Here is a 72,089-nt window from a genome sequence, read left to right on the forward strand (position 1 = left end):
TGCTACAACACTAGACTTATTTCTAAGTAAAGCTGCACCATCAACGGATAGCCAAAGTGGTCTTATCCGTTGAGGCTACAAACACTAAACTTCTACTTAAGTGTTTTGTTAAACATATCATTAAACTAATGCACATATATTCCTAACAATCTCCCCCTATTTATGTCTATAAGAATTGTAGACATAAATTCAGGGTTAACTTGATGATAACAAAACACTTAACAAATATATGAATTGAAACTAAGTAGAAATTTAAAAGTGCTGCAAAAGTGTATGTACTAGGAGGTAATTGAAGATTTACAGAATTTCCAAGGGTGCTCCTCTAGTCTGAGCAAATCATCTTTTTCTTCTTTGTTCCCTTGTTTTCTTTCCTAGCCCTTTGTCATTTTCCTCAATTTGGAGTTGGAGTTGTCTGTAGAATTCAGCTTCATCTTCATCACTGATATCCAACTTAGATTGCATTTCCTTGAGAGTTTCATTGCTGGCAATCTTGAGTTGGTCTTCAAGTCTGAAAAATCTTCTGACTCCTTTATCATCTCTAAATTCCATCAACCAATGAGGTGATTTGTGGATTGTAATTCCCCTTTCTTGAATGAGTAAAGTTCTGGGCAAAGCATTGGGCTCCCTCCAAGTTTTCCTTATGTTGGCAATCTTGTTGAGAATTTCAGTCTTGGCGGTCCTGGTAAAGCCAGAACCCTTTTGTATGGCTGAAAAGACTCTGATCAAGGTAGAGTAGCCTTCATTCAGAATCCTGTGGAGAGGCCATGTTCTTTCCCCAGCTCCTTTGTATCTGAACACCAATCTCTCTGGTAGCTGTCTGTAGGCAGCTATTCCCCTTACATCCTCTAGCTCATCCAGATAAAGTTCAATGTCTGAAATTTCTTTTATGTCACAGATGTGAACATAATCATCTTTAGAAATGGGTGGCTTAGGCTTAGGTTTTTGTTTTTGAGTGAATTTCTTAGAGGTTAGGGGAGGTGTAGATTTGGATTTTCTTTTCTGTTTCTTTGGTAGTGGAAGAGTGGTTAAAAAGATAGGCAATTTGATGGTGTCCCAATCAATAGGTTCCTCTCTTGGGATGATTAGTTTACCATGGATGTTTATAGTGGGATCAACAACACAAGGTTCAGGTATGGAGGGTAGTGGTTTAGATATTGATTTAGTTTCTTCAGTGTTATCTTCACTCCTTCTATGTGCCTTGGCCTTTCTTCTGTTTCCCTTCTGCCATTCCTCTCTTTCCTCCATACTCTCACCAAATATACTCCCAAAAACCTCATCTAGGTTTGCAATCTTGTTTTCACCCCTGACTTCAATTCCTTTCTCTCCTTCAACTTGACTTGACTTTAGCTGTTGTTCAAGCTTTGCTTGTGCTCTTTTGTCAGCCTTGAGTTTTTCAGCTTCTTTCTTCAACCTTTTGGTTTCTTCCCTCTCGGCCTTTGGGAATTTGGGATGTCCTTGCATCACACAGATCCTCTTTCTCTCTCTAAAGATAATGGCCATTTTCATTCTTTCAACTATGTCCTTGGTCTCCTTGTACTTTATGATGTTAGCACCCAAAACTTTGTCTTCATCAGGCTTTGGAAGAGGAAAGTCCACTTCTTTCATCTGAGCAAAGTCTAGGGGGTTCTTTGTGGAGTCCTTGCTGGATCTAGTGTTGGGCTTGAGAACTATAGGTTTTAGATTCTTGAAAGAAGTCTCTCCAACCTTATTCCTCCTTTCTGGCTTGTGCTCCATAATGATTGATTCAACCTTTATGCCATGTTTCACAGATATTGCTTTATCTTGTGTTGAGCCAAACACTTGTTGCACCCTTTCATCAATTCTCCTCCTTTGCTCTTTCACTTGAATTTCAGCTGCTGCTAGCTGGATTAGGTCAATTCCATCAGGCTTTCCTTTGATTTGCATAATTGGAGAAGTAGTGATGGCAGGAACTAGCACTTTAGATATCTGGATTTTTGTAGATGGCTCTCCTTCCCCTTCCCTTTTTCTCTCCCCCTTTTTGTTATCATCAAGGAGAGGGGTCAAGCCTTGTGCCTTTGCCAGCTGCATAAGTAGACTTGTTTGAGATTGTTGGTTGTGAAGAATGCTGGCCACAGAATTTTCAATAACTTGGACTCTGTCTTCTAACTTAGCCAGCCTCTTTTCAGTATTTGAATCCTTTTTTAATCTCAACAATAAGTCCTTCATTGTACCATAGGGCATGACTGAATCCAATTTTTCAGAATTGTAGGATTTCAAGTCAGCAATATCCTTCTTGAGTTCATCCACACTCAGATTCTGTCTTACTTGCTGCAACTTCATGAGATGCAGTGAGTCCAGGTGAGCTGTAAGGATTGCCTTGGTACCAGCATGTGAAGTTTTCTGAATGGCCTGTTGGATAGTACTGATTTGTTTGACTAAGGAGACATTGAATTGCCCTGATGTAGACTCCTTTGTCAAGGCCCATTCAGGTAAATTTGGAATAAAACTAGGGCCTTCATCTCCCCCTAAGTTCATGCTTCCATCAAAAGAAACAGAGTCATCATCATCAGAATTTACTCCAAATTCCTCAGATGACTCATCAGCTGTAGAAGGCATCTTGTTAATAGCAGCTTTATCCCTTTGAAGAGATTCTGTTGTATGTACTAGATGTAGTGTCTTTTCTGCCTCCTCATTGCCCTAAGCAGCCAACAACTGATAGGCTGACACAGGATGAGTAAAAGTGTCAGCATCCAAGGAAATGTTATAAATTACAGCTTTGTAATATTGCTGAAATTGTCTTTCCTTTTCAGCATCATCCACAATCATTGACTCACTAGCAATGGCTGGATCCACCCTTAAATCTGTTGTACCTGCCTTTCTCTCTTTTTCTCTATATTCTTGCATCAGGGGCTCCCCCTGGCTCACACTCCTCACTTCCTCACCTTCACCTACTAAGGTGGTACTCCTCTCACTTACTTTTGCCATGCTGGAAGAAATAGCATGCATATTTGAGCTCTCAATCTCTCCTTTTGCCTGGGTGCAACCCAGCCTCTCACTCAAATTGTCACTCCCTTCCCTCAGTCCTAAAAGTGATTGTACAGTAATCATGTCTTCTATACTTGGAATTGTTTCAGTTGTGTGTGTAGAGACTATCAACGGATATGAAATAGCCGTTGAAGGTGACACTGATGGTATCAACGGATAACTGCTGTTAAGCTTATCCGTTGAAGAACAACCACTTGTCAACGGATGAGTGATATCCATTGAAGAAGGAAAAGAAGTAGAAATTGAAAGTGATATAACTGTTGAATCTGTGTGGATTGATTTGAGTTTTGGTGACACAGATCCTTCAATTACATCTGAAAGAATTTGCGGGTGATCCAACAAATCATCTAAAAGATGATGATCACCTGTATTTGAGTGGGGCTCCTCTCTGAGTTGTAAAGAGGGAGAATCAGGAATTGATGGGAATAACATATCCACATCCAGAGATGGTGATGAAGTGTGTGGTGATTGATGTGTGTTAATTGTGAGAGAATGGGGCTGTGACTCCACATTTGTTGGAGCCACATCAAACTGAGTTTGAGAAGGCATAGATACAGATGGATGTATCTGTGCAGTGTGTGCACCCTGTGTAGAAGATTGGGTTCTAGCCCTCTTTCTTCTAATAAAAGCTTTTGTTGGTGAGTGTTTGGCTTCTGTGTCCCTCCCTCGTTTGTTCTGTGTTCCTGGTTGGGAACTATTTTCAATAGTTACATCCTTTTGGGAGAATGCAGCTAGGGATGTGCTAGTAACCTTTTCAACCACCACAGCTTTTTGAGAAACTGTGGCTTGGCTAGCTTGGGAAACACTTATCTCTCCTTCCTTATCCTGGGGGTTTCTTTGATGTTCACCCCTCCCCTCACCACTCATACCCTGTTCACTCCCCTCAGGGTTAAGGGTAGGTGTTACAACTATTGTCTTTTGAGAAACAACAGAGGTGGTTTTCTTTGTCTTTGATTTTGAAAGTTTAGTTTTGGTGACCTTGGTAGGAATCTGTTGGGGCACTGTCACAGATTCCATGGGCACACTAGAAGATAAAGAAATAGAGGGGTTGGAAGAAGTAGGAGTTGTAGAAACAATTACCTCACTTACCTGAGGTGCATCCATGATTGGTAAATATACCAATGGTACACTGCTGTTGAGATCCATTCTCAATAAATCTGCAAGAACTCTTTTCTCTTGTGCCCAGCACTTGAGTTTATTATTCTCATTGGTTATGACCAAACCTTCAGCAACATGGTTAGCCAATAACATAAAGAATCTAGCATAATAGATGTTATTAGGTCTATTAGCTTTGTTACCTAATCTAGTACCCAATTCTAGCATAACATAATTGCTAAAGTTAAAATACCTATCAGAAACAAGCATATAGAGCATATTAACAAGAGATGAAGTTATGGCATCAAAATTACTAATTTTCCCAGAGAAAACCTTGATAAAGGCATCCCCAAGAAAACTCCATTCTTTCCTAAGGCATTTTCTTTTAATACTCCCTAAACTAGCAGAGTTAAGAGAATAACCTATGGAATCTAACATGCTGGATACATCATTATCAGTGTGTGGTGTCATGACATTGTTCTCAGGCAATTTAAAACATGCTAGTAAATCATCACAGTTAATACAGTGATTTTTACCTTTGAGAGTGAAAGAGATGGTCATATCTATGGAGTTGAACTCAGCAGTTGTCCAAATCTCCTCAACTACTTCACAGTAAATCGTTGGGGCTTCCAGCATTGCATAGCTAAGTTTACAGTTTTTGATGAAGTCCATCATTTTGTGATAATCTGAGTGGGCTTCATTCTTTGCTACCAAAGCTATGAAATTGTTCTTCTCATAGATGAACCCAGATTGAGACATAATTTTTACTACTGGTGCCATTGTTGTAAGTAGAAATTGCAGAGAATAACTTGAAGGTTTTGCAGAGAGTAAATGGTAAAAGCTTTGAAGTTTCAAGAAAGCGTAAAGTAAAAATGAAAAATCAGAAGGGCTTATATACTTTCTCAAATTAAAAAGCATAAATAAAAGATTAAACAATAAATATATGTAAGTGAGTTTCAGCCGTTTAAGAATAAACTGTAAGTATTCTAAAAACTACCTTTAAAACAAATACATACAGTTGTATGTATGAGTATCAACGGTTAAGAAAATAGAATCAACGGCTGTAAGACACCTGAATCGACTGATGTGACATTTCAACGGATAAAGTAAATTGTCATCCGTTGAAAAGTACTACAGTTTTATCCGTTGACGGATAAAAATTCCAGAAATGTATATGTCTTTCAACGGATAATGAACATCCGTTGATGGAACAATTTTGACTTTCAACGGATAGGAAATATCCGTTGATGGAATAATCTGTGTTAAGAAGTCAAATTTATTCTAGCAACTAATACATTTCAGGCTTCAATTCAAATTGCAATAAGGACATAAATTTTATGAGTAATTAAGCATACCTAGCTCACTTACCAATCTTGTGAATGTTGATTCATCAAGTGGCTTGGTAAATATGTCTGCAATTTGTTGTTCACTTGGAACAAAATGTAGTTCCACTGTACCATTCATGACATGCTCCCTGATGAAGTGGTACTTGATATCAATGTGCTTGGTCCTTGAGTGCTGCACAGGAATCTCTGTTATGGCTATGGCACTTGTGTTGTCACAAAAGATAGGAATTTTGTCAACATGAAGTCCATAATCAAGGAGTTGATTCCTCATCCATAACACTTGAGAGAACAGCCTTATTGACAAATTCTTGAACTCAGTTCCATTGTCACTCCTGATATTCCTAACCTTCAAGTCAGGATGATTATTGACTTGCCTGATGTGATTGATAATGATTTCACCTGCTTCATCCTTTGATCCAAGAAAATAGACCCATGAAAACTTTGAGAAATCATCTACAATCACTAAGCAATATCTTTTTCTTGCAATTGACAATACATTGACTGGTCCAAACAAATCCATATGCAGCAGCTGTAATGGTTCATCAATTGTTATTTCAAGCTTCTTTTTGAATGATGCTTTCCTTTGTTTGCCTTTCTGACAAGCATCACACAAACCATCCCTTGAGAATTCAACTAGAGGAATTCCTCTAACTAAGTCCTTTTTGACTAGATCATTCATTGTCTTGAAATTCAAATGGGATAGCTTCTTGTGCCATAGCCAACTCTCAACTGAACTTGCTTTGCTGAAGAGACAAGTAATAGATTCTGCATCTGTAGAGTTGAAGTCAGCTATGTACACATTCCCTTTTCTAACTCCAGTTAGAACCACTTTGTTGTCTTTCTTGCTGGTGACAACACAGGCTTCTGAATTGAAGGAAATTGTATTCCCTCTATCACATAGTTGACTGATACTCAGTAAGTTGTGCTTGAGACCATCAACTAATGCAACTTCATCAATGATGACATTCCTTGTTGAAATCAAGCCATATCCCATAGTAAACCCTTTGCTGTCATCTCCAAAGGTTATGCTAGGGCCAGCTCTCTCCTTAAACTCAGTGAGCAGGGAGAAATCTCCTGTCATGTGTCTTGAACAACCACTGTCCAAGTACCATAGATTTCTTCTTTTTCCCTGCACACCATAAGATCAATCAAGTTGATTTTGGTACCCAAGTTTCCTTGGGTCCATTCTTGTTAGCCTTTCTCCTAGACTTCATTCCTCCTGCATCTTTAGACTTAGGTAACTTTGAGTCAACCTTGATCTTAGATGTAGTTGGTTGAGGTGTAGGGTTAGTCACAGAATCATTTAGCACATTTGGAATTTGATAAGGCATGGATTGTGCAAGCATGTTATTCCATATTGGCATATTGTATGGCATTTGAGGCATACTAAATGCAGCAAGATAAGGATTGTTAAAATATGGCATGTTTGCAAAATGTGCATAAGGATTCTGTTGAGACATAAAAGGCATAGCATGCAGAGGTGATGCAGACATATTAGGCATGGAAGAGGGCACATGTATGGGAGTTTTCTTAATAGATTTGCAATTAGCAGATAGATGATTAACACTACTATAATGCACACAGCTTTTTCTAGGAGCATACTTATCAGGTGTGTAATTGTTATGTTTGTTAACCCCTACCTTCCCATTTCTATTAGATTTCCTTTTAGTTTCCTTTTATCCTCAACCACTTTGAGCCTATTCTTTAACTGTTCTAAGGTCATGTGTCCTATATTCACCTTACTGAAATCTTTGGATGTGCTTGCTTCTTCTTTGACAAAGTTCTTGGAAGTTGAACCAAACTTTTTGTTGAGTTTCTTTAGATTTTCACTTTTAGAAACATCTGCCTGTTTTAATTGAGGAACCTTCAACGGATGCTCCTTTTCTTCCTTCAACGGATAACTTTCATCATCCGTTGATTCCACATCCGTTGACAGCCCATCAATTAATTCCAGTTTCTTTTTGTTTTTATCCCAGGCAGTCTCACAGAATGATTCAATTCCTTGGACCTTGGAAATTTGAGCACTAACATCCCTAGATGTCTTCCAGGCTTTAATCACCTCTTGCTCTCTCTCTAATTGATTGGAAAGTATTTCTACTTTCTTAACAGATTCAGCTAGTTCATTTTCAACAGATATACAATGTAGCTTAGTTTTCTCTAGGTCAATCAACTTATCTTCTAACACAGCATTTCTATTACTTAAAAACAGATTGTTCTCTTTAATCCTACTATTTTCTTTAGCAAGAGATTTAAGAGACACACGCAAATGATACAATTCAGTAGACATGTCATTAAAAGCATCATTGCACTCTTCTTTAGTAAGCTGTGTTAAATCAGTAGTGATTACCTGGTTGCTTGATGAATTAACTTCATTTTCCTCAGAATCAGCCATGAGAGCCAAGTTGACATATTCCACACTTTCATCCTCTTCTTCTCCATCAGCTGCCCAGTCTTTTTCTTGAGTAATGAAAGCCCTCTCCTTTTGCTTGAGCAGATCAAAATATTTCTTTTTATAATCTACTTGGTCAAATTTCTTCTTTTCAGAAGTTGGCTTTCTGCACTCATTTGCAAAGTGTCCACTTATACCACAATTGAAACACTTGAACTTGGATTTGTCCACCATGTTCTTATGAGGTTTAGTGGCTCTAGTGTTTTTCCTAAATTTCATCTTTGCAAATCTCCTGGACAGAAATGCAAGATGCTCATCAATACCATCAGAGTCATCTTGGTTGGAGTTGTCTTCATTCTCAGCAACTTGCTCCTTACCCTTGCTTGATTCTGATTTGCTTGTGCCATCTTTGGAGTTTGATGTAGATCTCACAGTTTCTTGTCTGCATTCTTTCTCATTTTCAGCTACCAAGGCAACTGAACCTCCTTTCTTTCTTCCCTTCTCCAATACCTCATCCTGTTCCAGCTCTAGTTCATAAGTCTTCAAGATTCCATATAATCTTTCAAGAGTGAAGTCCTTATAATCTTGAGAGTTTCTCAAGGAGACAGTCATGGGTTTCCATTCCTTTGGCAAGGATCTTAAAAATTTAAGATTTGAATCCTTCACCTGGTACACTCTACCATACAGCTTCAGTCCATTCAACAGCTTTTGGAATCTATTGAATGTGTCATTTAAAGATTCATTTTCTTCAAAATGAAAATACTCATACTGTTGAATGAGAAGCTGCATTTTGTTTTCTTTTACTTGTTATGTACCTTCACACAGTAGTTGAACTGTGTCCCAAACCTCTTTGGCAGTTGTGCAATTTATCACATTATCAAACATATCTTTGTCAAGACCATTAAACAAAATGTTTATAGCCTTCTTATCCTTGTGGACTTCTTCTGTGTCTTCCATTGTCCATTCTGCTCTAGGTTTTGGAATGGATTGACCAACAGCAATTGTGGCCGTAGCAACTGTGGCTACTTTGTGGGGAATGTGAGGACCATTCTCAATGCAGTTTACATAACCTTCATCTTGGGAGAGTAGATGAAGGTGCATTTTCACCTTCCAATGGTGATAAATGTCTTTGTCAAGAACTGGGATTTTTACTCCAATATCCTTCTTACTCATCTTTGTTAGTTTCCAAGATCTTTAAACTCTTTGTGTGTCAAGAGCTTGCTCTGATACCAATTGTTATTCCTGGTGGACTAACAATGAGATTTACAGAAGGGGGGTTGAATGTAAATCTCAAAACTTTTTCAAGTTTTGAGAAGTTTTAAAGGCTTTGTGTTCAAGATAAACAAGTGTGTGAATTGCTTTAAGCTAATACAGACAGATATATATTCAAGCACTAATGTAAAGAACACAACAGACCTTAAAAACTTTTCTGGTGGATTGTTGTTCCACCAGAGATGGTATTTCAGAAAATCTGTGATTCAAGATGTTGATCACAGCTGCATCCTAGTACAAACTAGATAATTTTTCTCTCAAGATTTTTCTAAACAACACTGGAAAAATTCTTATCTAATTACTAGCTGCTACTTGGTTTATATATCACCAAGTGTACAAGTGAAGACAAAGATAAAAATATAATAATAAAATAAGTTCTCCACTTGTTTCTTCTCCATATCACTCAAGTACTTTGTTGACTATTGCCTCTTTGTACTAGAGTAGAACGGCTGCTTTTTCTGATGTTCCTGAAATTAGGCTTCCATATTTCAGTTATCTCTGTCAACCCATGTGCCTCTGTCTGCTTTCACAACTACCACTTATCAACTGCTATTTAACAGAACATCCGTTGAAGCCTTCATCCGTTGATGGCTTTATCCGTTGATGTGTTAGCAGTTGAAGCTCTATCCATTGAAGCTTTGGAGACATCCGTTGAAGCTTTGTTTCTCATCCGTTGAAGGTCTTTAAGATATCCGTTGATACCACTTCATTTATACAAAATTAAAAGGCATGAAATATTTACAATTGACCTTCCTATTTGCATATCTTCTAGTAGTCAACATGACTTATATTTTCTCTCAACTTCTAAGAATTATATCTTAAATACAGAGACTGAAATATGCTACAACACTAGACTTATTTCTAAGTAAAGCTGCACCATCAACGGATAACCAAAGTGGTCTTATCCGTTGAGGCTACAAACACTAAACTTCTACTTAAGTGTTTTGTTAAACATATCATCAAACTAATGCACATATATTCCTAACAATTACAGATGATGATGATAAAGAGGAGTTAGGGATTCACAGCAGATGAGTAACACCCTGCTATTCTAGCATTCCTAATCTGAAAGAGGGTCGTTCTTAGGCGATCTGCAAGGTTGAAGCAGAGCAGCTTTACAAGTTCCAACAATTCTCCTACAATTCTTGCATGTACAATCTTAATTAATTGTATACATGCAAGAAAATATTAAAATTAAAAAAAATAAAATGAAAATCTATCCACACATCATAATTTGATAATTTCTATTACCCTCCCTCCCTGCTAGCCAACTTTTGTGCAACCTGTCTCACTGCTTAAAGGTGACATTGCAGCCCTTGGAGTTGACACTTTTTAAAGATGGACCTCCATCTTGTTCCTTCATCGGGGAAGTAGGAGGAGATGGTGATAATGGACAATCATGCGTAGTGTAGACAGACACTTCAAGATACCTTTCAAGGGCTTTTCAGAGGGAGATAATTCATCCCTGTTGGATTCATCACTTAAACCACCATTGTTATTTGTTAAACTTGCACGACCACCCTTTTCAACACATATAAATTCATCACTGGAATCACCCCCCTTACTTTGGGTAAGGAAAGAATCATCACTAGAAAATTCCTCCTTGCTTATGGCTTGATCAGACACATCAACTAAATCATGATTGACTTCATCACGTAGGTCATATAAACTTTCAAGAACTTGAGATGATTCCACGTTATCCTGTGTACCGTTAGCTAACTGGTACCATCCTTCATTCAGCAGTAGCAACGAGCTCAAGGTCTTGCGAAATTTTATTTTTCTAGGACCATTTCCTGAACATGTCTTGCTATTTGCAGGACGTAGAAGAGACATGGCAATCACAGTTGACATGAAGAGTTGGCAAATTGCACATTTGATTTCACGTCTCTTGAAAGAGGAACCATCAGTAAGGCCTACCATTTCCTTGACCCCTAGAACCTCTAGCGCAAGCTCTGCCAGTTCACACTGTGCATATTTGGGGTCATTTTGAATCTTGGCTGCCAGGTAACCTATGTCAGTTTTGGTTTTAGTCAATCCTAATTCTTGGAATGGAAACAGATCTTTCTTTTCAGCGATACCGAAAGCCACAAACCGAATTCTATCATCAGTAAGGAACTTAACAATGGGTTCGGGTAAAGATTTTCCAGAACGAAAATGAAGGATAACACAACCTAGTCCAAAGCACACGAGTAGCACAAGTATATTTGGATTATGAGGGTGGCGCATAACATCCAGGCCAACAACAGGAGGGCGCACCCAAACCTTTCCCTCAGGGAATAAGAAATCCAAGTTGCATAACTGCTCAAATTCTTTAGCTTTATAGTTGATGCCTTCAAGTTTAACCTCAAAACGGTTAGTTCTTAGAAATACAGTACCAGCCATCCCAGAAAGAAAGATCTGCTAACAAAACTCTAAATAAGTTTGATCAGGCCAAAAGCGGTGAGGAGGAATGTATTGTTCTTGCTCAAGAGATGATTAAATCACAAAACAAATTGTACCCAAATTCCAAAGGCAAAACCTTCACCCTGGATTGGGTACAAGTTATGGCTGTGAATACTCTTCGGACACACTTTATACACAAAAAACACCCAGTGGCTTTCCATGCATGTAGCCTATTTTAAAGGCATATGAATTAATACTAAAAATAAAGAAACCCCCTATATTTAGAGCAAAATCTAGGAATACAAAGAGTATAATATCAAATTCTGGGATCCTACAGAGGATCCTATAGGGAAAATGTTGCCAACGCAAACACAGAAGAATAATTTAAATCAAAACACCACCTTTCTTACAAACTTATCTAATTTCTTTATTCAGATTTATTCATATTAAAAGAACTTATTACTGCTGGTGGGTAATGTTCTGTTGCTTAACTACACAACTTCTTGTACGCATTCAGGACCTCCTACTCCTCTCAAATATGAAATATTGATATTCTTTTTTTTCCCGGACTCTTCTCCCTTTTCTATCCAAAATTGAGCTCCGTCTATGCAAAATGAGAGTGCGAGGTTAAGCTGTAAAATGAGCTCCTGCAAAATAGAACCCGAAAGGGGTGGCATCCCCACGAAAACTCCGCTATAAGAATAAGAAAAGGGTTCCTAAAGAGGAAGAAGAAGAGCTATTCAAAAATGTTATATAAGTGTGTGTACGTGTATAGAAATCAAGAAAGTAGTATTAATCCCCAAAACCCCATTTTTGGGGCATTTTATACGCTCCCAATTTAGGGTTTTGGGGGTTTATATCTCTCCATTCTAACCCTTGTTAAATCTTGGTTGATGGATGATTGAATGGTGGGCAACAGGGCCCAGCTATCCCCTTGCTACTGGGATAGTTTGTGACACATGGACGGCTGGGATGCTGTCATGTTATTATGTATAATATGGGACCGTTGCTCTCCTGTGTGAGTGTCACGTGTCTGGGAACAACCCCTGGTTGGGTCTGGGTACTTTTCTTATTGGGCTTTTATAGTATTTCTTGGGCATAATTATATTATTGCCTATCATTTGTCTCCCTCCCTTACGAGGGTTTCCCGGATGGGGGAGCTCTACAAGAAAAATGTCCATACACATCGGTTTTTGGCCGATATCTATGTTATTTTTTCAACCGATGTTGATGTCAGTGATGTATATTCTAAACATCGGCCATAACCCGATGTCTTTTACATGCTTAGACATCGCTTCTGGCAAACTGGATGATGTTCATGCATTGTTTTTCTATAAAAAAATGTTAAAAATAAATAATTTAATAAATAAGTTACACCTATTACAACAGATTAAACATATAATGAGCTATATTTTTTGCCACATAGACATCATATATTTTCCTTTAAGTGATGTAAAATCAGATATTAAATATCGATTTATTTAGTAAAAGGTGATGTATCCGCACTTAGACATCAATTTTATCCCAAACAAAGTGATGTCTATGTTCCTTTTAGACTTTAACATGTCAGTCTTTGACATCAGTTTTTTAGAAAAAAGCGATGTACATAACCTTTTTTGACATCAGTTTTTCTTCATTAAAAGTGATGTACAATTGCCTTTGAGACATCAGTATTTATATATTAAAAGTGATGTACAATTGTTTTTTGACATCGATATTTATTCATTAAAAGTGATGTACAATTTTTTTTTGACATCAGTATTTAATCAGTAAAAGTGATGTATAAGAATTTTATAGACCAAGTGTGTAAATTTTTGACATCACTATCTTTCTAAAAAACATTGTATTAGTTAAAATAGACATTTGTTATAAATAAAATAGATGTCTTGTACTACATAATCAAAACTAAAAACTGGGGAATAACAAGCATCCACACAAATCCAACCATTCGACCATTTAACCATTCAAAGTATCTACATCAACCAACACCAACCCCAGCATTTGCAAACTAACTAACTACATCATTTTACCACCTGTTCAGACACTTAAATTCTTAATACAAACGAAAATGAAAAACTAACTGTTCATACACCGAACTGCAATCTAAATTACCAAATGTATGTTCAATACGCAAAAGAAACACCTTGAGTACTAGAATTTGTCAGATATACTCTTGGATGAACTGGGGGGCCTCAATGCGTACTTCATCTAGTTGTTCAATGCTGTAAGACGATTGAGTCTTGGCCAACCACTACAAATTCCAAGCAAACACAATTCAGTACACATGAAAAGTGTACAACAATATCTCAATATATAGTAAACTGGAAGCGTCAAAATATATCTTTTTAGTAAAACTCAACTTGTCATCAACGATAATTTTTTTCATGTATCGCATTATTACATAAGCACATTCAATCCCACCAGGTTTGTTGGGAGACCCATATTTCATTAATTGAATGACAGATCATGCATGTCAAATAAATCATATATATTTACGACAACTAGGTACTCGATATATTGTACTTACACTAAGAAACCATCATGGGTGCAATCAGCATTCCATTGCCTGCACTTCCAGAAGCTGTGAGGCCTGAAATCCCTACACCTCACATCTTGCCTGCTAACAAGACTAAGGGGGAGATTGAGGCTAGGCTATTAAGATCATCTGTTCAAGCTGTTCAAAAAGGAAAACCCAAAGAAGTTGATGTCGGAATAGAGAGGCTTATAAAAGCAGCCGAGGGACCTAGTCTAAGCAAGGAATTTGATGAATAGCTAAAGGCTCTCAGGGATTATCTAAATAATAACTTCTCCACATACAAAAAGGCCTTGGACAAGACAATAAATTTCATAAGGGTGATCTTGGTGACAAGGGATAATTTTTAGGAGAAAAGAATTGTGATCAATATTAATGACTCCGGGGTAGACAGGTGTATACAGGTGTCCCTTAACTAGCTCATAACAAGAAGGGCATCTGAGTTGGACATTCTAATAAATAAAGACAACAGAGTGATTGAAGAAGACACTCTCTACTTGATATTATTTAATTTTAGAGGGATTATATTATGTTACAATCATAATCATATTATAAAGAGATTCTTCCTTTTAAATTAAATATTTCAAATTAATAATCAATAATCAGATGATTCCCAGATCGGGTGGAGCATTGTCAAGAGGCGTCACTTAATAACCCTTTCTTACAGATAGAAATCTGTTGTTGACAGAATCATCCTTTCTCTCATATCGAAAATTCATATTCAATTACGTGTTTCATAAACACAAGAATCTCATGATTGTATTCATAATATTATTATTAAGGTTATGAAACAATTTCACTATACTAGGTTGTCTAACAAACGCCTTATGTTCATTTAAGTTCACCTAAATCTATCATCGCATGATAAACTAAGCATATATCACATATATCAACATGAATATGTTGGATTTTAAATGCAGCGGGGTATGGCAAAACACTTTTACACATATAAAATCCAAATAAAAGCATACAGATCATGAATAAAAATTCGAGGGATCGAATCTAACCTTTAAAAAATAATTCGGAGACAACGATCAGAGATCCTTAGCAGTTGCTCCTCAAGTGTGAAGCACTCCACCGGTATCCACCAAGAAAACGATGTTAAGGAGGAGGAAGGAGGTGGAGAGAATTGGGTTTTCCAAACTTTTTGGGTTTTCTGGTTTGTTGTGGGTTAGAATAAAATTAGGGTCTATAATAGTGTATTTATAGGCAAAATTTTCAGCTGAAATTTTCCCATAAATAATATTATTATTATCCCATTTATTATTCTCATTAATAATTAAAACACCTTTTAATTATTAATCCTTTTTCTAAACACTTTAGAAATAATTCTCTCTCTTGATTTAATTTCCAAAAATTAAATCCTTAATTAATAATATTAAGAACTTTTCTTAATTAATTTATAATCAATTAAATCTCATTTAATCAATTATTAAATTTGCCATTTAATTATTTATTTCATAAATAAATAATTATTAGCCATTATTAATTAATTCCTCCACCATTAAATCATTCTCTTTTTATGGTGTGACCCTGTAGGTTCAATATTAAGCCGGTAGTAGAAATAAATAATAATAAAACTATTTTATCATTATTTATATAAATTCTCTAATTTATTAAATATGATTAATTAATTAATCACATTTATTCTACATCGTGAGTGATGCTTCTCAACATATCGCGACTATCCGGATAATATGAATTCACTACTTAGAATACCAAGAACTTGTCAGTGAATAGTTACCGTACAATAAACTCCTTCTACCCTACAATATCCCGATTAAATACAAGGCATGGATCTCGTGTCAAGCCTATCTAATTCAATCACTTGCTTACCATTTACTATGCGTAGTTCTATGCAAATTAGAAACTCCTTTCTAATTTCATTTACTCTGGCCAGAGATTCCTGAACTAGCATAAGTGGATCAGTCTTGAACATTCGCTTCCTTCACTGGAAGGGGTAGATCCTTTATTGATCATACACTATCTTCGTGTACAAATTCCTATACCCAGAAGAGCCCTAATAATTGTCCCTGGAGACTAAGAACTAAACCAAAGCATAGTTCAGTGTACACAAGATGACTATGATGACCTCAAGTCTAAGGATACTTGTACAACTATCACTAGGTGAACAACTGCTGACACGTGAGTGAACTCCATCAGTTGTTCAGCTGTGCGAGTCATGTTCAGTGAACTTATTCTATAATAAGCACCTATATACTAGCTATAGTGTCACCACATAAATGTCTATGAGAACAGACATCCTTCATAATGAAACAAGCATAGTATGTACCGATCTTTGCGGATTATTAATTACCAGTTAGTAATCCTATGACCAGGAACTATTTAAGTTTAGAGTTATCATCTTTTTAGGTCTCACTATTATGATCTCATCATAATCCATAAAAAGCTTTACTCTAAACTATGGTATATCTTATTTAAACACTTAAATAGATAAAGCCCGTAATAAAAACAAAACAAGTCTTTTATTAATATCAATAAAATCAAAATAGATTACATAAAAGTTATTCCTAAATCCTCACACATGATTGGACTTAGGACATATTCCTTTCAATCTCCCACTTGTACTAAAGCCAATCACTCTGGTATCTAATACCCATCTTGTCTTTATGACGATCAAAGTGACTTTCATAAAGTAGCTTTGTGAGTGATTCTGCTATGTTGTTATGTGTGTCAACTCTAATTCAATACAATACAAGAAATGTTACCGCGCTCCCACTAACCCTTTTGTAGACGCATGGTTCATCTACGTTTTTTTTGATAAAATCAAACTCTTTGATTGTCTCATCAAAACGAATGTTCCATCTTTCGAGAAACTTGCTTTAAATCATATATGGTTCGCAGCAGCTTACACACTAGGTTTTCATTTCCCTTGGAAAGAAAACCATCTGGCTATTTGCCAGATCACATAGTCGTAGTAAGCAGCATTCGCAAGCAAAATCCGAACTGATTTTAACAGGGCTACAGGTAAAAGGTTTCATCAAAGTCAATCCATTGCCTTTGTTTGAATCCTTTTCCCAAAAGCCTGGCCTTAAAGGTCTCCACCTGGCCATCTGCTATAATCTATCTTTTGTATACCGTATACATAGATTCCATTCTGGATTTCATGGCACTATGCCATTTCTCTGAGTCAACACTACTCATAGCCTCATTATAGGTCACAGGGTCGTCATCATTAATGATCGACAACTCATTGTCATTCTCAATGACAAGGCCATATTACCTCTCAGGTTGGCGAGACACTCTCCCTGATCTATGAATGGGCTGTTCCACAAAAGGTTTTTCAGTCAGAACAGGTGTTTCCACTTGATCCGTAGTAGTTTGTGCTTCTTGAACTTCATCAAGTTCAATTTTGCTCCCATTGTTTCCTTCAAGGATAAACTCCTTTTCCAAGAAGGTAGCATGTCTGGAGACAAACACCCGATGATCGGTGTAAAAGTAATACCCTAAAGTCTCTTTAGGATATCCCACAAAACTACATTTTCCGGATCGATATTCCAGCTTATCTGGGTCAACTTTCTTGACATAAGCTGGACATCCCCAAATCTTAACGTGTTTAAGACTCGGTTTCCTTTCTTTCCATATCTCATACGAAGTTTGAGGAACAGATTTTGGAAAGCACCTTATTCAGTAAATATGCTGAGGTTTCCAATGCATAACCCCATAGGAATATTGGAAGATTTGCATAGCTCATCATGGACTGAACTATGTCTAACAAAGTTCGATTTCTCCTTTCAGATACTAATCTGGAGGAGTCCACTGGGAGAGTATACCATTTACTTTGAGATAATCCAGAAACTCTCCGTTCAAGTATTCACCGCCTCGATCTAATCGAAGAGTTATAATACTATGTTTGGTTGTTTCTCCACTTCATACTTATATTCTTTGAACTTTTCAAAGGCCTCAGACTTGTGTTTCATCAAACACATATCCGAATCCAGATCTATCATCTATGAAAGTAATGAAGTATGAAAATCCACCCATGGCTTGCTTAGACATTGGTCCACATACATCTGTGTGTACCATTCCTAGCAAATTTGCAGCCCTCTCTCCATGTCTACTAAATGGAGACTGCAGTGCCACTATAAAGTGAGATTTTCATCATCCCTTTTCTTTTATTAGTTTGTTCAATCTGAAGTAAATTATGTCACATTTATACAGACCATTATTTAAAGTACCACGTCCATAAAGAATATTATCTCTAAGAATAGAACATTCATTATTCTCAATAATAAATGAAAAATCCACCCAAGTCTAACATGGGAATAATATACCTCACAATCGAGGGAACAAAATAACAATTATTTCAAACAATAGTCTTGCCCGTAGGCCAATGTAAATGAAACGATTCTACATCTACAGCAGCAACTCTTGCTCCATTTCCATCAGTAGAATCACCTCCTCTTTCTCAAGAGTCCTACTTCTCCTTGGTCCCTGCAACAAATTGCAGATATGAGAACCACAGGCGGTATCTAATACCGAAGTAGAAATGACATATTCACTTCTATCATGAACATACCTGAATCCGAAGTGGTAGTCTCACTACCCTTCTTCTTCAATTCTGCAAGGTAAACCTTGCAGTTTCTCTTCTAGTGCCCCACCTTGTTACAGTGAAAGCAAACAACTTTGCTCTTGGGTCTTCAACTTTTGGTGGAACCGGCGTTTTCTCACCTACTTTCTTCTTCTTGGAAGAGTTCCTCTTCCTTTTCTTAGGATTGGAACCTTCACCAATTAGAAGAATAGAACTCTTCTTAGGGGGAAAATTCGATTCCGCAGTCTTCAACATGTTGTGGAGTTCAGGCAGGCTGACATCTAACTTATTCATGTGAAAGTTCACAACAAACTGCGAGAACGAACTTGGAAGCGATTGCAAGACCAAGTCTTGGCTCAGCTCCCCATCCATGGCAAAACCAAGTTGTCCAAGACGTTCAATCAAATTGATCATCTTAAGTACATGGTCATTCACAGATGATCCCTCAGACATCCTTCAACCGAACAACTCCTTCGATATCTCATATCGAGCTGTCCTCCCCGCCACATCATACAACTCTTGTAGATGCATGAGGATAGTGTGAGCATCCATATGCTCATGTTGCTTCTGTAGCTCAATGTTCATAGAAGCTAGCATGATGCATTGAGCAACATTTGCATCATCTATCCACTTACGATACACAACATGTTCATCATTATGTGCATCACTAGCAGGTTCAGTAGGCTTAGGTGAGTCAATCACGTATTCCAGCTTCTCAATCCTGAGAACAATTCTCAAGTTTCGAAGCCAGTCAACATAATTTGGACCAGTCAATTTGTGAGCATCTAGTATGCTCCTGAGTGATAGTGCAGAAGACATAACGTACAAAGTAAATCTGTAAATGATAAACACATAACAACACTTAGCAAATATTCGATTTCATTTCAAAACACTATATGAATCGGGTCTTTATTCATAAGTGGCTCCCACTAGTTTTCCTAATTTATTCAACCCCCTACATGAAAAATTAAGCATTCATAATGCTAGTGGGAATAGGGATCCTACATTTCATTACACAACCCCGGCTGTGGCATGAAACGCCATGTAATGTTCAATAGGCAGACAACTCTTGTCAATTACATCTAATGTTATTCCCTAATCAAACTTTAGCCTCTTGAATAATTGAGTCACGGCTGTGACACGACAAACTCAATATTCTAAGTCAAGTCTAACCCAACATTCCGTACAATTGAATCAGTCCCCAAAGGCCCACGGCTGTGGCACGTAACGACCTTTAGATTCTTATTCAATGTACACATCTCTATGTAATAGACAAGTATTTCTTATTTCGAAATCAAAGCCCTCGGCTGTGGCACGAAACGACAATGATTCAAAAATAAGAACTACTTTCTACCATGTTGGAAGGAAATGAACGACACAAGCCCGTTGTGTCATTGGCTAATTACTACTTGATATTATTTAATTTTAGAGGGATATATTACGTTACAATCATAATCATATTATAAAGAGATTCTTCCTTTTAAATTAAATATTTCAAATCAATAATCAATAATCAGATGATTCTGTCAACAATCGATTTCTATCTGTAAGAAAGGGTTTTTAAGTGACGCCTCTTGACAATGCTCATGAATAAAAATTCGAGGGATCGAATCTAACCTTTAAAAAATAATTCGGAGACAACGATCAGAGATCCTTAGCAGTTGCTCCTCAAGTGTGAAGCACTCCACCGGTATCCACCAAGAAAACGATGTTAAGGAGGAGGAAGGAGGTGGAGAGAATTGGGTTTTCCAAACTTTTTGGGTTTTCTGGTTTGTTGTGGGTTAGAATAAAATTAGGGTCTATAATAGTGTATTTATAGGCAAAATTTTCAGCTGAAATTTTCCCATAAATAATATTATTATTATCCCATTTATTATTCTCATTAATAATTAAAACACCTTTTAATTATTAATCCTTTTTCTAAACACTTTAGAAATAATTCTCTCTCTTGATTTAATTTCCAAAAATTAAATCCTTAATTAATAATATTAAGAACTTTTATTAATTAATTTATAATCAATTAAATCTCATTTAATCAATTATTAAATTTGCCATTTAATTATTTATTTCATAAATAAATAATTATTAGCCATTATTAATTAATTCCTCCACCATTAAATCATTCTCTTTTTATGGTGTGACCCTGTAGGTTCAATATTAAGCCGGTAGTAGAAATAAATAATAATAAAACTATTTTATCATTATTTATATAAATTCTCTAATTTATTAAATATGATTAATTAATTAATCACATTTATTCTACATCGTGAGTGATGCTTCTCAACATATCGCGACTATCCGGATAATATGAATTCACTACTTAGAATACCAAGAACCTGTCAGTTAATAGTTATCGTACAATAAACTCCTTCTACCCTACAATGTCATGATTAAATACAAGGCATGGATCTCGTGTCAAGCCTATCTAATTCAATCACTTGCTTACCATTTACTATGCGTAGTTCTATGCAAATTAGAAACTCCTTTCTAATTTCATTTACTCTGGCCAGAGATTCCTGAACTAGCATAAGTGGATCAACCTTGAACATTCGCTTCCTTCACTGGAAGGGGTAGATCCTTTATTGATCATACACTATCTTCGTGTACAAATTCCTATACCCAGAAGAGCCCCAATAATTGTCCCTGGAGACTAAGAACTAAACCAAAGCATAGTTCAGTGTACACAAGATGACTATGATGACCTCAAGTCTAAGGATACTTGTACAACTATCACTAGGTGAACAACTGCTGACACGTGAGTGAACTCCATCAGTTGTTCAGTTGTGCGAGTCATGTTCAGTGAACTTATTCTATAATAAGCACATATATACTAGCTATAGTGTCACCACACAAATGTCTATGAGAACAGACATCCTTCATAATGAAGCAAGCATAGTATGTACCGATCTTTGCGGATTATTAATTACCAGTTAGTAATCCTATGACCAGGAACTATTTAAGTTTAGAGTTATCATCTTTTTAGGTCTCACTATTATGATCTCATCATAATCCATAAAAAGCTTTACTCTAAACTATGGTATATCTTATTTAAACACTTAAATAGATAAAGCCCGTAATAAAAATAAAACAAGTCTTTTATTAATATCAATGAAATCAAACAGATTACAGAAAAGTTATTCCTAAATCCTCATACATGATTGGACTTAGGACATATTCCTTTCAGAATAAACATCAAGGTAGGCATGTTACATCATCTAGCACATTAGTCTATGTTATTCCCAGTGGACTAACAATGAGATTTACAGAAGGGGGTTGAATGTAAATCTCAAAACCTTTTCAAGTTTTGAGCAGTTTCTAAGGCTATGTGTTTGAGTGATCAAATTTGTGTTAATTGCTTGAAGCTGATGCAGACAGATATATATTCAAACACAAATGTAATGAGCATAAAGAACTTAAAAACTTTTCTGGTGGATTTGTTGTTCCACCAGAGATGTGTTATTTCAGAAAATCTGTGATTCAAAGAATTAAATCACAGCTGCTTCCTAGTACAAACTAGATGATTTTCTCTTTTGATATTTCTAAACAGCTCAGGAAAATTCATATCTAATTACTAGATGCTACTTGGTTTATATATCACCAAGTTTACAAGTGAAGACAAACTGTAAAATACAATTGAAAAGATTCTTCACATGTTTCATCTTCATTTCTCTATCCAATGCAATCTAGGATAATCTATAAATCTTTGAATACTTCCTTATTTGCATCAGATTGGAAATACTGCATTTTCTTGATTCCTCCTAGAGGCTTCCACATTCCAGTGTGTCTCTGTCAACCCATGTGCCTCTGTCAGCTTGTAAATTGTCACTATCAACTGCTAATGAACTAAGAATCCGTTGAAGCTTTCATCCGTTGATGCCTTATCCGTTGAGGCTTTATCCGTTGAAGTTTTATCCGTTGATGCATTATCAGTTGAAGTCTTTATCCGTTGAAGCACTTATCCGTTGATGGATATAATCCGTTGAAGCATTAGAGACATCCGTTGAAGCTTTGTTTCTTATCCGTTGAAGGTCTTCAATATCCGTTGACACTTCTTCACTTATACAAAATTACAAGGCATGAAATATTTACAATTAGCCCTCCTACTTGTACATCCATTAGTAGTCAACATGACTAATTATTTCCTAACAACATCTAAGAATTATAGCTTGAAACCAGAGAGTGAAATGTGCTACAATACTAAACTTATTGCTAAGTAAAGCTACTCCTTCAACGGATAGCCAAGATGGTCTTATCCGTTGAGGCTACAAACACTAGATTTCTACTTAAGTATTTTGCTTAACTTATCATCAAACTAATACACATATTCCTAATAATCTCCCCCTATTTATATCTACTAGAACTGTAGGCATAAATTTGGGTTTAGCTTGATGATAACAAAACACTTAACAAATATATAAACTGTAATAAAGCAGAAATTCAAAAGTGCTACAAAAATGTATATGCTGAGATGGAATTGAAGAATTACATTGTTTCCAAGGGTGCTCCTTTAGCCTGAGCAAATTACTTTCTTTTTCTTTGATCCCTGGTTTTCTTTCCTAGCCTCCTGTCATTCTCCTCTATTTGAAGTTGAAGTTGTCTGTAGAATTCAGCTTCATCTTCTTCATTGATATCTAACTTAGATTGCACATCCTTGAGAGTTTCATTACTGGCAATCTTTAGCTGATCTTCAATTCTGAAAAATCTTCTGACTCCTTTGTTGTCTCTGAACTTCATCAACCAATGAGGTGATTTGTGAATTGTAATTCCTCTTTCTTGAATGAGTAAAGTTCTAGGCAAAGCATTGGGCTCCCTCCAAGTTTTCCTTATGTTGGAAATCTTGTTGAGAATCTCAGTCTTGGCAGTCCTGGTAAAGCCAGAATCCCTTTATATGACTGAGTAGACTCTGATCAAGGTAGAGTAGCCTTCATTCAGAATTCTGTGAAGAGGCCATGTTCTTTCCCCAGCTCCCTTGTATTTGAACACTAGTCTTTCTGGTAGCTGTCTGTAGGCAGCTATTCCCCTTACTTCCTCCAGCTCATCCAGATAGAGTTCAATGTCTGAAAGTTCTTTTATGTCACAGATGTGAACATAATCATCTTTAGAGGTTTGAGGTTTAGGCTTAGGCTTCTGTGTGAATTTGATTGAGGCTTTAGAGGGTGTTGATTTGATTCTTCTTTTCTGCTTCTTTGATGGTGGAGAAGAGGTTAGGAAGGTGGGCAATTTGATGGTGTCCCAATCAATTGGTTCCTCCTTGGGAATGATTGTTTCACCATGAATGTTCATGAAGGGGTCAGGTACAATGGGTTCAGGAATAGAGGGTAGTGGTTTGGATATTGATTGGGTTTCTTCAGTCTTATCTACCTTCTTTCTCTTTGCATTGACCTTCTTTCTTTTCCCTTCTGGCCGTTCTTCCTTACTTCTTTCCTCCATCTCAGTACCAACCATGTCCCCCATAGCTTCATCTTCACCTTTATCTTCAATTTCTTTCTGTTCTTCAGCCTGACTTGACTTTAGCTGTTTTTCAAGCTTTGCTTGTGCTCTTTTGTCAGCCTTTAGCTGTTTGGCTTCTTCCTTCAACCTTTTGGTTTCTTCTCTCTTGGCTATTGAGAATTTGGGATGTCCTTGCATCACACATATGCTCTTTCCCTCTCTGAAGATAATAGCCATGTTTCTCCTTACAGCCTCATCCATGGTCTCTTTGAGATATGCAATACTTCTACCTAAAAGCTTGTCCTCATCAGCTTTTGGAAGAGGAAAATCCACCTCTTTTAGAGGATTCTTTGTAGAGTCCTTATTGGATCTGTTGTTGGGCTTGAGAACCATAGGTTGCAGATCTTTGGAAGAAGTTTCTCCATCCTTATGCCTCCCTACTGGCTTGAGTTCCATAATAATTGATTCCACTTTTGTGCTATGCTTCACATATTGTGATTGAGAAGTTGTAGAACCAAATATTAGTTGCATCTTTTCATCAATCTTCTTCCTTTGCTCTTTGACTTGCAATTCAGCTGCTGCTATCTGGATTAGATCAATTCCATCTAGTTTTCCTTTGACTTGAATAGTTGGAGAAGTTGTGATGACAGGAACTAGCACTTGAGAAATCTGAACTATTGTAGATGGCTCTCCTTCCCCTTCCCCTTTATTCTCCCCCTTTTTGTTATCATCAAGGGTAGGGGTGAAGCCTTGTGCTTTTGCCAGCTGCATGAGTAGATTTGTTTGAGTTTGTTGATTCTGAAGAATGGTGACCATAGAGTCTTCAATGATGTGAACCCTATCTTCCAATCTGGCCAGCCTCTTGTCAGCATCAGATGCTTTCCTCAGTCTCCCCAACAAATCTTGCATAGTACCATAGGGTATAACTGAATCCAATTTCTCAGCATTGTAGGATTTCAGATCAGCAATGTCCTGCTTGAGCTCATCCACACTGAGATTTTGCTGGTAATGCTGCAACTCCAAGAGATGCAGAGATTCCAGATGAGCTTGAAGAATTGCCTTGGCACCAGCATCTTGAGTCTCCTGAAGGGCCTTCTGAATTGTCATGACTTGTCTGACCAAAGTGACACCAAACTCTCCTGGTGTTGATGGTTTTGCCCATGCCCATTCAGGAAGATCAGGAACAGAACTTGGGCATGCTACTCCCCCTAAGTTCATGCTCTCATTCAAAGAATTAGAGTCATCATCATTAGAATTTACTCCAAATTCTTCAGATGGCTCACCAGCTTGAGAAGGCAGCCTGTTGACAGCAGCTTTATCTCTGAGAAGAGATTCTGAAGTGTGTACAATGTGTAGTGTATGTTCTGCCTCCACATTGCCCTGTGCAGCCAATAATTGATAGGCTGAAACAGGGTGAGTAAAAGTGTCAGCATCCAAGGAAATGTTATCAATGACAGCTTTGTAATGTTGCTGAAATTATCTTCCCTTTTCTGCATCATCCACTTTCATTAACTCACTAGCAATGGCTGGATCCACCCTTATAGCTTCTGTACCTGCCTTTCTCTCAATTTCTCTCTGTTCTTGCATCAGGGGCTCCCCCTTGCTCACACACACCCTCACACCCTCACCCTCACCTTCTAAGGTGGCACTCCTCTCACTCACTTTTGCCATGCTGGAAGAAATAGCATGCATATGGTGACTCTCAACCTCTCCTTTTGCCTGGGAGCAACCCAGCCTCTCACTCAAAAGATCACTCCCTTCCCTCAAACCTAAAAGTGATTGTACAGTTGCCATGTCCTCTACAGTTGGAATTGTTTCTGTTAAGTGTGTAGAGACCATCAACGGATAGGGAATATCCGTTGAAGTGGAAACTGATGGTATCAACGGATAACTGCTGTTAAGCTTATCCGTTGAAAAACAACCACTTGTCAACGGATGAGAGATATCCGTTAAAGAAGGAAAAGATGTAGATATAGAAAGTGACATAATTGTTGAATCTATGTGGATTGATTTTAAGGGTGGTGACACAGATTCTGCAACTACATCTGAAAGAATTGGCTGATGATCCAACAGATCATCTAAAAGATGATGATCACCAGGTTTTGAGTGGGGCTCCTCCCTGAGTTTTAATGAGGGAGAATCAGGAATTGATGTGAATATCATATCCACATCCAGAGAGGGTGTTGGAGAGTTTGATGAATGGTGTGTTTCTATATTGAGAGAACGGGGTTGTGATTCCACATTTGCTGGAATCACATCAAGCTGAATTTGAGAAGGCACAGATACAGGTGGATGTATATGTGCTGTGTGTGTCCCTTGTGTGGAAACTAGGGTATTGGCCTTCTTCTTCCTTGAAAAGGCTTTAAATGGTGAATGTGTGGCTTCAGTGTCCCTCCCTCTTTTGTTCTGTGTCCCTGGTTGGGGACTATTTTCAATAGTTACAACCTTTTGGGAGGATGCAACTAGGGATGTGTTGGACTCCTTTTGAACCACCACAGTCTTTTGAGAGACTGTGTGGCTGGTTTGGGTACCACTCACCTCTCCCACCTTATCCTGGGGGGCTTTTTGTTGTTCACCCCTCCCCTCACTACTCACACCCTATTCACTCCCTTCAGGGTTTATGGTAGTTGTTACAACTGTTGTCTTTTGAGAAACAACAGAGGTAGGTTTCTTTGACTTGACTTTGGAAACTTTAGATTTGGTGGCTTTGGTAGGAGCCTGTTTGGACAAAGACACAGGTTCCATAGCCGCACTAGAAGGCAAAGAAACATTGGGGTTGGAAATAGTAGGAGTTATAGAAGTATTTACCTCACTTACCTGTGGTGCATTCATGATTGGCAAGTATACCAATGGCACCTGGCTGTTGAGGTTCATTCTCAAAAGGTCTGCAAGGACCCTTTTCTCTTGTGCCCAGCATTTGAGTTTATTATTCTCATTGGATATAACCAAACCTTTAGCAACATGGTTAGCCAATAACATAAAGAATCTAGCATAGTAGATGTTATGTGGTCTATTAGCTTTGTTACCTAATCTGAAACCTAATTCTAGCATAACACAGTTGCTAAAATTAAAGTACCTATCAGAAACTAGCATATAGAGTATATTAACAAGAGATGAAGTGATAGCATCAAAATTGCTAATCTTCCCAGAGAAAACCTTAATAAAGGCATCTCCAAGAAAACTCCATTCTTTCCTAAGGCCTTTCCTTCTAATACTACCTAAACTAGCAGAATCAAAAGCATAGCCTATGGAATCTAGCATAGCAGAGACATCTTTATCAGTGTGTGGTGTCATGGCATTATTCTCAGGCAACTTAAAACAAGATTGTATATCATCACAATTTATGCAATAGTCCTTACCTTTGAGAGAGAAGGCAATAGTCATATCTGTGGAGTTGAACTCTGCAGTTGTCCAAATCTCCTCAATCACCTCACAGTAGATGGTTGGGGCTTCCAGCATTGCATAGCTTAGTTTGCAGTTTTTGATGAAGTCCATCATCTTGTGATAATCAGAATGGGCTTCATTCTTTTCAACCAAAGCTATGAAATTATTCTTTTCATAAACAAATCCTGTTTGAGACATAATTTTGACTACTGGTGCCATTGTTGTGAGTAGAGGTTGCAGAGAAAAACTTGAGAATTTAGAGAGAAAGAGAATAAGAATTGCAAGAAAGCGTAAAGTGAGAATAAGAGTTCAATTGGGCTTTTATACTTTCTTGAATTAAAACGTAAATAAAATGATTAAATGATACTTTTAAGTAAGTTACAGCCGTTCAAGAATAAATAAAACTGTAGAAATTCTGAAAACTACCTTAAATACAAATATATACAACACTGTATATCTGTATCAACGGTTGAGTAAAAGAATCAACAGTTGTGACTCACTTATAGTAACTGACGTGACACTTCAACGGATAAGGGAAATAGTTATCCGTTGATGAACAACACCATTTTATCCGTTGAAGGATAAAATTACCAGAAATGTATTTGTCTTTTAACGGATAATGAACATCCGTTGATAGAACAATTTTGGCTTTCAACGGATAGAGAATATCCGTTGATAGGATAAGTCTTAATTAAAGCCAGCTTTGTTCTTGCAGCAAATTCATTTCAGGCTACAAGACAGATTATATAGATGACATAGATTATGAATAATTAAGCATACCTAACTCACTTACTAATCTTGTGAATGTTGATTCATCAAGTGGCTTGGTAAATATGTCTGCAATCTGCTTTTCACTTGGAACAAAATGAAGTTCCACTGTACCTTTCATCACATGTTCCCTAATGAAGTGGTACTTGATATCAATGTGCTTGGTTCTTGAGTGCTGCACTGGATTTTCAGTAATGGCAATGGCACTTGTGTTATCACAGAATATTGGAATTTTGTCAACAGTCAGATCATAGTCAAATAGTTGATTCCTCATCCATAGTATTTGTGCACATCAACTACCAGCAGCAATGTACTCAGCTTCAGCTCTTGATGTGGAAACAGAATTCTGCTTCTTGCTGAACCATGATACAAGCTTGTTCCCTAGAAATTGACAGGTGCCTGTTGTTCTTTTCATGTCTAATTTGCAACCTGCATAATCTGCATCTGAGTAGCCAATTAGATCAAAACCAGACTCTCTAGGGTACCAAATTCCTAGATTTGGAGTCCCCTTGAGATATCTGAAAATTCTTCTAATAGCCACTAAGTGAGATTCTTTAGGGTCAGCTTGAAATCTAGCACAGAGACATGTAGAAAACATTATATCAGGTCTACTAGCATTTAAATATAAAAGTGAGCCAACCATGCCTCTATAACTTGTAATATCCACAGACTTTTCAGCCTTGTTTAATTCAAGCTTAGTGGCAGTGGCCATGGGAGTTTTTGCAGGTGAACAATCCATTAAGTCAAACTTCTTTAAAAGATCATAAATATATTTAGTTTGACTAATGCAAATTCCACCACTAACTTGTTTAACTTGTAAACCAAGAAAGTAAGTTAGCTCTCCCATCATGCTCATTTCATATTTACTTTGCATTAATTTATCAAACTTTTTACAAAGCTTATCATCTGTAGATCCAAATATAATATCATCTACATAAATTTGTACAAGTATCTTAGAGCCATTAACATTTCTAAAGAAGAGAGTTTTGTCAACAGTACCTCTTGTGAAGTGATTATCTAGAAGGAACTTTGACAAAGTCTCATACCAGGCTCTAGGTGCTTGCTTTAGTCCATATAGTGCTTTCAACAGATAATACACATAGTCTGGAAAATTTGGATCTTCAAAACCTGGAGGTTGGCTTACATAAACTTCTTCCTCCAATTCCCCATTTAGAAATGCACTTTTGACATCCATTTGATAGACTTTGAAATTGGCATTAGCTGCATAGGCTAGAAAGATTCTGATGGCTTCAAGCCTGGCAACTGGAGCAAATGTTTCATCAAAATCTATTCCCTCTTGTTGAGAATAGCCTTTAGCAACCAATCTGGCTTTATTCCTTATGACAATACCATTTTCATCCATCTTGTTTCTGAATACCCATTTTGTGTCAATAGAACTCTTGTTCTTTGGCTTGGGTACCAACTTCCATACTTTGTTCCTCTCATATTGGTTTAGCTCCTCTTGTATTGCTAAAATCCAATCTGGATCCAATAGAGCTTCTTCCACTCTCTTAGGTTCCTCCTTTGATAGAAAGCTACTATACAGACATTCATCTTGAGTAGCCCTTCTAGTTTGTACTTTTGATGTAGCATCACCAATGATCAGTTCAAAAGGGTGATTCTTGGTCCATTTCCTTTGAGGTGGTAGATTAGCCCTAGATGAGGTTGCCTCAGTATTGTCATGATGTGAGATAGAATGTTGATTTGTTGAAACTCCCCCTGAGTTGCTGATCCTTTGAAAGGAATTAGGAGCTCTATCAACTGATGAAGTGAATTGATTATCCGTTGACAGACTGTGATCAACGGATGCTTCATTATGAACTTCAACGGATGATGCACTTTGTCTTTCAACGGATGCTGCATTGCTTCTTTCAACGGAAGCTGAAATAAGACTTTCAACGGATGCAGCATTCTGTGCATTATCCAAAGGCAGATTCTGAATTCTTCTTGAGATGCCTTCTTTATCATTCTCATCTTCACTATCATCACAGTATATCTCAATGTTGTCAAATTTGAGTCCTTCATGATGTCCCTCATTTGTTAGTCCATCAATCTTTTTGTCATCAAACACAACATGTACAGATTCCATGACAATGTTGGTTCTTAGATTGTAGACCCTATATGATTTTCCAGCAGAATAACCAACAAATATTCCTTCATCAGCCTTTACATCAAACTTCCCTTTGTGATCAGATTGATTCCTTAAGATGTAGCATTTGCAACCAAAGACATGTAGAAAGTTTAAAGTTGGTTTTCTTCTCTTGAATAATTGATAGGGAGTCATGCATTTTGCCTGATTGATTAGAGAAATATTCTGAGTGTAACATGCATAGTTAACAGCCTCAGCCCAAAAATAAGTTGGGAGTTTTGACTCTTCAAGCATTGTCCTTGCAGTTTCAATTAGTGATCTGTTCTTCCTTTCTACCACACCATTTTGTTGTGGAGTTCTTGGAGCTGAGAACTCATGCATGATCCCACTTTCTTCACAGAACAACTTCATGGTTGAATTCTTGAACTCAGTTCCATTGTCACTCCTAATATTCCTTGCTTTGAAATCAGGATGATTGTTGACTTGCTTGATATGATTGATGATGATTTCACTAGCTTCATCCTTTGATCCAAGAAAATAAACCCATGAAAACTTTGAGAAATCATCTACAATCACTAGGCAGTATCTTTTCCTTGAAATTGACAATACATTGACTGGTCCAAAAAGATCCATGTGTAGAAGTTGTAGTGGTTCATCAATTGCAGATTCAAGCTTCTTACTGGATGATACTTTCTTTTGCTTTCCTTTCTGACAAGCATCACACAGTCCATCCCTTGTGAATTCCACTAGAGGCATTCCTCTAACTAAGTCCTTTTTGACTAGATCATTCATTGTCTTGAAATTCAAATGGGACAGCTTCTTGTGCCATAGCCAACTTTCAACTGGACTTGCTTTGCTGAGAAGACAAGTAATGGAATCTGCATCTGTAGAGTTGAAATCAGCTAAGTACACATTCCCTTTTCTAACTCCAGTTAGAACCACTTTATTGTCCTTTTTACTTGTGACAATACAGGCTTCAGAATTGAAGGAAACAGTATTCCCTCTGTCACATAGTTGACTGATGCTCAATAAATTGTGTTTGAGACCATCATCCAATGCAACTTCATCAATGATGACATTTTCTTTTGAAATCAAGCCATATCCCATAGTGAATCCTTTGCTGTCATCTCCAAAGGTTATGCTAGGGCCAGCTCTCTCCTTAAACTCTGTGAGCAGGGTGAAATCTCCTGTCATGTGTCTTGAACAACCACTGTCCAAGTACCATAGATTCCTTCTTTGTCCCTGCACACAACAAAATCAATCAAGTTGATTTTGGTACCCAAGTTTCCTTGGGTCCAGCCTTGTTAGTCTTTTTCCTAGACTTCATTCCTCCTGCATCTTTTGACTTAGGTAACTTTGGGTCAACCTTGGTCTCAGATGTGGTTGGTTGAAGTGTAGGGTTAGTCACAGAATCATTTAACACATTTGATTGAATTTGATAAGGCATAGGTTGTGCAAACATGTTATTCCACATAGGCATATTGTATGGCATTTGAGGCATACTAAATGCAGTAAAATAAGGATTGTTAATATATGGCATGTTTGCAAAATGTGCATGAGGATTCTGGTGAGACATAACAGGCATAGCATGCAGAGGTGACATAGACATGTTAGGAATGGAGGGATTTGAAGGCATGGGAGCATTTTTAACAGATTTACAATTATCAGATAGGTGATTAACACTTTTACAATGCACACAGCTTTTTCTAGGAGCATACCTATCAGGTGTGTAATTGTTATGTTTATTAATCCCTACCTTCCCATTTCTTTTAGATTTTCTTTTAGTTTCCTTCTTATCCTCAACCAACTTAAGCCTATCTTTTAGCTGATCTAAAGTCATGTGTCCTATATTCACCTTACTGACATCTCTGGATGTGCTAGCTCCTTCTTTGACAAAGTTCTTGAGAGTTGAATCATTCTTTTTATTGAGATTTTTATTTTTAAAAGAACTTGCCTGTTTTAATTGATGAGCCTTCAACGGATGCTCATTTTCTTCCTTCAACGGATAACTTTCATCATCCGTTGATTCCACATCCGTTGACAATCCATCAATTAATTCTAACTCCTTTTTGTTTTTCTTCCAGGCATCCTCACAGAATGATTCAATTCCCTGAATGTAACACCCCCAAATCCGGGGTCGGGGATCCGGGTTGTCACGAGTTCCATTTCCCTTAATAACACCCAATCTTAATAATTAATCAACTACTGTGTACTGTGACCCCACAATAAACACACACACCACAAGTTATAGTCTCAGAGATGAACATCCAAAAATAATCACAAGTCATTTTATTCCACAATTATCTGCCAATACACCTTAAAAGGTTTTCTGAATAAATTTACATTTTCTTTGCCATTATTACAATTCATAAATATACATAAATCTGGTACATCGAAAGTTGAAAGCCTAGCCTATTGGTAGTTCCTACCTCAGCTACAGCGACATCAACGCCTATAGGAAACTGCGTAACGTTTCCTATCCGCTCACGAATCGGGAGCTTGGTCCTGTTCATCTTTTCTATCTGTTGTTGTGTGATGAAAGAAGAAAGTAAGGGTGAGCAACAAGCCCACCAAAATAATATGTATAATGATTTACAGTATATGAGCCTTCTCTTAGTACTCATGAAAGTCTTGGTCAAAAGAAATGAACCAAGTTTGATATCTTAATGCGATGAAGTCGCAAAATATTCAGTATATATACATATATACTTTTCAAAATCTTGGAAGTCCTCTTCCATGCATAATATACACAGAGTTCCAGTTTATAACTGTATAAAACTATCGTTGCAAGGTGATCTCATATATCTAACCTTGTCTCAACGTTTTTCTGAAAATCTTTGACATGCATAAGATAATCATTTACTAGATATAAGTTTAAAAGATGAAGTTACAAGATACTCCAATATACTTATATCTTTTCCAAATACTACTTGAACTACCACGGTTCAAGTTATAATTAGTTTCAAAAGTTCATCACATAGATGAGACTACAAGACCAGATTTGAATAGATTAAATCTTTAAAATATCATCAAAATAAAATGAAGTTACGAGATACTTCATTTAATGCAAACATCATTTTGAAAACTTGACCCTGCCAACACTCAACAATCGCCCAACCGTAGCCTTTCTATCGAAGTGCTCTGGGTAGTGTTGCAGAAATATCCAATTGGATGATGAACTCATTACGGGAGTTTGCCGCGCCAGGAAGACCACTTACGATGATCAGTCGTAGTAGTACAACCCCACCATTTTCTACATGTGGAGGAGAACCTGTCGGATTTACTTGTCAACCGAACACTGAACTCCTAAGGAATGGACCGCCTTAGCGGAACTTCCGGGCCATTTGGGCCAATATAATAAGGCTGGGCCGACGCTACTCGACCACTTACGCCACTCCTAGTTCAGATGAAATCCATGACTCTGAAACGTAAAGCTCGTCCCCCCTTTCCCCAAGTAGAAACTTGTTGGTACGGCTCCACCAAGAAGTCGTATCTAGTTGAAAAGGAAAACTCACCAATATTTCTCAGGCGATGCCTGTTAATGGATTAACTTGTTCCAAGAATTTTACTTCCCGAGTGTTGGGTAAGTAATCAAAAACTCTTTTATCAGAATAACAACCTTGTTGCGAATATAAAATACACCACAGAGCCGGATCCCTCAGGTTTTGAGCGAGTATTTAAATCCCCTTCGAAAGGAGGATCTTAAATATAAAAATGAGTTTTGGGATCCGCTCTAACTTTTAAAAATCATTTTGAAGACTCGAAAACATTTTTAAGAATGTTTGGAGTGATGCTGATTTAATAAAATAAATCAGTCCCAATATATAAAAATATCTGAATATTATTATTTAAATAATATTCCCATAAAGAATAATCTTTATAAAAATAATTGAAGTAGATGTTGTAAAACTTATACTTGAAATGACTCTTAAATAACCAAAGATATACTTATACGAAAGTAATATCTTTATTTGAATAATCAAAAGTAAGTTTGATTATCGACACATTATTCTTTAATAAAATAAAGAATATTATTAAATAATAAGCGGAGTTATAATACCTCGAATGAATATTATAAATAATATTCATTAAATAAAATAACGGAGTCATACATCGTCAAATGAATATTTAAATAATATTCATCAAATAATATGAACTGAGTCATAAGCCCTCGAATAAATATTCAAATAATATTCAATAAATAATATAAAGGAGTCATAAGTCCTCGAATAAATATTCAAGTAATATTCAATAAATAATATAAAGGAGTCATTAGTATATTCAAGTAATATTCAATAAATAATATAAAGTTATCGAATAAACCTTATTCGAATAATAGTTTTGAAAACTATAACCATACATATATATAAATATATATATATATAATCTACTCGGGATCCTCGACTCCCGGTTTTAGAAAATGTTTTCACCTTTGGGTCCCTATACTAAGGGTATATGCAAATTACCGCTATTTTCTAGCATAGGTATTATCAACTGAACTAACAGATATATATTTCAAGAATATGATACAGGCATACATATATACCATATCACATGCTACAATATATCGCAAGAATTTGCTAAATAACCATTATGCATCTATCACAAGATAATGCATGTACAAATGTATACATCACAACAACAGTATAACGGATAGAAAACTTGTCTGAGTGCTCCCGGATAGACTTAAGCTTAGAGTGGGTCCGATAACCTATGAACAACAACATAAGTCGGAATTAAACCCCGGTCGCTTAAGAAACTAGACTTTAACCATTTAGAGTCCTAACGTTCGCTTTCGCGCTTAACGATTTACTTAAGTCGCTCGAGTACCCTCGGCTCCCCCATTTTTAATAAATTAACCATTACGAGTTTTAAGGCGATTCTTTCGCAAGTATATTACCAATTGCCTAATCCACTTTACATAATTGTTTCTTACCCCAATTAGTCATTTAAGGTCCTTAACCAAGGTTTCAAAGTAAGGAGAGGGGTAATGATTCGTTCGCGAAACGTCGTTACTTAAAACGGCTGTTTCTCCTAAACCGTACATCGGAATCAAACGAACTACATATCAAAACGAAGCTCGTAACATGAACTATCTAAACATGGCAATGGTCAAAACCTAGCAGGGAGTTCTCGGGTCCTAATGTTATGAAAAAAAGCAGTCTAAAGTAAATCGGACATTATGACGGCTATGTTTACGCGATTTCCCAAATTTATACCATTCCAAATCCACCACAATTCAACCCCAATTCACAACCAAATCAAAACTCCATCCATACTACATCATAACAGCCCCAACAACTCAACATTAATAATTTATACTTATTCCCCACATGAACTAAAAGCTTTACTTAAGTTCTTTAACTAATTATCAAGATTTACAACTCCAAAAACACCACAAAACCAACTAATCTCTACAAACTCAACCAAACTTTAAACAAACAAGCATCATGCTTCCCATATATCATATCAATCATTCATTCCTAATTACTCAAAATTAAAGCTAGGGTTTGGAGTTTATACCTTCTTGAAGCTTCTTAATCAATGAAAGATCCTTGGAATGCCCATGGAAGCCTTGATCTATGCTTAAGCTACCTTGAACTTTCATAAAAATCAAGAAAACCAAAGTTATTTCTTGAAGGTTACTATTCACCATCTTCTTCCTTAATTTATTGGAAGAGATTGTGAAGGAATTAGAAGTTTAAACTTATAGGATATCCATATCTATGTACAAGGAACCTTAGATAATTACCTTGTGATTTAACAATGCTTGGAACTTGATTTTTGATTTTTCTTCCTTTGAAAAAGAAGAAAAGCCGAGAGCAAGATGATGAGAATGAAATGATTTTGTGTTTTTTGATTTTTTTGGCTTAGCTTGGTTGTTTTTTGTTTTGTTTTTGGTTAATTACCTTAATAACCTTATATTTGTGTGGTTATAAACCAACCACACCTCCTCCTTCCCTATGTCATGCTTGCATCACCTTATTATGTCATCATCCCTAACTTGTCCTCTCCTTATTGGTTGGATGACCTCATCATCCCTAACCTCCTTGATTAACTTCCTAATTATTTGCCTAATGACCGCTGATCTGTTATACGGTTCGCTTAACTTTCGTTTTCGTTTATCGTTTGAGGGATCATACCCAGGATCTTATTACTTGGGTTTCCTTAACCTTTCTCAATGCATTATATTCCTTTTATGATCCTCTCTTATAATCCTTTAATTTAAATCATTTTTATCCTGTTACCTTATACTCAATTCTTTCCGTATATAGTGGATTTCCGGGAAAAATCAAAGTGTTCGGAATTGGATTCTGACGATCTTTACATACACTTATATACCACATAGAGTACTAATAATATCCCAGAAGATCAATAACAGAACCCTACATAGTGTGGCATGAAAAGTTTTCTCATTCAGCATAATCTGCAAAATCACTATTCATAAGGGTTTCAAAAATTTCCAAAAATTGGGGTTATTACACTGAACCTTTGCAATCTGAACACTAACATCCCTAGATGTTTTCCAGGCCTTGATTATCTCTTGCTCACTTTCTAACTGTGTAGAAAGAATTTCTACTTTTTTAACAGCTTCTGCTAGTTCACTCTCAACAGTCAAGCATTTAAGTTTTATCTTTTCAAGCTCAATTACCTGATCCTCTAACACATCATTCCTATCACTTAAAAACACATTATTCTCCTTGATCCTAGTGTTTTCTTTTGCTAGTGATTTAAGGGAAACACGCAAATGATATAATTCATTGGTCATATCATTTATGGCTTCATTGCATTCATGTTTAGAGAGCTGAGAGAGATCAGTAGTAATTACCTGGTTGCTTGATGAACTAGTTTCATTTTCATCAGAATTAGCCATCAGGGCTAGGTTGACATATTCCACATCATCATCTTCATTTACCCCATCTGCTGCCCAATCATCTTGAGTGAGAAAAGCTCTTTCCTTTTGTTTGAGCAAATCAAAATACTTCTTTTTGTAATCAACTTGCTCAAATTTCTTTTTCTCAGAATTTGGCTTCCTACACTCACTTGCAAAGTGTCCACTAATGCCACATTTGTAACATTTGAACTTTGATTTGTCCACCATGTTTTTGTTTGGCTTAGTGAACTTTGTGTTTTTCCTGAACTTCATTTTTGCAAACTTCCTGGACAGAAAGGCCAAATATTCTTCAATATCATCAGATTCATCCTGACTGGAATTGTCTTCATCCTCAACAACTTGCTCTTTACCCTTGCTTGATTCTAATTTGCTTGTGCCAATTTTGAGACTTGGCATTGTCTTCTCCTCATTCCTGGCTTCCATCTTCTCACTGTCAGCTACAAGAGCAACTGTTCCTCCTTTTCTCTTTCCCTTTTCCAACAGCTCATCCTGCTCCATTTCAAGTTCATAAGTCTTCAGAATTCCATATAATCTTTCAAGTGTGAAGTTCTTATAATCTTGAGAATTTCTCAAAGAGACAGTCATGGGCTTCCATTCCTTTGGCAGAGACCTAAGAAATTTTAAGTTGGAATCCTTGACTTGGTACACTCTACCATACAGCTTCAATCCATTCAACAGTTTCTGAAACCTGTTGAAGGTATCATTTAATGATTCACCTTCTTCAAAGTGAAAATATTCATACTGTTGAATAAGAAGCTGCATCTTGTTCTCTCTGACCTGCTCATTACCTTCACAGATGATTTGTACAGTATCCCAAACTTCCTTTGCAGTTTGGCTATTGATGACATTGTCAAACATATCTTGATCTAAGCCATTAAACAAAATGTTCATGGCTCTCTTATCCTTGCGGATTTCTTCCATGTCTTCAATAGTCCATTCTGCTTTTGGCTTGGGAATGGACTGTCCAACAACAACTGTTACAGTAGCAGCTGTGGCTACTTTGTGAGGGATGTGAGGACCATTTTCAATACAGTTGATGTAGCTTTCATCTTGAGAAAGAAGATGTAAATGCATCTTCACTTTCCAGTGATGATAATTATCTTTTTCCAGGACTGGGATCTTTACACCAATATCCTTCCTACTCATGATGGTAGCAGGAGGATTCTTCTGTGCACTCATGATGTTAGCAGAATAGATCTTTAAACTCTTTGTATGTTAAGAGCTTGCTCTGATACCAATTGTTATTCCCAGTGGACTAACAATGAGATTTACAGAAGGGGGTTGAATGTAAATCTCAAAACTTTTTCAAGTTTTGAGCAGTTTCTAAGGCTATGTGTTTGAGTGATCAAATGTGTGTGAATTGCTTGAAGCTGATGCAGACAGATATATATTCAAACACAAATGTAATGAGCACAAAGAACTTAAAAACTTTTCTGGTGGATTTGTTGTTCCACCAGAGATGTGTTATTTCAGAAAATCTGTGATTCAAAGAATTAAATCACAGCTGCTTCCTTGTACAAACTAGATGATTTTCTCTTTTGATATTTCTAAACAGCTCAGGAAAATTCATATCTAATTACTAGCTGCTACTTGGTTTATATATCACCAAGTTTACAAGTGAAGACAAACTGTAAAATACAATTGAAAAGATTCTTCACATGTTTCTTCTTCATTTCTCTATCCAATGCAATCTAGGATAATCTGTAAATCTTTGAATACTTCCTTGTTTGCATCAGAATGGAAATGCTGCATTTTCTTGATTCCTCCTAGAGGCTTCCACATTCCAGTGTGTCTCTGTCAACCCCCGTGCCTCTGTCAGCTTGTGAATTGTCACTATCAACTGCTAATGAACTAAGCATCCGTTGAAGCTTTCATCCTTTGATGCCTTATCCGTTGAGGCTTTATCCGTTGAAGCTTTATCCGTTGATGCATTATCAGTTGAAGTCTTTATCCGTTGAAGCACTTATCCGTTGATGGATATTATCCGTTGAAGCATTAGAGACATACGTTGAAGCTTTGTTTCTTATCCGTTGAAGGTCTTCAATATCCATTGACACTTCTTCACTTATACAAAATTACAAGGCATGAAATATTTACAATTAGCCCTCCTATTTGTACATCCATTAGTAGTCAACATGACTGATTATTTCCTAACAACATCTAAGAATTACAGCTTGAAACCAGAGAGTGAAATGTGCTACAATACTAAACTTATTGCTAAGTAAAGCTACTCCTTCAACGGATAGCCAAGATGGTCTTATCCGTTGAGGCTACAAATACTAGATTTCTACTTAAGTATTTTGCTTAACTTATCATCAAACTAATACACATATTCCTAACAGTCTAAGCATTATACATCTCTATGTATCACATGAAGCATTTAAAAGCAGTTAAAACAGTCAAACACAGCTTTAAAACACTTCTGTTAGCTATAAACAGTTCGAAACAATTTCATAAAATATCATATAATATACCATTAGAAGCGTCTCGAAAAGACGAATCCAACGACACCAAAATCGGCCAAATCTGAGCTAGCACGCTCCCGCACGCGCCGAAAGAAGATCTCCCACGCGCCCCCACGCGCGTCACGCGCCTAACCCCCTATGCTGACGTCAGCATGACGTCATCTGATGACGTCAGCATGACGTCATCATCGCGTGTCTTCCACACGCCGCGCGTGGCACGCCAGCGCGTGAGCCCCACGCGCGCGTGGTCGACGCGCGGTCCTTCGTTCTGTTTTCAGCAGTCGCCGTTTTCCTCCTCGATTGTTGTGCCGCCGTACTTGTACTCTGTACCTTTGCTTTGCTTTTCTCCGTGCAGAACAACACAACAGTACAGCAGTCCACAGCAGATGCAGATGTACAAATATATATACATACTTACAATATCATATATATATACTTATTAAATTACGAATTTAATTGTAAGAACTTCAAAAATTCATAATAAAAAATCTATACATCATAAAATTATGAAAAAAATATCCAGACGATCTACAACACTTGTAAAACCCAGATTAACATTCAAAATTATTCTGAGAAACGATTTCTCATCAGACAAAATTAATCCATGATATAACTTGTAAAAATCATAATTAATTCATACAAGCACATAAAATTCTGAAATTTTTACCACAGATCTATATGCATACAACCTATGCTCTGATACCATTATTGGATTTTAATCGCAGCGGAGGCATGGTAAAACACTTTTACATATATAAATTCTAAATAATAGCATATAAATCGTGGTAAAAACATAGGGATCGATTACTAACCTTTAATATGCGATCCAAGAGCAACGATCGGAGATCCTTAGCAGCTGCTCCTTAAACGTGAATCACTCCACCGGTACCTAATAATAATAATAATAATAATAATAATAATAATAATAATAATAATAATTTTAGCAAGACACAACACGCGCTTAAAGTTAATAAGCCCTGGGATTACATTCGTTGACTCAATTATTCACACTTCACAGCCTCCGTTGATTTGGCTGAGGTTTATACTCGATACTCTCATTTACTCCTCTATGTTAATTTCATGTTCTAATATTACCTTGACTTGATTGTTTATACTCCCTCCGTCCCTCCCAAATGTTTACATTTGGGTGGGGCGCGGAGTTTAAGAAAAATGATAAAGTAGTGGAGAAAAGTTGAAAAAATGAGTAAAGTAGTGGGACCGATTAATATTATATATATAAAGTGGTTATAGTGGAGGAAAATAGTGGATGTAGTTAATTTAAAAATTATAAAAACTTTACTATTTTTGGAAAGTTTTGAAATGTAAACAATTGGATGGGACATCCAAAAAGGAAAGTGTAAACAAATGGGAGGGACAGAGGGAGTATGTTTCATAGAACTGCCTATTGTAATTTTATTAAGTTCAGCTTAATTACATGAATATTGTTTTTTTTACTAGAATTATATTGTATTTGTTTCGTAAAAACAGTGCTTAAGTAGTGGTGCTGACCTGGCGATTAATTGTTTTGATATAATAAGGTTTTGAGGCTGTTATAATGATTTTGGTTAGTTAAACGCTTTGAAATGTCTGTGTGTTTTCGATGAATTTCGATGTTAAGAAGCTGCCTTGGTTTTAGTAGGACGGTTGACTTGTAATTTCTTGTTTTCGAGCTTTGGCTGATTTACGAGGTTATTATTGTATGCGTGGATTGTATAAGAATATCAGAGATTAAAATTTGTTGACAAATAGGATTCGGAACTAGCAGAGTTCTAATTTAGTGGTAAGTGTAGAGTGTAATGTATGCATATGGAAGGTGCTAAGTTGGGGTCAGAATTCTGTATTTGTGTCGGAATTTGTAGCGCTTAAGAATTTTGTATTCGGATTATCTTGTTGATTTAAATGATGTCATGGAGACCGGAAATGATTAACAATTAATGTATTAGTTCGTATCTAGGACTAAAGGTATATAATCTAATTGGATTCTTTCGTGCAAAGTTTTGGTTTGATCTAGTATATGTGAATTGAGAATAGTTGTATATTCTAATCGCTTCTCATGATAGATACAATTTAGGTCTAGCTGTCGCACAATTATCGTTATTGTAATTTACATAATAGCCGCGGTGTTTGGCAACCTAGCATCTGAATTATAATCTTGTTGTTACCTACGGAGTTAAGAAACTGTTTGGCATTCATTGGTTTTGCTTGCATAACAATGCTCCTGGTCATTGAGTTTGAGAGTGCTATTAGTCGGTTTTAGTTTGGTAATAAGGCGGGTTTGCTGCATCTAATCTTCTGCTAATGTTTGATGCATCTTGAATAATTCTTGATATATCTTTTTTGTGCTGTTTTAGTTAATGTTGTTTTAATACAATATGTTTTCAGTACGAAAATCTGTAACTTTTGGTATAATACATTGTCAATGTGATTGTTCTTCACTTGCTTTTTTTTTGAAGTTTTATGAAGTTGGGACTCTTGTGCTCGATTCAGGCACTATGTACCGAACTTGTCGACCCTACTATACCAAACCAGCCAAGTAGTTTGGCTTGACATTCATAATTGGTCTGTTTTGATCTGAAAAGTGCCCAAACCAGTGAACTTGGTTTAATTCTGTTTGAAAAAACAAATCATGTTATACTTTCTGATATAGGCTAATAATGCCTGTTCTACCAAGAGAAGGAAATTAGATTGTTTATTTCTTCCTTAAAACCTGTTTATATATATATATATATATATATATATATATTAAAACAGTAATCTACATTTGAACATAATTTAAAAATTATTTAATGAAATTTGCATTTCTTGCTATGTATAATATTATCCTTGTTTTTTGGTGTATGCAGAGCCTTTTCTTCACGACATTGTCATCTTCGTCATATAGTATTTAATTGCTTCTGTAGTATCACCCAATGAGTTTCTACGGTCTAGTGGAGCATACTCTGAGGGATATTCTTCTGCTGATCAATCCTACGAGGGATGATTGGGGAATAAGATTTCATATTATTGAAGACATTCGAGCTGCTGTTCAGACTGTCGAAAGTCTTAGAGGTAAGCTCCCCGGCTGATTATGCACATCCTTACCCCCTTTCTTTTTATGTACATGCTTTCTCCCTAACTTATTATGTACATCCACGTTTCCTGGCTTATGATGTACCTTCTTGTTCCAATGCTTCCCCATAGTGAGAACTGATTTTGGAGAAAATATTACTTAGTATCATAATTGCAAGATCAAACTAAATAAAGCAGATATGTCACTTTATGTTCATTCTTATTATATTGCTCACATGTTACATTGAGATCCTTATGTAAGATGACTTAATTGACATTTCCAATGGTGATAATGGCATATCCCCCAAAACAGAGATGAATTAATGAAGGCCATACGAAGTTGGATGTAAATTTGAGATGTTCATTGATAATACTTAGTTACTGCAGTTTCTTAATTTTTTGAATGGAGTAGCTCTTTTTTATTGGAAATGGCAATATGACCAACTCACGTTTGAACTCTGTAAACAGGTGCAACGGTGGAGCCGTTTGGATCATTTGTATCTAATCTCTTCACAAGATGGGGAGATTTGGATATATCAATAGAAATATTAACTAATTCATATATTTCGAATACGGCTAAGAAGCAAAAGCAAAACTTGTTAAGAGATGTTCTGAAAGCTCTTAGAAGTAAAGGTAATCCCTTTCAAGATCTTGATACTATTTATATATATGTAATTGTGGTTGCCTCGCAATGTTTTACAATATGGTTTGGAAATAATAGATCTTGATACTATTTACATATATGTAATTCTGGTTGCCTTGTGATGTTTTACAATATGATTTGGAAAATGTTGTATTTGTGGAGTCTACTGATTTTTGCATTTTAGAGCATATAATCTATATTTATTGGTGTAACTTGCCTAATTATCGCTTCCTTGTGTTGGTGCAAGTAATTTTTTTGCAAGTGACTGAGTGCTATCCTGGAAGGTGAGAAAACATAAGAAATCATCCTTCTTCAACATGCCAACGAAAGGCATATTTACTTTATGGACATGCACACTAAGCTTAAAAACATGATTGCATCTTTCTCATGATTTATCTTCTAGATACCTGTAACCTGTCTCATTTTCTTCACATGATCACAAAACCATATACTTTGTTGCTGTGTGCTGTGAATCAAACTCACTTCTACTACTTAAATAGTTGCACAGGTATATAACTTCGATACTAGATAATAATAATGTTTAACAGGAAAATGAACAAGATATGACTCCTATTATCGACAAGAACAATAGAGCCTCGCCAATCGTTCGAGAGGATTGGTCTCTCCTACATAAGCACTGTAATAATACTCCACATAACCCTAATTTTTCTCTTCCCCCGAATAAGTAATCACAATTCTGATTCTATCTACTCCCCGCTGGAGTTACCAAACTGCCCCTGTCTTTTAAATTACCAAACTGCCCTGGTCTTGCTCTGTTTCTCTTTTCTTGTCCTTGGTATTTTTTCTTGAATAAGTTAACAGCACAGGTGCCTTATGTGGGTTCCCTGCATTACCCTGGGCCCAAAAAGCCACCTTGTCCCCAAGGTGGAACTGAGGAAAATGGATGTCAACATTCGAGAAGTCCTCCCAAGTAGCTTCCCAACTAGGCAATGCTTTCCACTTCAATAGTACTTGAGTCACAGCTTGTCCTCCATGGTTTTGGGTGCGGACATCTAACACTAATTCTGGCTCCACATTGAGCACCACATCTGCAGACAACTGAGGAGGAATAGTGGGGTTTGCCATGACTGAAACAATAGCACGCTTTAACTGAGATATGTGAAATACGTTGTGAATCCTGGAAGTTGGTGGCAACTCGAGTTTGTACGCAACCTTTCCCACTCGCTCGGCTATGACAAAAGGACCATAGAAACGAGGAGAGAGCTTCTCATTGCGCCTGGTAGCCAATGACGATTGTCGATATGGCTGAAGTTTGATATAGACAGCCTCCCCCACCTGAAATTCTAATTGTTAGCGTTTAGCATCTTCATAAGACTTCATGTACTGCTGGGCCTGGAGAAGATGGGCCTTCAAGTCATCTAAAAGCGCATCCCTTTCTATCATTAACTCTTGTAACGTGGCTACAGTTGTGCCCCCTTGTTCAAAACGAATGAGACGTGGAGGTTCACGTCCGTAGAGAGCTTGAAAGGGTGAGTGTTTAGTCGAGGCATGAACAGATGTGTTATAACAATATTCTGCCAATGGCAGCCAAGTACTCCATGTTCGGGGCTGACCATTCACGAAACACCTAAGATACCCTTCTAGTGTTTTATTAACTACCTCTGTTTGACCGTCCGACTGGGGGTGGTAAGCTGAGCTGTGCCGTAATAAGGTGCCTTGCATTTTGAATAACTCTTTCCAAAAGAGGCTCATGAAGATACGGTCACGATCTGAGACTATAGTGGAGGGAAACCCGTGCAAACGCACTATCTCTTTGATAAACAGATTTGCAACTGTAACAGCAGAGAATGGGTGGCTCAAACCCAAAAAATGACTGTACTTTGTGAGACGATCAACGACTACCAGCACCGTGTTAAACCCATTGGAACGGGGCAGGCCCTCAATAAAATCAAGAGACACATCTTCCCAAACTTTAGTTGGGATTGGAAGTGGTTGGAGGAGGCCGGCTGGTCGTAGGGTGGAGTATTTGTTTTTCTGACATATAACACACTTTTGGACATATTTTGATACTGCCTGTCGCATACCTACCCAAAACCATTCACTGGACAGCCGCTTGTAGGTTTTGAACTCACCCGCATGGCCCCCAAGTGCCGAATCGTGGTATTCATGCAGCAATTTAATCACTAGAGTAGACTTGGATGGTAAGACTAATCTTCCCTTGTACCGTACCACATCCTTGTCCAAAGTGTAGCCCTGCATGGGCATGTTTCCAGCCTTTAATTCTCTCTGCAATTTCTGTATAAAAGGATCAGCCTGAAGCTGCTGATGTAAATCTGCCCAATCCACACCACTTATAGTTACCAGAGAATTCAAAGTTGATGTGCCAACAAATTCACGAGATAACGCATCAGCCACCCTGTTTGTTGGGCCTGGTTTATAATGAATAGTAAAATTATACCCCATTAGCTTGCAAATCCAGCTTTGGTAGTCTGCTCCCACTTCCCGCTGCCCCATGATGTACTTTAGGCTTTGTTGATCAGTGCGGATCTCAAATTTATTTCCCAGGAGGTAGTGACGCCACTTTTGAACAGACAAAACAATCGCCATCAACTCTTTTTCATACACTGATTTCATTCGGGCCCGAGGTCCAAGAACTTTACTAAAAAATGCAATAGGGTGGTTATTTTGCATTAACACCGCCCCTAAACCAACCCCTGATGCGTCCGTCTCCGAAATGAAGGGTAACTTAAAATTTGGCATGACTAAAACCGGGGCCGTTGTCATAGCTTTCTTTAAGTCCTGAAAAGCTTGGTTTGCTGCTGAATTCCACGCAAAGCAATCTTTCTTTAGCTGTCCGGTTAGAGGGAATGCAATTCGGGCATAGCTTTTTATGAATTTTCTATAGTACCCGGTTAGGCCCAAGAATCCCCGTAATGCCTTGATGTTTTGGGGTACTGGCCATTTAGTCATAGCCTGCACTTTAGTTGGGTCTACTGCCACTCCTTCTGCGGAAATAACATGCCCCAAATAAGAGATCTTATGCCTCCCGAATTCACATTTTTTCTCATCGGCATACAATTTATGCCGCGCTAACAATTCCAGGACCTGCTGCACATGGCCCGCATGTTCTTCCTCATTCGCACTATATACCAAAATATCGTCGAAAAATACGAGGACGAATTTCCGAAGGCATGGACGGAATATATCATTCATAATGCTTTGAAACGTGGCCGAGGCATTTGTAAGGCCAAACGGCATTACCAAAAATTCGTAATGGCCTTCGTGAGTCCGAAAAGCCGTTTTTGGTACATCCTCCATGCACACCCTCACTTGATGGTACCCCGATTTCAAATCTAACTTTGAATAAATTCCTGCCCCAAAAAGCTCATCAAGAAGTTCATCAAACGGTTACCTTATTTAAGGCACGGTAATCAACACAAAATCGCCATGATCCGTCTTTTTTTTTTACTAAAAGGACAGGGCTGGAAAATGGGCTACTCGACACTTGTATAATTTGTGCAGTCAGCATATCTCGAATTAGCTTCTCGATTTCCTCTTTTTGGCTGTGGGGGTAACGATACGGACGGACACTAACAGGGTTTGCCCCCTCCCGCAACATAATCTTGTGTTCCTGTGGCCTCACGGGCGGTAAACCTGCTGGCATATGAAAAACTTCATTGTATTTCTCTAGTATTGGTCTCAAAAATTTTGGTGTGTTTCTATTTTCCCCCTCGCTGTTCCTACCAGCTCCTGTCTGTTGTAACACGTTTAACTCCACCAAATACCCTGAACCTCCTTTTCTTAAGTGTCGTATCATAGCTTTTAATTATACCCCTGTACGCCCTAGTGACGGATCCCCTTTAAGAGTGATTACATCTTTCCCAACCTGAAATTTGATCGTTTGTTGCTTCCAATTGATGGTAGTTGTGCCTAATTTTTCTAACCATTGTACTCCTAATATTACGTCCGAGTTGCCTAAGGGAAGCGACAAGAAATCCTCAATTATATTAGCCCCCTGTAACTCCAGTACTACCCCCAAGCAGATTCCCTTACCTTGCACCTCCTCCCCTGTCCCCAACGATACGCCAAATGACGTGGAAGGCGATACCCTAACCCCTAGTCTCGCAATAGCTTCCTTAGATAAAAAATTATGAGTCGCACCTGGATCAACCATCACTACAACCTTCTGGTCATTGATTGTTCCTTCCAGGTTGAAGGTCTTAGGGCTTGTAAGCCCCATTACGGAGTTTAATGAGATCTCTGCATGGGTTGTGTCCGTGGGTAATTCTCCCAACTCCTCTTGCAACTCACTCCCTGGACTAAGTTCCCCTTCTTCATCTTCCTCTTCTTGTGTGAGGAGTACACTCAATTCTTTGCGACGACACCGATGTCCAATTGACCATTTATCATCACAACGGTAGCATAGCCCCTTTTCCCTCTTCAACTGCAACTCCTTCTCACTTAATCTCCTTATTTCACCGAGAGGTTTTGCTACTGGTAACGGACTACTGCCAGTTGTTACCGTGGAGGCTGCATAACTCGTATTGAATCTGTTGGGGGAAGAGTAAGTAGATTGATTGCTTCGGTTCGCAAAGCTGGACTGCCCACTTCCACTACTCCTGCTACTTGCACTGGACCCCATTCGCCACTCTGCCTTATGACTTGTCCCCGACCTTATCTTATCCTCCACCATTAAGGCCAATTCCATCGCATGGTCTACGGATACAAGTCCTAACAAGCGAACCTCAGCCCGTATCTCACTTTTTAGCCTATTAAGAAACTGACCCAACGCCAACTCCTTCGATACATTCTCTAAGGGTGCAAGTAACTCTATAAATTTTAATCTGTACTCAGAAACCGTACCTGTTTGGTTGTGTCCCAACCATTGTTCCTGCAGCGTTCCAGTTGCCACTGACCTGAATTGACGTCGGAGAAGCAATTTCACTTGTTCCCAGCGTTCAATTGGCCTTCTACGGTGTTCCCATTGGAACCAAATTAAGGCTTGCCCCTCCAATGCTACCACTGTGGCTTCTATCTTCTCTTCTTCACTTAGGCGGTAGAAGTTGAAATACCGCTCTGCCCGCAATATCCAACAATCCGGGTTGGTACCATCAAATAGGGGTAAGTCTAACCGTTTGAACCTCCAATTTGACCCCCCTGCAAAACCTCCATTAAAACCCATTCCTCCACCAGGTCCTCCACCCGACCCGACGCCTCCATGTCCCTCTTCCCCAATAGGCGTCCCACTCGAATTACTGCTTTCCCCCACTGCTAAGCCCCCATTTTTTACAGAACCCTGTAACCCAACCTGATTGATGCTCTTCTCTAAATTCTTTGACAGACCCATGTGCGTCGACTGAAGCCCAGTTATAGTAGACTGCATCTATCTTTGAAATTTCACTTGATTCTCCTTTATTGATGTAATTAAAGACTCCTGGTGTTCTCTAGAATGGCTAATTCGTCCCTCCAAACGAATTGTAGCCTCTTCTAGCTTATTCTCCTGCCTCTTCAGTGTCTCTTCCATACAAGATAGAAACCTATTTGCCAGTGCTTGTTCCATCGCTGCCACTGCAGCTTTTAACACCGCCGACACTTCTTCAGCCACGGTTGTACGGATCGTGTTGTGTATGGATGTAACCCCTTGTTCCAGCTCATCCAAACGTTGTTTTGTATCCTTTGGCACCATCGATCTACTGCTCTGATACCAGATTTTGCTGTGAATCAAACTCACTTCTACTACTTAAATAGTTGCACAGGTATATAACTTCGATACTAGATAATAATAATAATGTTTAACAGGAAAATGAACAAGATATGACTCCTATTATCGACAAGAACAATAGAGCCTCGCCAATCGTTCGAGATGATTGGTCTCTCCTACATAAGCACTGTAATAAAACTCCACATAACCCTAATTTTCCTCTTCCCCCGAATAAGTAATCACAATTCTGATTCTATCTACTCCCCGCTGGAGTTACCAAACTGCCCCTGTCTTTTAAATTACCAAACTGCCCTGGTCTTGCTCTGTTTCTCTTTTCTTGTCCTTGGTATTTTTCCTTGAATAAGTTAACAGCACAGGTGCCTTATGTGGGTTCCCTGCACTGTGTATGATGCCTTTTTTTGAATATTGTCTGTTGGCAATGTGTATTTTGCATATTTTAGTCATTCTTTGTCATTAATACTACACGAGGATGGTTGCTTTGATGTGTTCAATTCATAGATGCTGCTAATACTTGGAAATGCCAAAGTTTTTTAAAATATCGCAAACAACCACCAAAATATTTAGCGGAGCAGCATTTTCTGAACGGATCGAACCAACCATTTCTGCTAGATAAATGTATGACGAAGAATGATGGAGATATTTGGAATACAGATTTCCTATAAAGATTGTAGGACAGGCTTTGGACAACTAGATGGATCATATACATGCAAAGAAAGTAAATGGTTTTGTGATAAGCTTAAGAATATAAATACATAATGAAACATTTATTTGTTAGAGAAATTCATGACAAAAATGTTATATTCTTGATTTATAGAGTTAAATGCACTTTGTACCCTCAAACAAAGTTGAAAAAACAATTTTGTATCAGAACTTTCAGAAATACAACTTGCACCCCTCAACTTCGACTTGCTAAGTCAGTATGCACCCTTTTGCAGATTATAATTAAAATGATAAGGGGTAAAACTGGAATTTCATTTTAAAATGTAAATAAATTTTAGTTAGAATTTCAAATACAAGTTAAAATATTTATAAAAATGATTTCTTTTATATTAAATATTAATATTGACCAAAATATTTTTATTAAATGCACATGAAATAATAATGACGTCAAAGAATTAAAAATGAAACAATTAGATTTAAATTAAGTATATAATTAAAAAAATATAAAAAGTCATTTTGAATTTACTTTTGGTAAAATTATATAATTTTTGGCATTATTATAACTAAAATTTGAAACTCAACTAAATAGTATTATTCGAAAATTTTAAAGTTCTTATTTTATAGCTATAATAATAAAGTTCAGTTTTTAATATAATCTGAAAAATAAGAAATTTAGTTTAGTTAATATTTTACTGAAATTCCCATTTTACCCCTTACTTTTTTAATTATAACAGTCAAAGGGGTGCTTCCTGATTTGGCGGGTTGAAGTAGAGGGGTGCAAACTGAGTTTCCAATACTCTTGATACACATTTGTTTTTGAAACAAAATAAGAGGGTGCAAAGTGCATTTAACCCTGAATTATATGAATGTACAAAACTTTGATGTGCCTTTGCTTGTCATGTAGAGGAAGAATGATTGCTCAAGTTTTTACAGTGCACAGAATGCACTCATAAGAAATTAACACTAATATATCATCAGGAACTGTGGACGATCTTGGATATGGATAAGAAATTAACTGATCCCATCTTAAAGTTGGGCACAACTTTCTGCATGAGCTAATTAAACGAACTATTGAATTTGATATTCTTAGACACATCTGTTTTAATATTATAACAAGGACTTTCTGCAGGTACGTGGCGTAAGCTCAAATATATTGGTAATGCTAGAGTACCCATCTTAAAGTTGGAGCACAACCTTCAAAATATCTCTTGTGATATCTCCATCAATAATTTGAACGGTCAAATGAAGTCCAAGTTGCTGTTCTGGATCAATGATATTGATGGACGCTTTCGTGATATGGTTTTGCTAGTATGTCCCCATGTCAAAGAATAAGTGCTATCTTGGGAAGTATAACTGTATAAGGACCATTTTGACCCTTTTTTATGTACAGGTCAAGGAATGGGCCAAAGCACATGATATCAATGATTCAAAGTCTGGGTCTTTGAATTCTTATTCTCTCAGTTTGCTGATTATCTTTCATTTTCAGGTATATCAGTATCTTCTATTTGTGTTAATAAATTTGCTGCACTGTAAATGGTTTCCAATCAAGTGAGTAGTTATTTTTAAAGTTTAGAAGGATAACAAGTAATGATTAAAAGACATCATAAATAATTAAAACGTGCATAAAGGGAAGACAACATAGCATATCAAATTGTTTTTGCATCATGTAATTAGTATCCTTTTTTAGGGATTTTGCCTTGTGCATAAATAGCTTAGAATAATTTGATGCTTGTGTTTGTTTTGGATGATTTTGGTATATAACTGATTTTCCAAATGTCTTCTGGTCTATAGAAATGTTATTTTAGTATAAGAGCTTGATTGCTTAATTAGTATCTATAATTCGACTCTTGTATTTTTTTTGGATGATTCTAGTATATAACGGATTTTCCACATGTCTTCTGGTCTATACAAAAGTTATTTTAGTATAAGAGCTTGGTTGCTTAATTTTTTTGGCTAATTTAATATTATGTTTATTATAACATGAAAGTCTGAACTTCTACATTGTTTATCTTGATACCATTCTCCAATATTTCGCACAGACATGCGTACCTGCAATTCTACCTCCTCTTAAAGATATATATCCAGGAAATTTGTCGGATGACCTTAAAGGTACCCTTTATGATAAATTTATATATTATTGGACAACATTTAGTTACATTTTTTTATATTTTTGCTTGTTATATTTGAAATGCAAGTCTAGCTAAACTTTCCTGCCTCACTCTCAATTTGATGAACATATCTCATTGGAGTATTATGTGCCTGCCCCTGCCTAATTCAAATTCTTAAATATGAATATCTCATCTCTCTCTCTATATATATATGTAGTGGTTGTAGTGCATATCTTTGGTTTCGAGTGGGAAATGCTGGGTTTGCTTGGTTTAGTTTAGTTATATATAACTATAAGGTGTATGTTCTGAATATAAACTGACGGCAACAAGTGAAATGATGGTACATCGGCTTACAGTGTACTGACTACTGACTACTAACTTAGCCTGTTAAAACCTAATTTAATGGGGTCAAGCTAAGAGTCTAATTGGGGGCTAAAAATCTGATTCCAAAATTACACAATATAGATACAGGATATATTGTACCCTCTATGGTAAATCAAGTTGTTTAAATATAATAGGGCTTTCTATTGCTGAAGTCCTCAGAGATCGTATTGCAGGCTAATTCAGTAATCTTTTTTAGACGTAAGGGGTACAAACACTATATATATTTCATATGTGGGTACAAAAAATTTAGTCATTTTATATATAGGGTTTAATTTAAAACATGTACTGAAAATCCTAGAGATTTATCGCTGTGATTTAAACTTCATGCATTTCATGATGATTGCATGATGTAAAAATATGTGCAGAGATTAACATCCTGCAATCTGAAAATCATCTGTTTTGGTAGGAAGATTAACATTATGCGATCTGAAAATCATCTGTTTTGGTAGGGAATATCATCGTTTGAAATTTATGTCAGTTAATTAAGGTTCTAATTTATTGCACTACTACACATTTTAACTTGCATAATATTCATTTTTGAACTTGCATAGCACTTTCAAGTACTATGTAAGCCAGTGCTATGCAAGTGAAATCCAGTTACATAACACTTTTTTTTGTGCTATCCAAGTTCATTACTTAGATAACACTTCTTGAAAGAGCTATGCAAGTACGTTCTACCTAAGCGAAACACTACATCAGCATTTCTTCAAACGCTATCTAAGACTATTAAATTGAAAACTCTACCTACTTACGTAGCTCTTTAAAATCGCTGTGCAAGTAGTCCACCATTTAAATAAAATAAATATTTCTATTGCACTTTTTCAAAATCCCAGTTTAATTGTTTTTTCAGCCACTATTATTTTTACAAAAACATTTCACAACTACAGTTATAAATAGGCTATAACCAATTCCGATATAAAAATTAGACTAGCAACTCGTATTGCTTCGCTATAACCCAAATTAATTCCAGATATCAAAATGTTACAATAAAATAGCATACTTCAAAAAAATTCAAATATCAGCATGTTACAGTAAAACATCAAAATCTACTTCTTTAGCTATTTGTTCTTGAGAAACAATATAGCATCCAACTGTAATCAAATTCTCAGCCAATTTTCCACTCTTAAAATTGATACATATGTGTATCTGTAGATTGTATGAATTGCAGCTGGCTTCATCTTAATCGAAGATATATTCTCTGCACCCATGGTATGTAAATATAAACATGGATTGTTGCAAGGCTGAATCAATAAAAAATGCGTCTGCATCATTTAATATTACCAAGTCAATCAATGCAGGCTTAGTCTTGGTTAAGACAAAATTGACACGTGAAATATTAATAACTAAACGTACCATTTGAATCATCTGCCACATTTTCTTTTGCATCATACATATGCGGTCTGCACCCTGCAAATATGATTAGCTCATTTCAAGATCTTTAGAATGATACATACATTAAATTCTCATAAGAGTTTTAAGAAATTGGAATTATGGATTATTGTGAGGGTTCAATGTTATCCCCATTGCAACATCAACTAAATTTTTTATCAAGAATAGTATTAATTCAGTAATAAACTTCAAAGTTTTTAGAAACTTACACGTTCTAGTTGCCTACTTTCCACAATATAGTATAGCCTTTGTTTGTTCTGACTGAAATATAAAAAGATAGAAAAATCAGGCATTTCCCTCAATTCTAAGTTCGTATAAAAACTAAGTTAAATCTAACCAAGAAGAAAAGTTTATTACACTGGATGGAAATCTAGGTTCCTTGCAGAATAATGACAAGACCATTTGGCAATAAAGGTCTAGCTCTCTTCTGCACGGTTTAAAGTCAATAGTGTGATAAACCATTTCTGGATTAGCACTATTAGGCTTCACCGTAGATGCCAGCACTACTATAAAGATAAATGAAATGATGTAATGGAATAATAAAAGGGAGAAAATGCTATCAAGGCGAAATACGAAAATGTAAAACTTAGGTATGACACCGTAGTAAACTTAAATAAACATGAAAATGTACACGCCTCTGTCAAAGTGACAAATATATCTCAATCGGTATATATAGACTATAGTATGTATTACTATGATTTTCAGAAGTATAAAAACATACCTTTACCAATATTGGTTGTCCATGCTTTAAACTACTACTACTACTACCTCGTACTTACATCGAGTTTAGAGCTTTCGAGAGTATCTTGTTCTCTGAATTCTACTATAAGGCTACCAAAATCGCACTAGCTTTCAACTTCCCAGTATTTAAGCTACAAATATAAACTAGACTATACTTTGGAATTCTAAAAATGATCTTTGAGATTTCTTAGTGGGGTTCCCAAACTGGCAATAATTATGGTAAACACATATTATACTTATATAAATGGTCAGTAAAACTTGCTATTTTTGTGACAGGACTGGAAAATCAGAGAAGATCTTCACTTAAATTATAGGTAAATTTTAGAGTGTGTTTTTTTTATCAGAAGGTCCTCCCCTCTTCAAGTATTCCTCAACCACACCTTTGCCACCCTCTTGGGGCGTCAAATTTCCAAAATCTTAAAATACAAGACTTTTGATCATTTCTTTGCAGAAATTTTACCCTCTCTTGTGCTTTTTTTAAACTCTAAAGAACATAGAGAAACGACCTACACGAATAACATCTATAGATTCTCAATCAAACTCAACATTAACCAAATAAATTTACTGAAATTTTGAAACTTATATTCTGATTTTTCCAAAGAAGATAAGAAAAACTAGGGTGACTAACAACATTGATCAAGGCCGGACCAAATTTAGATTATCTTTCAATTGCAAACTCTTACAAAGTAAATAAGTCATTATGGTAAATATAAATTATACTTATGTGTGAAACCTCTAATTTTCAATCATATCTTTTCACATCTAGAAAAATTGATGTGAATAACATGGCTAATTCCAAGTATCATGGAATCCAGGAAGACACAGTGACTACAATCAAAAAAATGTTCAGGATTAGCTCTCTTTCTGGGATAAGATCAATTCTATAAATATAAGGATGTGCATATTATCGCAACTGAGATAATATAGTTATGTCAGGTATATAAGTTGGGTTGCTCATATCAGCATCAAGCACCTTCATTTGGTCTAATTATGAACAACTAAATTAAACACAAAAGATAAACCTCTAACTAAGCATGCCAGATGCAGTACTAAAACAGGGAAAACAAGTGAAGAATAACCCCTAATTAAAACCTCTAAAATTAAAAATCCATCAAGTTAAAAAAACCTAATCGAAAACCCTAAATTAGGAAACCCATAATTTGAATACTCACGAATTGATATGAGTGTGATATGAAGGCAGGATACTCACAAATCGTATAAGATTAACATGATGGTCAGGATTGGCTCTATGAAATTCGTTTGATTAATTTGTTCGAATTTAAGGCAGAGTGATTGATAAAGACCCAGACACCATACCTCAGAGAAGATCCGGAAAAACTTTCCGATGGAGGTTCAAAGTGCTTGCTCAATTTTCCCAGACTGGTTCTATGAATTGCCTCGATCAGTGCGGGGACGGACAGACGCATTGTGTTGAAGAAATAAAGTACTCCTTTTTGATAACTTACAATACGTTTACTTCACTAGCGCTTCTAAAACCGTTAACTAGGTATTTAAAAATAAATTAAAAATAAAATTAATTACTTAGCATACACTATCATATATAACACTTGCCCAAACGCCATACAACTTAAAACTTACATAGCACTTGCCAAATAAACGCTATGTTAGTATTAATTTTTAATTTATGTATATTTTTAATTTTACTTGGTATGACCTTGCATAGCATTTTTTTGAAAAACGTTATGTAAGTTGCTTTCTTGCATAGCACATAAAAAAAAGAGCTATTTAAGTAGTGTCTCCTAAGTTCAAATTTGTAGTAGTGTTGGTTTAATTTATATATTATCTTTTTTGGTATGAAGTAAGATAGAATCCTGGTTGCATGAAAACGTGAAAGCACTTTTAGAATTTTGCAGTTCCAAGTTCGAAAATAGATTTCACTGAATAAGATAATGATGGTTTCTATACAGGTTTGAGAACTGTTGCTGAGAAACATGTTGAAGAAATATGTGCTGCAAACATAAACAAGTTTCGATTGGATAAGTCTAGGCAGATAAACGAAAGTTCTTTATCTACTCTGCTCATTTCTTTTTTCGCAAAGGTACTTATCTTTTTGATCTCCAAACATATTTTGGCATATAATTTAGACAACTATGAATTTATGACCTGCCAAAAATGACAAACACAATTCAATTTATGGTTTACATGTATATAACAGTACTTAAGATAATAGCTTAAATATAGATTCACTTTATTACCACATATATATATATATATATATATATTAGTTAATAGTATGAACCTTTTAGTGGATATCATAGCAAGTTCCAGAACTTTCAACTATACCGTTGCAGATTTATATATTGGACATGTTTTTGCCATTATTTTTAATCAGTAAAAGAAGTCTTGGCCAGATTAAAATTCTCGTAAAAGCACCCATTATTTATATTGCTCGTGCATTTCTTCAGAAAGGTTATACTTTGTTAGTTTGTCACTTATAGTTCGGTCTCTGCAGCTCCTGAATTTTGATTGTCACAAATATTTAAAAAGTTTATACTTTGTAAGTGTGTCACTTATAGTTATAGTTCGGTCTCTGCAGCTCCTGAATTTTGAATTTCACAAATATTTGGTTCATTCTCTTTACTCATTGTACTGTTCTACCAATAATAAATTGTGCATAACTCGGACTCCCTCGATTTTTTTGTTTTGATTTGGTTTTGGTATTTAGCATGAAAGATGTTTAAATCTTGTAGTTTACATGCCTACTTCATAGATTAATCGTGGCTTGTAAGGTTGTACTACGTTGTGTTTGTTTATGATATATACGAGTCATCTATGTTATCTATATTGATTAATTATTTTTTCATGATAAATATCGCTTCACTTGCAGTGCAAACTATCTTATCTATCATATGATTTGGAACTTGGGTGTGGTTTGGAACTACAACCTAAAAAAAAAAATTAGATAGAGAGAGAACCTCAGGAAATTGCACTGATGTTGCTTTTTAGTTAGAAATTGCACCATATCACCAGCCACTAATTTTCCCTGATGATAATCTTGGAAATTTGCATATTAGCATTCTGGTATCTGTGACTTATGAGCATGATACTTTCTTTTTGTTGTCTTTTGCAGTTTTCTGACATTAATACGAGGGCTTCAATCCAAGGCATTAGCCCTTACTCTGGACAGTGGGAAGATATAGGGAGCAACATGACATGGCTACCCAGAACGTATGCACTTTATGTATGTTACATCCCCCCATGCATCCCCTTCTGGTATTCCTTTACTTCCAGATTTTGTTACAGACGTTTTCTCCCACACACACTGATGGCATGTCTTTCTTAAATGAATCAATTATTTACCTGCTGAATACATTCTATCCCAACCTCCATATTTAACTTTATTTATAATGTATTCTTAGGTTGAGGATCCTTTTGAGCAGCCTGTTAATACTGCAAGGAGTGTTATTGACAAACATCTAATAAGAATAGCAGATGCTTTTCGGACAACCTACTTTAAACTTACCTCACATAATCATAATCGGAGCACTCTCCTTGCTGCGCTAATCAAGCGAGATCGATTATCATATGAGACAAGATCAGCACCAGCCAGAAATTCAAATAATCCTGGAAACTATCAGCCACAGATAGACAGGGCTTTATCATCACCTTTACAGGCACATCATTCTCGCAGCACAGTAGTTAACCTCAATCCGAACATGCACAGACCCGTTCCATCAAATCAAAACACAGTGGTTAACCTCAATCGGAACATGCACAGACCAGTTCCATCAAATCAAAACACAGTGGTTAACCTCAATCCGAACATTTACAGACCAGTTCCATCAAATCAAAACACAGTGGTTAACCTCAATCCGAACATGCACAGACCAGTTCAATCAAATCAAAACACAGCGGCTGACATCCGCCCCCACCACGTAAACTTTAACAGAGCAGTTCAAGCAAATTACAATCGAATTCAACAGACTTGGAGGTCAAAACCCAACAGTTAAAGGCATCCTTAATTGTAAATTAGGAAGTTGTTTTTGTGCTCATTTTTGCGTCAAGTTTTCGCCTAGATTTTGCTGTACATTGATTTTTTTTCTTTAGTCTATGAGAAAGATTGCTTGTTCAGTGTCCGTGGACACAGAGCTGTACAATTGTGCTACAGTTTCCTTTTAAAAACTGTGTGAGTGGTGTGGGTGGGGGTGTACTAGATAGTCCTGAAAGGAAACCATTGTTTTGGCTGCTGCATTGAAGATTTCACGGATCAACTCTGATTTTTTGAATAATAGCTTATTTCTAGTTTTTCTGACATTTAAATAATGACTTGTTGGCAGATTTTTTAGCGTTCTTGGGTACAACCAGTGTTCTAAAAATCGGCCGATTAACCGATTAATCGGAGTTCGGACGGGTCTTGTCTCGATTAATCGTTAATCGGGTCAAAGTACGGTTTTTTGAAAAATTGGTCAAAAATCGGGCAGTTCGGAAAAAATCGGCCGAATCGGGTCAAAAATCGGCCGAATCGGTCAAAGTTTGAAATTAATAAAAAAAATATTTTTTTTAAAAAAAATAAAGTTTTGTTAAAATAATCATTAACATTTAACATTTAATAATTAATAATGATAATAATATATTAATATCTTGACTCTTTTACACACAGAAATAATCGTATTTTCTTATATCCCTAAATCCTCTATACAAATCCCTAATGAATTATTCTCAAATCTCAATACTCAACTTGCTTACTCAATAGATTCACAATTTTGAGGTATTCTAAATTTATTCAATAGTTATCACTTAAATATCAAGTCGGTAGTAATTTAAAATCTTAAGATTTGAATTTGTACATAGTAATTTCTAATTATCAAGTAATAGTAGTTAGTAGTAGATAATTAGTATAAATTACTTAAATATCATTTATGGACTCGTGATAGTAGTTTTTTTTTTATAAATCTTACTATTAAAACATTAATACTGAATTAATGACACGTGGTTTTAGTTTTATAAATCTTATGGAAGGGTAATGACATTTAAATAGAATTATTTTTTATTATTTACTAAATAAATTTATTCCGATTATAACTCCGATTAATCACCGATTATCTGATTAATCACTGAAAAATCCCTCTACCGAACAATTCCGATTCCCGTTTTTTAGAACACTGGGTACGACACATTGTTAATAGCCCTGTCATGTTTTACGTGTTCTCAATAAAGGGGCTCCCTCTCTTGTTTTCTTGACGGAGTTCAATTTTACCAGATTTCTTAACGCAACTGATATTTATACCATAAAAAGGGAGCCACAATAAAGGAGTTGCACGTTTTTTTAATGAAGCTACGTAGGTTATAATCTGTGGGGCTGTAGGAGGGGCCTAAATCCATACGAGGTTGTTAGAGCACCAGCGGCGCGGTCTTAGTTGCCGTTATACAAAAATAAAAATAAAAATAAACATTATTTATATTATTTAAATGTAAAAGTAATGTAAAAGCATATGAAATATGCACCTTTGGTATATATATTCATCATAAGAGGTTTAAGGGGCCTATAATATGAATACAATATTAATATTATTTTGGAAAGAGTGAAATGGAAGTAATTGACCAATTTTTGTGGTGGCTGACTTGTGGGGTCTGGAAGTTGAGAAAAGCGGTTCTGCCGCTGCGGATGCTCTTACCGTATCGTCCAATGAAGACGAGGACATTGGCTTGATTGCTGGAGCCGAGCCGAGCCTTGGATGAAGTCTATGCATAGTACTGCCACCTAGTATGCTTTAAGTCCCATTTCAAGAGCTCGATCATCTTAAAGCTTTCCCGGTAATTTTGTACATCTAAGTTGTTAGAAAACTAACTATTGAATTGCAGCTTCCATCTTCATCATAGTTTAGTTACAAGTTAGTGATACAATACAGAAACTAGCTGTGTATATCTGAACAACCAACAAGTAATTGTTTTTACTTTTTACTGAACTTGTAAAATGCCAATTTCTGCATCAAATGCAATACAGTATATCTTCTGCCCGTTATTTGTTTCCTTTCCATTTTCATGATTTTCTTAGGCCTTATCCCAGTTCATAACCCAAGTAAATGATTAGTATCAGTACAAGTATTGTCTATGCAATAGTTTTCGAGACTGTGGTACAACACAAATCATAGCTGTTTATCTTCACAATCTCCTTGTTCGTCTCCTGTCATATTCCGATTCTGAAGTATAAAACTAGGCTAGATTAACTTCAAGGCGCAACTTACATGTCATTAGGCAATCCACTTGAAGAAAAATAAACAAAATGCAGCAGATATAACATCAATTTGAAAGCTAAGTGAAAAGATTGGGAAAAACTTGTTCTCAACAAGAATAATATTTAACTTCTTTATGATAATGATACAGAACTGTATGATCTACAGATACAGCGTAACTGATTACAGATGATGATGATAAAGAGGAGTTAGGGATTCATAGCAGATGAGTAACACCCTGCTATTCTAGCATTCCTAATCTAAAAGAGGGTCGTTCTTAGGCGATCTGCAAGGTTGAAGCAGAGCAGCTTTACAAGTTCCAACAATTCTCCTACAATTCTTGCATGTACAATCTTAATTAATTGTATACATGCAAGAAAATATTAAAATTTAAAAAAATAAAATGAAAATCAATCCACACATCATAATTTGATAATTTCTATTACCCTCCCTCCCTGCTAGCCAACTTTTGTGCAACCTGTCTCACTGCTTAAAGGTGACATTGCAGCCCTTGGAGTTGACACTTTTTAAAGATGGACCTCCATCTTGTTCCTTCATCGGGGAAGTAGGAGGAGATGGTGATAATGGACAATCATGCGTACGTGTAGACAGACACTTCAAGATACCTTTCAAGGGCTTTTCAGAGGGAGATAATTCCTCCCTGTTGGATTCATCACTTAAACCACCATTGTTATTTGTTAAACTTGCACGACCACCCTTTTCAACACATATAAATTCATCACTGGAATCACCCCCCTTACTTTGGGTAAGGAAAGAATCATCACTAGAAAATTTCTCCTTGCTTATGGCTTGATCAGACACATCAACTAAATCATGATTGACTTCATCACGTAGGTCATATAAACTTTCAAGAACTTGAGATGATTCCACGTTATCCTGTGTACCGTTAGCTAACTGGTACCATCCTTCATTCAGCAGTGGCAACGAGCTCAAGGTCTTGCGAAATTTTATTTTTCTAGGACCATTTCCTGAACATGTCTTGCTATTTGCAGGACGTAGAAGAGACATGGCAATCACAGTTGACATGAAGAGTTGGCAAATTGCACATTTGATTTCACGTCTCTTGAAAGAGGAACCATCAGTAAGGCCTACCATTTCCTTGACCCCTAGAACCTCTAGCGCAAGCTCTGCCAGTTCACACTGTGCATATTTGGGGTCATTTTGAATCTTGGCTGCCAGGTAACCTATGTCAGTTTTGGTTTTAGTCAATCCTAATTCTTGGAATGGAAACAGATCTTTCTTTTCAGGGATACCGAAAGCCACAAACCGAATTCTATCATCAGTAAGGAACTTAACAATGGGTTCGGGTAAAGATTTTCCAGAACGAAAACGAAGGATAACACAACCTACTCCAAAGCACACGAGCAGCACAAGTATATTTGGATTACGAGGGTGGCGCATAACATCCAGGCCAACAACAGGAGGGCGCACCCAAACCTTTCCCTCAGGGAATAAGAAATCCAAGTTGCATAACTGCTCAAATTCTTTAGCTTTATAGTTGATGCCTTCAAGTTTAACCTCAAAACGGTTAGTTCTTAGAAATACAGTACCGGCCATCCCAGAAAGAAAGATCTGCTAACAAAACTCTAAATAAGTCTGATCAGGCCAAAAGCGGTGAGGAGGAATGTATTGTTCTTGCTCAAGAGATGATTAAATCACAAAACAAATTGTACCCAAATTCCAAAGGCAAAACCTTCACCCTGGATTGGGTACAAGTTATGGTTGTGAATACTCTTCGGACACACTTTATACACAAAAAACACCCAGTGGCTTTCCATGCATGTAGCCTATTTTAAAGGCATATGAATTAATACTAAAAATAAAGAAACCCCCTATATTTAGAGCAAAATCTAGGAATACAAAGAGTATAATATCAAATTCTGGGATCCTACAGAGGATCCTATAGGGAAAATGTTGCCAACGCAAACACAGAAGAATAATTTAAATCAAAACACCACCTTTCTTACAAACTTATCTAATTTCTTTATTCAGATTTATTCATATTAAAAGAACTTATTACTGCTGGTGGGTAATGTTCTGTTGCTTAACTACACAACTTCTTGTACGCATTCAGGACCTCCTACTCCTCTCAAATATGAAATATTGATATTCTTTTTTTTCCCGGACTCTTCTCCCTTTTCTATCCAAAATTGAGCTCCGTCTATGCAAAATGAGAGTGCGAGGTTAAGCTGTAAAATGGGCTCCTGCAAAATAGAACCCAAAAGGGGTGGCATCCCCACGAAAACTCCGCTATAAGAATAAGAAAAGGGTTCCTAAAGAGGAAGAAGAAGAGCTATTCAAAAATGTTATATAAGTGTGTGTACGTGTATAGAAATCAAGAAAGTAGTATTAATCCCCAAAACCCCATTTTTGGGGCATTTTATACGCTCCCAATTTAGGGTTTTGGGGGTTTATATCTCTCCATTCTAACCCTTGTTAAATCTTGGTTGATGGATGATTGAATGGTGGGCAACAGGGCCCAGCTATCCCCTTGCTACTGGGATAGTTTGTGACACATGGACGGCTGGGATGCTGTCATGTTATTATGTATAATATGGGACCGTTGCTCTCCTGTGTGAGTGTCACGTGTCCGGGAACAACCCCTGGTTGGGTCTGGGTACTTTTCTTATTGGGCTTCTATAGTATTTCTTGGGCATAATTATATTATTGCCTATCATTTGTCTCCCTCCCTTACGAGGGTTTCCCGGATGGGGGAGCTCTACAAGAAAAATGTCCATACACATCGGTTTTTGGCCGATATCTATATTATTTTTTCAACCGATGTTGATGTCAGTGATGTATATTCTAAACATCGGCCATAACCCGATGTCTTTCACATGCTTAGACATCGTTTCTGGCAAACTGGATGATGTTCATGCATTGTTTTTCTATAAAAAAATGTTAAAAATAAATAATTTAATAAATAAGTTACACCTATTACAACAGATTAAACATATAATGAGCTATATTTTTTGCCACATAGACATCATATATTTTCCTTTAAGTGATGTAAAATCAGATATTAAATATCGATTTATTTAGTAAAAGGTGATGTATCCGCACTTAGACATCAATTTTATCCCAAACAAAGTGATGTCTATGTTCCTTTTAGACTTGAACATGTCAGTCTTTGACATCAGTTTTTTAGAAAAAAGCGATGTACATAACCTTTTTTGACATTAGTTTTTCTTCATTAAAAGTGATGTATAATTGCCTTTGAGACATCAGCATTTATATATTAAAAGTGATGTACAATTGTTTTTTGACATCGGTATTTATTCATTAAAAGTGATGTACAATTTTTTTTTGACATCAGTATTTAATCAGTAAAAGTGATGTATAAGAATTTTATAGACCAAGTGTGTAAATTTTTGACATCACTATCTTTCTAAAAAACAATGTATTAGTTAAAATAGACATTTGTTATAAATAAAATAGATGTCTTGTACTACATAATCAAAACTAAAAACTGGGGAATAACAAGCATCCACACAAATCCAATCATTCGACCATTTAACCATTCAAAGTATCTACATCAACCAACACCAACCCCAGCATTTGCAAACTAACTAACTACATCATTTTACCACCTGTTCAGACACTTAAATTCTTAATACAAACGAAAATGAAAAACTAACTGTTCATACACCGAACTGCAATCTAAATTACCAAATGTACGTTCAATACGCAAAAGAAACACCTTGAGTACTAGAATTTGTCAGATATACTCTTGGATAAACTGGGGGGCCTCAATGCGTACTTCATCTAGCTGTTCAATGCTGTAAGACGATTGAGTCTTGGCCAACCACTACAAATTCCAAGCAAACACAATTCAGTACACATGAAAAGTGTACAACAATATCTCAATATATAGTAAACTGGAAGCGTCAAAATATATCTTTTTAGTAAAACTCAACTTGTCATCAACGATAGTTTTTTTCATGTATCGCATTATTATATAAGCACATTCAATCCCACCAGGTTTTTTGGGAGACCCATATTTCATTAATTGAATGACAGATCATGTATGTCAAATAAATCATATATATTTACGACAACTAGGTACTCGATATATTGTACTTACACTAAGAAACCATCATGGGTGCAATCAACATTCCATTGCCTGCACTTCCAGAAGCTATGAGGCCTGAAATCCCTACACCTCACATCTTGCCTGCTAACAAGACTAAGGGGGAGATTGAGGCTAGGCTATTAAGATCATCTGTTCAAGCTGTTCAAAAAGGAAAAGCCAAAGAAGTTGATGTCGGAATAGAGAGGCTTATAAAAGCAGCTGAAGGACCTAGTCTAAGCAAGGAATTTGATGAATTGCTAAAGGCTCTCAGGGATTGTCTAAACAATAACTTCTCCACATACAAAAAGGCCTTGGACAAGACAATAAATTTCATAAGAGTGATCTTGGTGACAAGGGATAATTTTTAGGAGAAAAGAATTGTGATCAACATTAATGACTCCGGGATAGACAGGTGTATACAGGTGTCCCTTAACTAGCTCATAACAAGAAGGGCATCTGAGTTGGACATTCTAATAAATAAAGACAACAGAGTGATTGAAGAAGACACTCTCTACTTGATATTATTTAATTTTAGAGGGATTATATTACGTTACAATCATAATCATATTATAAAGAGATTTTTCCTTTTAAATTAAATATTTCAAATCAATAATCAATAATCAGATGATTCCCAGATCGGGTGGAGCATTGTCAAGAGGCGTCACTTAATAACCCTTTCTTACAGATAGAAATCTGTTGTTGACAAAATCATCCTTTCTCTCATATCGAAAATTCATATTCAATTACGTGTTTCATAAACACAAGAATCTCATGATTGTATTCATAATATTATTATTAAGGTTATGAAACAATTTCACTATACTAGGTTGTCTAACAAACGCCTTATGTTCATTTAAGTTCACCTAAATCTATCATCGCATGATAAACTAAGCATATATCACATATATCAACATGAATAAACATCAAGGTAGGCATGTTACATCATCTAGCACATTAGTCTAAGCATTATACATCTCTATGTATCACATGAAGCATTTAAAAGCAATTAAAACAGTCAAACACAGCTTTAAAACACTTCTGTTAGCTATAAACAGTTCGAAACAATTTCATAAAATATCATATAATATACCATTAGAAGCGTCTCGAAAAGACGAATCCAACGACACCAAAATCGCCCAAATCTGAGCTAGCACGCGCCCGCACGCGCCGAAAGAAGATCTCCCACGCAAATAAAAAGCCGATTATGATTTTGGAGACAGACTTGAAGACAAAGCAATATAAGACTGTTGAAGATGAAGATATGATCAAGTTGCTGGGGAGATATCTGAGAGATCCTGAAGCCAATTTTCCCACAATACATATCAATAAGGATGACTTGGATGATGATGAGCAGAAGAAAGATGATCAAAAACATTCTGGCTCAAATCCAAGTAAATCCTCTAAGAAAACTGGCAGCAAAGGTGAAGATAAGAAGAGAAATGATGAGAAGAAGGTTGATGAGAGAAGAAGAAAGAAGGAGGATGGTTCAGGAACTAAGAAAAATGCCCCACCAATTCAAATCCAACAAACTCACACCTCTAAGTCAACAAACTCAAACACTTTACCACCTCTAACCTCTAATCCTAAGTTTCTGTACAAACATACTGCAAACACAATACTAAAAATACCAATCACTTCCAGAAGAAAGCCAAAGAAACTCATTACAAGTCTGTTGGAAGAAAGCCAAAGAAACTGCAAGTTACTGAGAGGGCTATCTAGAACTGCTTTAATCAAAATGATTTTCTACCTCTAAACTGGTGCATTATAGATGATGACTACTTTCAACAATTATCTAAAGAAATAGTCAAAGTTTGTGTTGTATCATTGAGGGAAGTCATAATCTATTATTAGGATGGTTCCTACACTTTACTTGGCAGAAATTTAATGGACACATTTTCAATTACAGAAACTAAGAGGGTGATCAGCTTACTGAAGGATAAGGATACAAGTACAATGGTATGTAGATCTGTATTTGGTGTATGGTTGATAGTAATGGAAGAAAGAAGGGCAAAAGAAAAGGCTGAAAGAGAGGAGAGGGAAAGAAAATATGTTGAAGAGATAGAAATGTTTGAGCAAAGATCTGAGGAACTCAAGGCAAAGGGGATGAGCAGAATCTCTAAGGATGGATATTTTATGAACATTAAAGTTGGCCGATTCTCAAGAATCAGAGTTGGTTAGTTGAATAGTTATTCAATAGATGATTGGCTCAAGCTTGTGGAAGCTCTAAGAGGGACACAAATCATAGAGGAACTGCAAGTACTTGTAGACTTAAAGGACCTTATTAGACAAGAAACAGGCTATGAGAAATTTGCGTAATGAATGTACTTATGAAACTCATGTAATCATTTAATGTAAAAAAGTTAAACTTCTGTCAATTTTATTTAATCTTTTATTGTTCAATTGTAACTTGGGGTTAGTCTTGTTACCAGACATGGATTTGTGATAAGCAATCTTCTCACAAATTGGAGGAGATTATTGTGCAAGACTTGCCTGTATCATAACAAGATTAAGTCAAATTGACAGCCCTAAGAATTAGTTGTAATATAATATAAATTTTTATTTTGTATCGTATTACTTGAGTCTATAAAAATGTCAAAGATTAGACTGGAGTATTTTCTATAAACAGTCTCAAGCCTAAAAATAAACTCTGGAAGAAGATCAAGAAGATCATGCCTCAGAGAAATTGTGAAGAAGCTTGGAGTTGAATAAATCTCTTTTGGGAAAAATGTTTTAAGTCAAGATATCTACAAGTCACAAATCAAGTCATATAGAGAAGTCATTCGAGAACTCAAGAATGACTTATCGAGAAGTCCAAATTGTCTTATCGAGAAGTCCCAAAGATATCGACAAGTCAAATGAAAATATGAAGATTGAAGATATCGACAAGTCACTTGCATATAGAGAACTCAGAAATATCGACAAGTTAAAATCAAGATATGAAGATTAGAGATATCGACAAGTCAATTTTTTAGAGATCTAAGAGATATCGACAAGTCAAAATGCCTATAGAGATCTCAGAGATATCGACAAGTCATTTCTACATGCAAAGTTCTAGAGACCTCGACAAGTCAATTTCACATATAGAGAACTCAGAGATCTCGACAAGTCAAAACACTTGTAGAGAACTAAGAGATCTCGATAAACCATTATACTTATCGAGATGACAGTTCTCTATAACAACAACTGGAGATCTCGACATGAAGCTCAAGTACAGAATGCAGACAAGTTAAATATTCAAGATTGTCAATCAACAAACGATCTAATCACTTAGATTGAAAAGACTAAAAAAGTAGCTTGAAGAGTGCAAGATCAAAGGCCAAGATTAACTGAAAAAGGAAAGTCACAGATCCACAAGATATGCAAGAATTCACTAAGCCAAAAATGGAAAGCTTTAGAGATAACTTAAAGTAGGGATTTAGTACATCTTATTGCATGCTGTGTAAACCTGTATTTACTAATCTTTAAACTAAACACTGGTCCTTTATTTTTTAAAGGGTATCAAACACTATTTAGTTTTTCTTGTAACCCTCTCAAGGAAGAAGCTGAGTTCTTTACTTACAAAGAACCCAAGATTTGTAACAAAACACTAACTTGATTTTAATATAAAATTAAGTGAGTTTTGAAATATTGTGTGCACTGTTTTATTTCAGTTAACATAATATTACCGCATTTCTAATCTACTTTGTTAACCAAACAACAAACATTCAAAAAGCCTTAAAAATATCTAAAACACATTCTCCCGCCATCTGTATTGTATTCATTACCTAACATCAACTACAGTGTGGATGGTAGGCCAATAGTACCTTGTCTGATGACCTTGTATACCAAGCCTTTTGCTGCTAAGTGGTCCCCGCAAATGCCTTCATGTACCTCCCGGAGGCAATAGTCTGCCTCCTCCGGATGCACACATTTCAGAATTGGTGCTGAAAAATCCTTTGGTACATTTGATCATCTTCAATGAAGAAACGGTCAACTTTATGCTTCAAGTATTTGGCCTTGTTCTTATCTTCTGGGAGAGTTACATCCTTCAGATATGCTATGAAAGGAGTCATCCAGTTGTCAGGGCTGCTGACGTATAAGATTTTTGCTCTTTTGGTGCTTGGTGTCTGAAGTTCTTCAAAGTAAACCGAGGTGCTTAAATTTGAGGTGTTCTATACAAGCTTGGAGAGCTCATCTGCCTTGTATTTTCTTGTATGTTGACCTGCAGAATGGTGGTGTCCGGGATGGTTTTCAGGATGCTCTTCACCATAATTTGGTATTGTGCCAGCTTCTCATCTTTAGCAGCGTACTCTCCGCTTGTTTATTTTACCACAATCTGGGAATCACTATGAATAATTAGGTTTGTCACCCCGAAAGACTTTGTCAGTTTGAGCTCGAAGATTAGTGCTTCGTATTCGGCTTGATTGTTGGTTGCTTTGAAGGTGAAAGTTATTGCTTGTCGAATTATAAACACTTCGGGGCTGATTAGAATGAGGCCGACTCCAGATTTCTCAGCTATTGAGGAACCGTCTACATACAGCTTCCATGTATCTTTGCTGGGAAGTTCATATTTAGGGGTGGTTAGATTTTTTATGATTGAAGATGAATCGGGGAAAGTGCACTCCATAATAAATCATGCTAGTGCTTGAGCTTTTATTATTTTCCGGGGTACAAACTTGATGTTGAACTGGCTCAGCTCGATCTCCCAGTTGACAAGTCTCCTGGATGTATCGGGTTTATGGATGATTTTTCGGAGAGGTTGATCGGTGACAACCTTAATTTCTCGAACTTGCAAGTATTTCCTTAGCTTTCTACTTGAGTATACGAGGGCTAAGGCAAACTTTTCCAAGTTTGAGTACCGAGTCTCAGCATCTTTTAGAACTTGGATGATATAATACACAGGGTTCTGGATTCCTTTTTATTCCCGAATAAGGGCAGAGGAGATGGCTCTCAGGCCGACTGATATGTAGAGAGATAGTGGTTCTCCATGTTTCACTTTTGACAGAACTTGGGAGTTCATCAGATGTTGCTTGACTTCTTTAAATGCTGAGTCACATTCCATGGTCCAGTCTATCAGCTTCTTGTTTCTAGCTCCTTTGAGCATCTCGAAGAAGGGTAACATCTTTCTGCGAGTTTTGGGATGAACCTTCGCAGGCCTGCGAGGTATCAAGATAGTTTTTGAATATCCTTCTGTGTTCTGGGAACTTTCAACTCCATGACTGCATTAATCTTCTCCGGTTCACCTCAATTCCTCTTTCACTGATCAAGAATCTGAGAAATTTTCCCAAGGGGACTCCGAATGCACATTTCTCTGGGTTCAACTTCATATTATACTTTCTCAAGTTTTCGAAGCATTCTTTGAGGTCTTTGATATGATTCGGGACAGTCTTGGACTTGGAGATCATGTCATCAACATATGACTCTATATTCCTTCCCAGTTGATCTCTGAAGATTGTGTTCATCATTTTTTAGTAAGCTCCTCTGGCGTTGATGAGTCTGAATGGCATCATGAGAAAAGCGTATACAGCATGGTGGGTAATGAAGGTTGTTTTTGCAATATCCTTCGGGTTCATCTTTAACTGATTGTATTCAGAAAAAGCACCCATGAAACTCAACATTAAATGTCCCGAAGTCGCATCGATCAGCTGGTCAATATTGGGAAGATGGTAAGAATCTTTTGGGTATGCAGAGTTTAAGCTCGTGTAATTGACATATATCCTCCACTTGCCACTTGGTTTTTTGACAAGCACCACATTCACCATCCAATCAGGATAGTTGATCTCACAAATGATATCAGCCTTTAGAAGTTTCTCTACTTCCTCATCAATTGCTTGTTGGCACTCCGGAGCAAAATTTCTTCTTTTATGTTTGCTTGGTTTCTGTTTGGGGTCCACATCCAAGTTGTGCATTTCCAAATACTTATCGATCCCATGCATGTCTTTCGGGCTCCATGCAAATATATCATCGTACTCTTTCAATAGGTCAATTAGTTCTTTATGAAAGGTTGTTTCCAGTTCTTTTCCAATCTTCAACTTCCGGGTGGGGTTCCCAGGATCCAACTCAATATCAATTGTTGGCCAGCTGGTTCAACCTTGGTTTTTTCTTTTACTTCCACAAACTTTTGAATTTGGGCTTCTGCGTTGGTTATATTGTAGCCCGAATCCTCAATAACGTTTACTTCCATTCTTGTCCTCTTGGTGAGGTGTTCACGATGCTTTTTGCGTCTTTGTCCCTTGATTAGGGACATTTCCTTCTTTCTGTTCTCAGGTTATGTTTCAGCCATGACCAATGCTTGCCCGTAATACCTGCTTGCCATATTCATGTCCCCTTTGAGTTTTCCAATTCCACTCGGGGTAGGAAACTTGAGTTTGAGGTGGATAGTTGAGGGTATGGACCGGAGTTTGGTGATGGTTGGTCTTCCCAAGATCATGTTATATAATGAAGCTGTACTTATAACATAGAATTTCATGATATGGGATACCTACTGTGGGGCGGTCCCCAATGTAATAGGAAGATAGATTTCTCCTCGGATAGGGATCATGGAATTTCTGAAGCCATAGAGAGGGTCTTCAAGGCAGGGATCCATGTGCAGGTGGCCCAATTTTATCATATTAAGAGTGTGCTCAAAGACTATATTTACAGAAGATCTATTGTTGACCATAATTCTCTTTACTTCATTTTCTGTAACATTCAGGGTCACCACTAGTGCTTGGTTATGTCCGGGGTTCAGTCCCTCATAATCAAAATAAGAGAAACAAATTGGCTTATCTTTAAATTGATGGATCATCATGATATCCTTGTTCATGTCTGGGCTTCGAGGTGGTGAAGAAGTACCTCCAAATACATCATTTACCACGTGCTTTTCACTCCTTGGGGCTTTGTCCTTGTCAACCGGTTTTCTCTGAACATATTAGTTTATGTTCCCTTTCTTGATCTGATCTTTGATAAACATTTTGAAGTAAAAGCAGTTAACAGTTGTGTGCAACTATGAATTAGGTCTTTAACATAGCCTTTACAAGATACCGGGTGCAAGTTCCTCCGGAAGATATTGACGACTTCTTTCTCCTCCAGGTTGGAGAGTTAGTTGACTGCTTCTTGAAATTTTTTGATAAAGTTGGGGAGTGATTCCTTGCTTCTTTGCTGGATGGTTTCCATATGGCACATCTGCAGCCCATTCATGCGGTTGGCCCAGAATCCTTTCAGAAATATCTCTCGAAAATCTTACCACGATTCTACGCTTCGGGATGGGATTCTACTAAACCATTTATGAGCCCCTCCCTTTATTGTTGACGTGAAGAAACAACATCTCCTGAGGTCACTATAGTCGTAGACATTTGAAATCTGTTCGAAATAATTGAGATGTTCTTCAGGGTCCGCCAAACCTCGAAGGAGGCAAAATTGAAGTGTTTAAGTCCAGATTATCTGGGGGTAGATTTCAGTTTTCTGGTGAAGGGGGTGGCTGCCGCTCCAACTTCCATGTCCCCTTCGACTTTCCTTTTGAGGTCACGGAGGGCCCGTGCCATCTACTCTTGTTTGGACTCTTTCTCGGGCTCGGAGTCTA

The 72,089-nt window shown here is 36.7% G+C and overlaps 1 protein-coding gene across 7 annotated transcripts; it reads left to right on the top strand.

Moving 5' to 3' along the window:
- Nucleotides 1–40,588: 40,588 nt before the first annotated feature.
- LOC141677226 (protein HESO1-like) lies at nucleotides 40,589–58,537 on the top strand. 7 transcript variants are annotated; one of them, XM_074483049.1, is made up of 10 exons: nucleotides 40,589–40,644; nucleotides 42,450–42,654; nucleotides 43,123–43,287; nucleotides 50,770–50,948; nucleotides 51,031–51,126; nucleotides 51,680–51,749; nucleotides 53,285–53,341; nucleotides 56,191–56,321; nucleotides 57,354–57,464; nucleotides 57,643–58,537. In XM_074483049.1, the coding sequence occupies exons 2-10, from the start codon at nucleotides 42,516–42,518 to the stop codon at nucleotides 58,231–58,233; spliced, it is 1,539 nt and encodes a 512-aa protein (XP_074339150.1). In that variant the 5' UTR covers nucleotides 40,589–40,644; nucleotides 42,450–42,515; the 3' UTR covers nucleotides 58,234–58,537. The 7 variants fall into 7 exon arrangements, with proteins under 7 accessions (XP_074339150.1, XP_074339153.1, XP_074339154.1 ...); XM_074483048.1 differs by lacking the exon at nucleotides 40,589–40,644 and adding an exon at nucleotides 40,994–41,386; XM_074483050.1 differs by lacking the exon at nucleotides 40,589–40,644 and adding an exon at nucleotides 40,994–41,170.
- The last annotated feature ends 13,552 nt before the right edge of the window (nucleotides 58,538–72,089 follow it).

Source organism: Apium graveolens, chromosome 8 (assembly GCF_009905375.1).
Source record: "Apium graveolens cultivar Ventura chromosome 8, ASM990537v1, whole genome shotgun sequence".
NCBI lineage: Eukaryota > Viridiplantae > Streptophyta > Magnoliopsida > Apiales > Apiaceae > Apium > Apium graveolens.

Excerpts from the sequence above, each read along its gene's own strand:
- LOC141677226 (XM_074483049.1), top strand. The coding sequence starts at position 42,516 with ATGAGTTTCTACGGTCTAGTGGAGCATACTCTGAGGGATATTCTTCTG. Across the intron at positions 50,949-51,030 it reads TTCGTGATATGGTTTTGCTA|GTCAAGGAATGGGCCAAAGC; the intron begins GTATGTCCCCAT and ends TTTTATGTACAG. Across the intron at positions 53,342-56,190 it reads ATATATTCTCTGCACCCATG|GTTTGAGAACTGTTGCTGAG; the intron begins GTATGTAAATAT and ends GTTTCTATACAG.